Source organism: Ambystoma mexicanum, unplaced genomic scaffold (genome assembly GCF_040938575.1).
Source record: "Ambystoma mexicanum isolate Mex_15411 unplaced genomic scaffold, UKY_AmexF1_1 Mex_scaf66, whole genome shotgun sequence".
In the NCBI taxonomy this organism is placed as follows: domain Eukaryota; kingdom Metazoa; phylum Chordata; class Amphibia; order Caudata; family Ambystomatidae; genus Ambystoma; species Ambystoma mexicanum.
In genome coordinates, this window is record NW_027182484.1 from 1276399 (window position 1) to 1348487 (window position 72089).

The following is a 72089-nucleotide window of genomic DNA, read 5'->3' on the forward strand; positions in this document are numbered from 1 at the left end:
TTTGTACCCCTTATACTTATAAGGAGGGTTTGGTGGCTGAAAATGCATTGCTTTGATGGTGATTGCATGTTGCTTCCACTTTGTACATATTACTGAATAAGTAAAGGTGAACATTTCAGATATGGGGTTATAGCTCAGGGATAGAGCATTTCACTGCAGATCAAGAGGTCCCTAGTTCAAATCTGGGTGCCCCCTTATCCAACTGTTTTACCTATAGAAATATTTTTTTAATTAGATAAATTGAAGTAAACATTTACAATCTTAGCATTTTATGTAATGAGCAACACATTTCTACATTTGAAATACTCCTGATCATCACCTGAAACATAGGGTAAACACCATTAAGATGTTTAGGATTTCTTCATATGATACAAGCTGTGCTTCACATTCACCCAAGTTCTACTGGTGATATGATCAGTTTGAACTAGTCCATTGGAAGCTCATATGAATGTTATAAAACTGTGTTGGAAACCAATAATATGCCCTTAATGAAATGTATTAATTTGTACTGCTGACCAGAAGTGCTCTGATGTCATTAGTTCTACAAGTTCCGCAGAGTCACCCAGTCTATCACCTTTTTAAAAAAGGGGCAGTTTTCAACATTGAAGGGTTTATGTCAGTGGTAGAGTGTAGGAGTGTAGTTCAAGACGTCCCTGTTTCATAACCATATACCCTCTTCAATAGATTCTGTTAAAATGTTTTTCAACCCAATGCACTGTAAGAAACAATAGGATATATCATCATTTCATATACAAAACAATGAACAATTGGGTTTAACTATGCTCTTAGCACAAAATCACCAAACTGCAGTAGAGAAGCAGTTACATTTTGCAGTATTTGTCCATTTGACAAAAGATTTGTTTTCCATGTTCCAAGATCTACATGTGATATGAAATGTATGAATTCTTGCAATGGAAACCTCACTGTATTTTACCAAGGCAGATAAAGGACATCTTTTGTACCCCTTATACTTATAAGGAGGGTTTGGTGGCTGAAAATGCATTGCTTTGATGGTGATTGCATGTTGCTTCCACTTTGTACATATTACTGAATAAATCAAGGTGTACATTTCAGAAATGGGGGTATAGCTCAGGGGTAGAGCATTTCACTGCAGATCAAAAAGTCCCTAGTTCAAATCTGGGTGCCCCCTTGTCCAACTGTTTTACCTGTAGAAATATTTTTTTAATTAAATAAATTGAAGTAAGCATTTACAATCTTAGCATTTTATGTAATGAGCAACACATTTCTACATTTGAAATACTCCTGATCATCACCTGAAACATAGGGTAAACACCATTAAGCTGTTTAGGATTTCTTTGTATGATACAAGCTGTGTTTTACATTCACCCAAGTTCTACTGGTGATATGATTAGTTTGAAATAGTCCATTGGAAGCTCATATGAATGTTATAAAACTGTGGTGGAAACCAATAATATGCCCTTAATGAAATGTATTAATTTGTACAGCTGACCAGAAGTGCACTGATGTCATTAGTTCTACAAGTTCCATACAGTCACCCACTCTATCACCTTTTTAAAAAAGGGCAGCGTAGGAGTGCTTTTCAAGAAGTCCCTGTTTCATAACCATATACCCTCTTCAATAGATCCTGTTAAAATGTTTTTCAACCCAATGCACTGTAAGAAACAATAGGATATATCATCATTTCATATACAAAACAATGAACAATTGGGTTTAACTATGCTCTTAGCACAAAATCAACAGACTGCAGTAGAGAAGCAGTTACATTTTGCATAATGTGAACATTTGACAAAAGATTTTTTTTTCCATGTTCGAAGATCTACATGTGATACGAAATGTATGAATTCTTGCAATGGAAACCTCACTGTATTTTACCAAGGTAGATAAAGGACATCTTTTGTACCCCGTACACTTATAAGGAGGGTTTGGTGTCTGAAAATGCATTGCTTTGATGGTGATTGCATGTTGCTTCCACTTTGTACATATTACTGAATAAATAAAGGTGAACATTTCAGAAATGGGGGTATAGCTCAGGGGTAGAGCATTTCACTGCAGATCAAAAGGTCCCTAGTTCAAATTTGGGTGCCCCCTTGTCCAACTGTTTTACCTGTAGAAATATTTTTTTAATTAGATAAATTGAAGTAAACATTTACAATCTTAGCATTTTATGTAATGAGCAACACGTTTCTGCATTTGAAATACTCCTGATCATCACCTGAAACATAGGGTAAACACCATTAAGATGTTTAGGATTTCTTCATATGATACAAGCTGTGCTTTACATTCACCCAAGTTCTACTGGTGATATGATCAGTTTGAACTAGTCCATTGGAAGCTCATATGAATGTTATAAAACTGTGGTGGAAACCAATAATATGCCCTTAATGAAATGTATTCATTTGTACTGCTGACCAGAAGTGCTCTGATGTCATTAGTTCTACAAGTTCCGTAGAGTCACCCAGTCTATCACCTTTTTAAAAAAGGGCAGTTTTCAACATTGAAGGGTTTATGTCAGTGGTAGAGCGTAGGAGTGTAGTTCAAGAAGTCCCTGTTTCATAACCATATACCCTCTTCAATAGATCCTGTTAAAATGTTTTTCAACCCAATGCACTGTAAGAAACAATAGGATATATCATCATTTCATATACAAAACAATGAACAATTGGGTTTAACTATGCTCTTAGCACAAAATCACCAAACTGCAGTAGAGAAGCAGTTACATTTTGCAGTATTTGTCCATTTGACAAAAGATTTGTTTTCCATGTTCCAAGATCTACATGTGATACGAAATGTATGAATTCTTGCAATGGAAACCTCACTGTATTTTACCAAGGCAGATAAAGGACATCTTTTGTACCCCTTATACTTATAAGGAGGGTTTGGTGGCTGAAAATGCATTGCTTTGATGGTGATTGCATGTTGCTTCCACTTTGTACATATTACTGAATAAATAAAGGTGAACATTTCAGAAATGGGGGTATAGCTCAGGGGTAGAGCATTTCACTGCAGATCAAAAAGTCCCTAGTTCAAATCTGGGTGCCCCCTTGTCCAACTGTTTTACCTGTAGAAATATTTTTTTAATTAAATAAATTGAAGTAAGCATTTACAATCTTAGCATTTTATGTAATGAGCAACACATTTCTACATTTGAAATACTCCTGATCATCACCTGAAACATAGGGTAAACACCATTAAGCTGTTTAGGATTTCTTTGTATGATACAAGCTGTGTTTTACATTCACCCAAGTTCTACTGGTGATATTATCAGTTTGAAATAGTCCATTGGAAGCTCATATGAATGTTATAAAACTGTGGTGGAAACCAATAATATGCCCTTAATGAAATGTATTAATTTGTACAGCTGACCAGAAGTGCACTGATGTCATTAGTTCTACAAGTTCCATACAGTCACCCACTCTATCACCTTTTTAAAAAAAAGTGCAGTTTTCAGCATTCAAGGGTTTAACTCAGTGGTAGAGCATAGGAGTGCAGTTCAAGAAATCCCTGTTTCATAACCATATACCCTCGTCAATATATCCTGTTAAAATGTTTTTCAACCCAATGTACTGTAAGAAACAAAAGGATATATCATCATTTCATATAAAAAACAATGAACAATTGGGTTTAACTATGCTCTTAGCACAAAATCAACAAACTGCAGTAGAGAAGCAGTTACGTTTTGCAGAATTTGTGCATTTGACAAAAGTTTTTTTTTCCATGTTCCAAGATCTACATGTGATACAAAATGTATGAATTCTTGCAATGGAAACCTCACTGTATTTTACCAAGGCAGATAAAGGACATCTTTTGTACCCCTTATACTTATAAGGAGGGTTTGGTGGCTGAAAATGCATTGCTTTGATGGTGATTGCATGTTGCTTCCACTTTGTACATATTACTGAATAAATAAAGGTGAACATTTCGGAAATGGGGGTATAGCTCAGGGGTAGAGCATTTCACTCCAGATCAAAAAGTCCCTAGTTCAAATCTGGGTGCCCCCTTGTCCAACTGTTTTACCTGTAGAAATATTTTTTTAATTAAATAAATTGAAGTAAGCATTTACAATCTTAGCATTTTATGTAATGAGCAACACATTTCTACATTTGAAATACTCCTGATCATCACCTGAAACATAGGGTAAACACCATTAAGCTGTTTAGGATTTCTTTGTATGATACAAGCTGTGTTTTACATTCACCCAAGTTCTACTGGTGATATTATCAGTTTGAAATAGTCCATTGGAAGCTCATATGAATGTTATAAAACTGTGGTGGAAACCAATAATATGCCCTTAATGAAATGTATTAATTTGTACTGCTGACCAGAAGTGCTCTGATGTGATTAGTTCTACAAGTTCCGTAGAGTCACCCAGTCTATCACCTTTTTAAAAAAGGGCAGTTTTCAACATTGAAGGGTTTATGTCAGTGGTAGAGCGTAGGAGTGTAGTTCAAGAAGTCCCTGTTTCATAACCATATACCCTCTTCAATAGATCCTGTTAAAATGTTTTTCAACCCAATGCACTGTAAGAAACAATAGGATATATCATCATTTCATATACAAAACAATGAACAATTGGGTTTAACTATACTCTTAGCACAAAATCACCAAACTGCAGTAGAGAAGCAGTTACATTTTGCAGTATTTGTCCATTTGACAAAAGATTTGTTTTCCATGTTCCAAGATCTACATGTGATACGAAATGTATGAATTCTTGCAATGGAAACCTCACTGTATTTTACCAAGGCAGATAAAGGACATCTTTTGTACCCCTTATACTTATAAGGAGGGTTTGGTGGCTGAAAATGCATTGCTTTGATGGTGATTGCATGTTGCTTTCACTTTGTACATATTACTGAATAAATAAAGGTGAACATTTCAGAAATGGGGGTATAGCTCAGGGGTAGAGCATTTCACTGCAGATCAAAAAGTCCCTAGTTCAAATCTGGGTGCCCCCTTGTCCAACTGTTTTACCTGTAGAAATATTTTTTTAATTAAATAAATTGAAGTAAGCATTTACAATCTTAGCATTTTATGTAATGAGCAACACATTTCTACATTTGAAATACTCCTGATCATCACCTGAAACATAGGGTAAACACCATTAAGCTGTTTAGGATTTCTTTGTATGATACAAGCTGTGTTTTACATTCACCCAAGTTCTACTGGTGATATTATCAGTTTGAAATAGTCCATTGGAAGCTCATATGAATGTTATAAAACTGTGGTGGAAACCAATAATATGCCCTTAATGAAATGTATTAATTTGTACAGCTGACCAGAAGTGCACTGATGTCATTAGTTCTACAAGTTCCATACAGTCACCCACTCTATCACCTTTTTAAAAAAGGACAGCTTTCAGCATTCAAGGGTTTATGTCAGTGGTAGAGCGTGGGAGTGCTTTTCAAGAAATTCCTGTTTCATAACCATATACCCTCGTCAATAGATCCTGTTAAAATGTTTTTCAACCCAATGTACTGTAAGAAACAATAGGATATATCATCATTTCATATACAAAACAATGAACAATTGGGTTTAACTATGCTCTTAGCACAAAATCAACAAACTGCAGTAGAGAAGCAGTTACATTTTGCAGAATTTGTGCATTTGACAAAAGATTTTTTTTCCATGTTCCAAGATCTACATGTGATACGAAATGTATGAATTCTTGCAATGGAAACCTCACTGTATTTTACCAAGGCAGATAAAGGACATCCTTCGCACCCCATATACTTATAAGGAAGGTTTGGTGGCTGAAAATGCATTGCATTGATGGTGATTGCATGTTGCTTCCACTTTGTACATATTACTGAATAAATAAAAGTGAACATTTCAAAAATGGTGGTATAGCTCAGGGGTAGAGCATTTCACTGCAGATCAAAAGGTCCCTAGTTCAAATCTGGGTGCCCCTTGTCCAACTGTTTTACCTGTAGAAATATTTTTTTAATTAAATACATTGAAGTAAACATTTACAATCTTAGCATTTTATGTAATGAGCAACACATTTCTACATTTGAAATACTCCTGATCATCACCTGAAACATAGGGTAAACACCATTAAGCTGTTTAGGATTTCTTCATATGATACAAGCTGTGTTTTACATTCACCCAAGTTCTACTGGTGATATGACCAGTTTAAAACAGTCCATTGGAAGCTCATATGAATGTTATAAAACTGTGGTGGAAACCAATAATATGCCCTTAATGAAATGTATTAATTTGTACAGATGACCAGAAGTGCACTGATGTCATTAGTTCTACAAGTTCCATAAAGTCACCCACTCTATCACCTTTTTAAAAAAGGGCAGTTTTCAACATTGAAGGGTTTATGTCAGTGGTAGAGAGTAGGAGTGTAGTTCAAGAAATCCCTGTTTCATAACCATATACTCTCTTCAATAGATCCTGTTAAAATGTTTTTCAACCCAATGCACTGCAAGAAACACTAGGATATATCATCATTTCACATACAAAACAATGAACAATTGGGTTTAACTATGCTCTTAGCACAACATCAACATACTGCAGTAGAGAAGCAGTTACATTTTGCAGAATTTGTGCATTTGACAAAAGATTTTTTTTCCGTGTTCCAAGATCTACATGTGATACGAAATGTATGAATTCTTGCAATGGAAACCTCACTGTATTGTACCAAGGCAGATAAAGGACATCCTTCGCACCCCATATACATATACAAGCTGTGTTTTACATTCACCCAAGTTCTACTGGTGATATTTTCAGTTTGAAATAGTCCATTGGAAGCTCATATGAATGTTATAAAACTGTGGTGGAAACCAATAATATGCCCTTAATGAAATGTATTAATTTGTACAGATGATCAAAAGTGCACTGATGTCATTAGTTCTACAAGTTCCATACAGTCACCCACTCTATCACCTTTTTAAAAAAGGGCAGTTTTCAACATTGAAGGGTTTATGTCAGTGCTAGAGCGTAGGAGTGTAGTTCAAGAAGTCCCTGTTTTATAACCATATACCCTCTTCAATAGATCCTGTTATAATGTTTTTCAACCCAATGCACTGTAAGAAACAATAGGATATATCATCATTTCATATACAAAACAATGAACAATTTGGTTTAACTATGCTCTTAGCACAACATCAACAAACTGGAGTAGAGAAGCAGTTACATTTTGCAGAATTTGTGCATTTGACAAAAGATTTTTTTTCCATGTTCCAAGATCTACATGTGATACGAAATGTATGAATTCTTGCAATGGAAACCTCACTGTATTTTACCAAGGCAGATAAAGGACATCTATTGTACCCCTTATACTTATAAGGAGGGTTTGGTGGCTGAAAATGCATTGCTTTGATGGTGATTGCATGTTGCTTCCACTTTGTACATATTACTGAATAAATAAAGGTGAACATTTCAGAAATGGGGGTATAGCTCAGTGGTAGAGCATTTGACTGCAGATCAGGAGGTCCCTAGTTCAAATCTGGGTGTCCCCTTGTTCAAGAGTTTTACCTGTAGAAATATTTTTTTAATTAAATAAATTGAAGAAAACATTTACAATCTTAGCATTTTATGTAATGAGCAACACATTTCTACATTTGAAATACTCCTGATCATCTCCTGAAACATAGGGTAAACACCATTAAGATGTTTAGGATTTCTTCATATGATACAAGCTGTGCTTTACATTCACCCAAGTTCTACTGGTGATATGATCAGTTTGAACTATTCCATTGGAAGCTCATATGAATGTTATAAAACTGTGGTGGAAACCAATAATATGCCCTTAATGAAATGTATTAATTTGTACTGCTGACCAGTAGTGCTCTGATGTCATTAGTTCTACAAGTTCCGTAGAGTCACCCAGTCTATCACCTTTTTAAAAAAGGGCAGTTTTCAACATTGAAGGGATTATGTCAGTGGTAGAGCGTAGGAGTGTAGTTCAAGAAGTCATGTTTCATAACCATATACCCTCTTCAATAGATCCTGTTAAAATGTTTTTCAACCCAATGCACTGTAAGAAACACTAGGATATATCATCATTTCATATACAAAACAATGAACAATTGGGTTTAACTATGCTCTTAGCACAAAATCACCAAACTGCAGTAGAGAAACAGTTACATTTTGCAGAATGTGTGCATTTGACACAAGTTTTTTTTCCATGTTCCAAGATCTACATGTGATACGAAATGTATGAATTCTTGCAATGGAAACCTCACTGTATTTTACCAAGGCAGATAAAGGACATCTTTTGTACCCCTTATACTTATAAGGAGGGTTTGGTGGCTGAAAATGCATTGCTTTGATGGTGATTGCATGTTGCTTCCACTTTGTACATAATACTGAATAAATAAAGGTGAACATTTCAGAAATGTGGGTATAGCTCAGGGGTAGAGCATTTCACTGCAGATCAAAAGGTCCCTAGTTCAAATCTGGGTGCCCCCTTGTCCAACTATTTTACCTCTAGAAAAAAACATTTACAATCTTATCATTTGATGTAATGAGCAACACATTTCTACATTTGAAATACTCCTGATCATCACCTGAAACATAGGGTAAACACCATTACGCTGTTTAGGATTTCTTCATATGATACAAGCTGTGTTTTACATTCACCCAAGTTCTACTGGTGATATTATCAGTTTGAAATGGTCCATTGGAAGCTCATATGAATGTTATAAAACTGTGGTGGAAACCAATAAAATGCCCTTAATGAAATGTATTAATTTGTACAGATGACCAGAAGTGCACTGATGTCATTAGTTCTACAAGTTCCATACAGTCACCCACTCTATCACCTTTTTAAAAAAGGGCAGTTTTCAACATTCAAGGGTTTATGTCAGTGGTAGAGCGTAGGAGTGTAGTTCAAGAAGTCCCTGTTTCATAACCATATACCCTCTTCAATAGATCCTGTTAAAATGTTTTTCAACCCAATGCACTGTAAGAAACAATAGGATATATCATCATTTCATATACAAAACAATGAACAATTGGGTTTAACTATGCTCTTAGCACAAAATCAACAAACTGCAGTAGAGAAGCAGTTACATTTTGCAGAATTTGTGCATTTGACAAAAGATTTCCTTTCCATGTTCCAAGATCTACATGTGATACGAAATGTATGAATTCTTGCAATGGAAACCTCACTGTATTTTACCAAGGCAGATAAAGGACATCCGCCCCACCCCATATACATATAAGGAGGGTTTGGGGCTGAAAATGCATTGCTTTGATGTTGATTGCATGTTGCTTGCACTTTGTACATATTACTGAATTAATAAAGGTGAATTTTTCAGAACAGGGCGTATAGCTCAGTGGTAGAGCATTTGACTGCAGATCAAGAAGTCCCTAGTTCAAATCTGGGTGCCCCCTTGTTCAAGTGTTTACCCGTAGAAAAAAACATTTACAATCTTAGCATTTGATGTAATGAGCAACACATTTTTACATTTGAAATACTCCTGATCATCTCCTGAAATTTAGGGTAAACACCATGAAACTGTTTAGGATTTCTTCATATGATACAAGCTGTGTTTTACATTCACCCAAGTTCTACTGGTGATATTATCAGTTTGAAATAGTCCATTGGAAGCTCATATGAATGTTATAAAACTGTGGTGGAAACCAATAATATGCCCTTAAAGAAATGTATTAATTTGTACAGCTGACCAGAAGTGCACTGATGTCATTAGTTCTACAAGTTCCATACAGTCACCCACTCTATCACCTTTTTAAAAAATGGCAGTTTTCAACATTCAAGGGTTTATGTCAGTGGTAGAGCGTAGGAGTGTAGTTCAAGAAGTCCTGTTTCATAACCATATACCCTCTTCAATAGATCCTGTTAAAATGTTTTTCAACCCAATGCACTGTAAGAAACAATAGGATATATCATAATTTCATATACAAAACAATGAACAATTGGGTTTAACTATGCTCTTAACACAAAATCAACAAACTGCAGTAGAGAAGCAGTTACATTTTGTAGAATGTGTGCATTTGACAAAAGATTTTTTTCCATGTTCCAAGATCTACATGTGATACGAAATGTATGAATTCTTGCAATGGAAACCTCACTGTATTTTACCAAGGCAGATAAAGTACATCCTTTGCACCCCATATACTTATAAGGAGGGTTTGGTGGCTGAAATTGCATTACTTTGATGGTGATTGCATGTTGCTTGCACTTAGTACATATTACTGAATTAATAAAGGTAAACTTTTCAGAATTGGGGGTATAGCTCAGTGGTAGAGCATTTGACTGCAGATCAAGAGGTCTCTAGTTCAAGTCTGGGTGCCCCCTTGTTCATCTGTTTTACCTGTAGAAAAAAACATTTACAATCTTAGCATTTTATGTAATGAGCAACACATTTCTACATTTGAAATACTCCTGATCATCTCCTTACACATAGGGTAAACACTATGAAACTGTTTAGGATTTCCTCATATGATACAAGCTGTGTTTTACATTCACCCAAGTTCTACTGGTGATATTTTCAGTTTGAAATAGTCCATTGGAAGCTCATATGAATGTTATAAAACTGTGGTGGAAACCAATAATATGCCCTTAATGAAATGTATTAATTTGTACAGCTGACCAGAAGTGCACTGATGTCATTAGTTTTGCAAGTTCCATACAGTCACCCACTCTATCACCATTTTAAAAAAAGGGCAGTTTTCAGCATTCAAGGGTTTAACTCAGTGGTAGAGCATAGGAGTGCAGTTCAAGAAATCCCTGTTTCATAACCATACACCCTCGTCAATAGATCCTGTTAAAATCTTTTTCAACCCAATGTACTGTAAGAAACAAAAGGATATATCATCATTTAAATAAAAAACAATGAACAATTGGGTTTAACTATGCTCTTAGCACAAAATCAACAAACTGCAGTAGAGAAGCAGTTACGTTTTGCAGAATTTGTGCATTTGACGAAAGTTTTTTTTTCCATGTTCCAAGATCTACATGTGATACGAAATGTATGAATTCTTGCAATGGAAACCTCACTGTATTTTACCAAGGCAGATAAAGGACATCTTTTGTACCCCTTATACTTATAAGGAGGGTTTGGTGGCTGAAAATGCAATGCTTTGATGGTGATTGCATGTTGCTTCCACTTTGTACATATTGCTGAATAAGTAAAGGTGAACATTTCAGAAATGGGGTTATAGCTCAGGGATAGAGCATTTCACTGCAGATCAAGAGGTCCCTAGTTCAAATCTGGGTGCCCCCTTATCCAACTATTTTACCTGTAGAAATATCTTTTTAATTAAATAAATTGAAGTAAACATTTACAATCTTAGCTTTTTATGTAATGAGCAACACATTTCAACATTTGAAATACTCCTGATCATCACCTGAAACATAGGGTAAACACCATTAAGATGGTTAGGATTTCTTCATATGATACAAGCTGTGCTTTACATTCACCCAAGTTCTACTGGTGATATGATCAGTTTGAACTATTCCATTGGAAGCTCATATGAATGTTATAAAACTGTGGTGGAAACCAATAATATGCCCTTAATGAAATGTATTACTTTGTACTGCTGACCAGAAGTGCTCTGATGTCATTAGTTCTACAAGTTCCGTAGAGTCACCCAGTCTATCACCTTTTTAAAAAAGGGCAGTTTTCAACATTGAAGGGATTATGTCAGTGGTAGAGCGTAGGAGTGTAGTTCAAGAAGTCCCTGTTTCATAACCATATACCCTCTTCAATAGATCCTGTTAAAATGTTTTTCAACCCAATGCACTGTAAGAAACACTAGGATATATCATCATTTCATATACAAAACAATGAACAATTGGGTTTAACTATGCTCTTAGCACAAAATCACCAAACTGCAGTAGAGAAACAGTTACATTTTGCAGAATGTGTGCATTTGACAAAAGTTTTTTTTCCATGTTCCAAGATCTACATGTGATACGAAATGTATGAATTCTTGCAATGGAAACCTCACTGTATTTTACCAAGGCAGATAAAGGACATCTTTTGTACCCCTTATACTTATAAGGAGGGTTTGGTGGCTGAAAATGCATTGCTTTGATGGTGATTGCATGTTGCTTCCACTTTGTACATATTACTGAATAAATAAAGGTGAACATTTCAGAAATGGGGGTATAGCTCAGTGGTAGAGCATTTGACTGCAGATCAGGAGGTCCCTAGTTCAAATCTGGGTGTCCCCTTGTTCAACAGTTTTACCTGTAGAAATATTTTTTTAATTAAATAAATTGAAGAAAACATTTACAATCTTAGCATTTTATGTAATGAGCAACACATCTCTACATTTGAAATACTCCTGAAACATAGGGTAAACACCATGAAACTGTTTAGGATTTCTTCATATGATACAAGCTGTGTTTTACATTCACCCAAGTTCTACTGGTTATATTATCAGTTTGAAATAGTCCATTGGAAGCTCATATGAATGTTATAAAACTGTTGTGGAAACCAATAATATGCCCTTAATTAAATGTATTAATTTGTACAGCTGACCAGAAGTGCACTGATGTCATTAGTTCTACAAGTTCCATACAGTCACCCACTCTATCACCTTTTTAAAAAAGGGCAGTTTTCAGCATTCAAGGGTTTAACTGAGTGGTAGAGCATAGGAGTGCAGTTCAAGAAGTCCCTGTTTCATAACCATATACCCTCGTCAATAGATCATGTTAAAATGTTTTTCAACCCAATGCACTGTAAGAAACAATAAGATATATCATCATTTCATATACAAAACAATGAACAATTGGGTTTAACTATACTCTTAGCACAAAATCAACAAACTGCAGTAGAGAAGCAGTTACATTTTGCAGAATTTGTGCATTTGACAAAAGTTTTTTTTCCATGTTCCAAGATCTACATGTGATACGAAATGTATGAATTCTTGCAATGGAAACCTCACTGTATTTTACCAAGGCAGATAAAGGACATCATTCGCACCCCACATACTTATAAGGAGGGTTTGGTGGCTGAAAATGCATTGCTTTGATGGTGATTGTATGTTGCTTCCACTTTATACATATTACTGAATAAATAAAGGTGAACATTTCAGAAATGGGGTTATAGCTCAGTGGTAGAGCATTTGACTGCAGATCAAGAGGTCCCTAGTTCAAATATGGGTCCCCCCTTGTTCAACTGTTTTACCTGTAGAAATATTTTTTAATTAAATAAATTGAAAACATTTACAATCTTAGCATTTTATGTAATGAGCAACATATTTCTACATTTGAAATACTCCTGATCATCTCCTGAAACATAGAGTAAACACAATGAAACTGTTTAGGATTTCTTCATATGATACAAGCTGTGTTTTACATTCACCCAAGTTCTACTGGTGATATTATCAGTTTGAAATAGTCCATTGGAAGCTCATATGAATGTTATAAAACTGTGGTGGAAACCAATAATATGCCCTTAATGAAATGTATTAATTTGTACAGCTGACCAGAAGTGCACTGATGTCATTAGTTCTACAAGTTCCATGCAGTCACCCACTCTATCACCTTTTTAGAAAAAGGGCAGTTTTCAGCATTCAAGGGTTTAACTCAGTGGTAGAGCGTAGGAGTGTAGTTCAAGAAGTCCCTGTTTCATAACCATATACCCTCTTCAATAGATCCTGTTAAAATGTTTTTCAACCCAATGCACTGTAAGAAACAATAGGATATATCATCATTTCATATACAAAACAATGAACAATTGGCTGTAACTATACTCTTAGCACAAAATCACCAAACTGCAGTAGAGAAGCAGTTACATTTTGCAGAATTTGTGCATTTGACAAAAGTTTTTTTTCCATGTTCCAAGATCTACATGTGATACGAAATGTATGAATTCTTGCAATGGAAACCTCACTGTATTTTACCAAGGCAGATAAAGGACATCTTTTGTACCCCTTATACTTATAAGGAGGGTTTGGTGGCTGAAAATGCATTGCTTTGATGGTGATTGCATGTTGCTTCCACTTTGTACATACTACTGAATAAATAAAGGTGAACATTTCAGAAATGGGGGTATAGCTCAGGGGTAGAGCATTTCACTGCAGATCAAAAGGTCCCTAGTTCAAATCTGGGTGCCCCTTGTCCAACTGTTTTACCTGTAGAATTTTTTTTTTAATTAAATAAATTGAAGTAAACATTTACAATCTTAGCATTTTATGTAATGAGCAACACATTTCTACATTTGAAATACTCCTGATCATCACCTGAAACATAGGGTAAACACCATTAAGCTGTTTAGGATTTCTTCGTATGATACAAGCTGTGTTTTACATTCACCCAAGTTCTACTAGTGATATGATTAGTTTGAAATAGTCTATTGGAAGCTCATATGAATGTTATAAAACTGTGGTGGAAACCAATAATATGCCCTTAATGAAATGTATTAATTTGTACAGCTGACCAGAAGTGCACTGATGTCATTAGTTCTACAAGTTCCATACAGTCACCCACTCTATCACCTTTTTAAAAAAGGGCAGTTTTCAGCATTCAAGGGTTTATGTCAGTGGTAGAGCGTGGGAGTGCTTTTCAAATTTCAAGAAGTTCCTGTTTCATAACCATATACCCCCTTCAATAGATCGTGTTAAAATGTTTTTCAACCCAATGCACTGTAAGAAACAATAGGATATATCATCATTTCATATACAAAACAATGAACAATTGGGTTTAACTATGCTCTTAGCACAAAATCAACAAACTGCAGTAGAGAAGCAGTTACATTTTGCAGAATTTGTGCATTTGACAAAAGATTTTTTTTCCATGTTCCAAGATCTACATGTGATACGAAATGTATGAATTCTTGCAATGGAAACCTCACTGTATTTTACCAAGGCAGATAAAGGACATCCTTCGCACCCCATATACTTATAAGGAAGGTTTGGTGGCTGAAAATGCATTGCATTGATGGTGATTGCATGTTGCTTCCACTTTGTACATATTACTGAATAAATAAAAGTGAACATTTCAAAAATGGGGGTATAGCTCAGGGGTAGAGCATTTCACTGCAGATCAAAAGGTCCCTAGTTCAAATATGGGTGCCCCTTGTCCAACTGTTTTACCTGTAGAAATATTTTTTTAATTAAATACATTGAAGTAAACATTTACAATCTTAGCATTTTATGTAATGAGCAACACATTTCTACATTTGAAATACTCCTGATCATCACCTGAAACATAGGGTAAACACCATTAAGCTGTTTAGGATTTCTTCATATGATACAAGCTGTGTTTTACATTCACCCAAGTTCTACTGGTGATATGACCAGTTTAAAACAGTCCATTGGAAGCTCATATGAATGTTATAAAACTGTGGTGGAAACCAATAATATGCCCTTAATGAAATGTATTAATTTGTACAGATGACCAGAAGTGCACTGATGTCATTAGTTCTACAAGTTCCATAAAGTCACCCACTCTATCACCTTTTTAAAAAAGGGCAGTTTTCAACATTGAAGGGTTTATGTCAGTGGTAGAGAGTAGGAGTGTAGTTCAAGAAATCCATGTTTCATAACCATATACTCTCTTCAATAGATCCTGTTAAAATGTTTTTCAACCCAATGCACTGCAAGAAACAATAGGATATATCATCATTTCACATACAAAACAATGAACAATTGGGTTTAACTATGCTCTTAGCACAACATCAACAAACTGCAGTAGAGAAGCAGTTACATTTTGCAGAATTTGTGCATTTGACAAAAGATTTTTTTTCCGTGTTCCAAGATCTACATGTGATACGAAATGTATGAATTCTTGCAATGGAAACCTCACTGTATTGTACCAAGGCAGATAAAGGACATCCTTCGCACCCCATATACATATACAAGCTGTGTTTTACATTCACCCAAGTTCTACTGGTGATATTTTCAGTTTGAAATAGTCCATTGGAAGCTCATATGAATGTTATAAAACTGTGGTGGAAACCAATAATATGCCCTTAATGAAATGTATTAATTTGTACAGATGACCAAAAGTGCACTGATGTCATTAGTTCTACAAGTTCCATACAGTCACCCACTCTATCACCTTTTTAAAAAAGGGCAGTTTTCAACATTGAAGGGTTTATGTCAGTGGTAGAGCGTAGGAGTGTAGTTCAAGAAGTCCCTGTTTTATAACCATATACCCTCTTCAATAGATCCTGTTATAATGTTTTTCAACCCAATGCACTGTAAGAAACAATAGGATATATCATCATTTCATATACAAAACAATGAACAATTTGGTTTAACTATGCTCTTAGCACAACATCAACAAACTGGAGTAGAGAAGCAGTTACATTTTGCAGAATTTGTGCATTTGACAAAAGATTTTTTTTCCATGTTCCAAGATCTACATGTGATACGAAATGTATGAATTCTTGCAATGGAAACCTCACTGTATTTTACCAAGGCAGATAAAGGACATCTTTTGTACCCCTTATACTTATAAGGAGGGTTTGGTGGCTGAAAATGCATTGCTTTGATGGTGATTGCATGTTGCTTCCACTTTGTACATATTACTGAATAAATAAAGGTGAACATTTCAGAAATGGGGGTATAGCTCAGTGGTAGAGCATTTGACTGCAGATCAGGAGGTCCCTAGTTCAAATCTGGGTGTCCCCTTGTTCAACAGTTTTACCTGTAGAAATATTTTTTTAATTAAATAAATTGAAGAAAACATTTACAATCTTAGCATTTTATGTAATGAGCAACACATTTCTACATTTGAAATACTCCTGATCATCTCCTGAAACATAGGGTAAACACCATTAAGATGTTTAGGATTTCTTCATATGATACAAGCTGTGCTTTACATTCACCCAAGTTCTACTGGTGATATGATCAGTTTGAACTATTCCATTGGAAGCTCATATGAATGTTATAAAACTGTGGTGGAAACCAATAATATGCCCTTAATGAAATGTATTAATTTGTACTGCTGACCAGTAGTGCTCTGATGTCATTAGTTCTACAAGTTCCGTAGAGTCACCCAGTCTATCACCTTTTTAAAAAAGGGCAGTTTTCAACATTGAAGGGATTATGTCAGTGGTAGAGCGTAGGAGTGTAGTTCAAGAAGTCCCTGTTTCATAACCATATACCCTCTTCAATAGATCCTGTTAACATGTTTTTCAACCCAATGCACTGTAAGAAACACTAGGATATATCATCATTTCATATACAAAACAATGAACAATTGGGTTTAACTATGCTCTTAGCACAAAATCACCAAACTGCAGTAGAGAAACAGTTACATTTTGCAGAATGTGTGCATTTGACACAAGTTTTTTTTCCATGTTCCAAGATCTACATGTGATACGAAATGTATGAATTCTTGCAATGGAAACCTCACTGTATTTTACCAAGGCAGATAAAGGACATCTTTTGTACCCCTTATACTTATAAGGAGGGTTTGGTGGCTGAAAATGCATTGCTTTGATGGTGATTGCATGTTGCTTCCACTTTGTACATAATACTGAATAAATAAAGGTGAACGTTTCAGAAATGTGGGTATAGCTCAGGGGTAGAGCATTTCACTGCAGATCAAAAGGTCCCTAGTTCAAATCTGGGTGCCCCCTTGTCCAACTATTTTACCTCTAGAAAAAAACATTTACAATCTTATCATTTGATGTAATGAGCAACACATTTCTACATTTGAAATACTCCTGATCATCACCTGAAACATAGGGTAAACACCATTACGCTGTTTAGGATTTCTTCATATGATACAAGCTGTGTTTTACATTCACCCAAGTTCTACTGGTGATATTATCAGTTTGAAATGGTCCATTGGAAGCTCATATGAATGTTATAAAACTGTGGTGGAAACCAATAAAATGCCCTTAATGAAATGTATTAATTTGTACAGATGACCAGAAGTGCACTGATGTCATTAGTTCTACAAGTTCCATACAGTCACCCACTCTATCACCTTTTTAAAAAAGGGCAGTTTTCAACATTCAAGGGTTTATGTCAGTGGTAGAGCGTAGGAGTGTAGTTCAAGAAGTCCCTGTTTCATAACCATATACCCTCTTCAATAGATCCTGTTAAAATGTTTTTCAACCCAATGCACTGTAAGAAACAATAGGATATATCATCATTTCATATACAAAACAATGAACAATTGGGTTTAACTATGCTCTTAGCACAAAATCAACAAACTGCAGTAGAGAAGCAGTTACATTTTGCAGAATTTGTGCATTTCACAAAAGATTTCCTTTCCATGTTCCAAGATCTACATGTGATACGAAATGTATGAATTCTTGCAATGGAAACCTCACTGTATTTTACCAAGGCAGATAAAGGGCATCCGCCCCACCCCATATACATATAAGGAGGGTTTGGGGCTGAAAATGCATTGCTTTGATGTTGATTGCATGTTGCTTGCACTTTGTACATATTACTGAATTAATAAAGGTGAATTTTTCAGAACAGGGCGTATAGCTCAGTGGTAGAGCATTTGACTGCAGATCAAGAAGTCCCTAGTTCAAATCTGGGTGCCCCCTTGTTCAAGTGTTTACCTGTAGAAAAAAACATTTACAATCTTAGCATTTGATGTAATGAGCAACACATTTTTACATTTGAAATACTCCTGATCATCTCCTGAAATTTAGGGTAAACACCATGAAACTGTTTAGGATTTCTTCATATGATACAAGCTGTGTTTTACATTCACCCAAGTTCTACTGGTGATATTATCAGTTTGAAATAGTCCATTGGAAGCTCATATGAATGTTATAAAACTGTGGTGGAAACCAATAATATGCCCTTAAAGAAATGTATTAATTTGTACAGCTGACCAGAAGTGCACTGATGTCATTAGTTCTACAAGTTCCATACAGTCACCCACTCTATCACCTTTTTAAAAAATGGCAGTTTTCAACATTCAAGGGTTTATGTCAGTGGTAGAGCGTAGGAGTGTAGTTCAAGAAGTCCTGTTTCATAACCATATACCCTCTTCAATAGATCCTGTTAAAATGTTTTTCAACCCAATGCACTGTAAGAAACAATAGGATATATCATAATTTCATATACAAAACAATGAACAATTGGGTTTAACTATGCTCTTAGCACAAAATCAACAAACTGCAGTAGAGAAGCAGTTACATTTTGTAGAATGTGTGCATTTGACAAAAGATTTTTTTTTTCCATGTTCCAAGATCTACATGTGATACGAAATGTATGAATTCTTGCAATGGAAACCTCACTGTATTTTACCAAGGCAGATAAAGTACATCCTTTGCACCCCATATACTTATAAGGAGGGTTTGGTGGCTGAAATTGCATTACTTTGATGGTGATTGCATGTTGCTTGCACTTAGTACATATTACTGAATTAATAAAGGTAAACTTTTCAGAATTGGGGGTATAGCTCAGTGGTAGAGCATTTGACTGCAGATCAAGAGGTCTCTAGTTCAAGTCTGGTTGCCCCCTTGTTCATCTGTTTTACCTGTAGAAAAAAACATTTACAATCTTAGCATTTTATGTAATGAGCAACACATTTCTACATTTGAAATACTCCTGATCATCTCCTTACACATAGGGTAAACACTATGAAACTGTTTAGGATTTCCTCATATGATACAAGCTGTGTTTTACATTCACCCAAGTTCTACTGGTGATATTTTCAGTTTGAAATAGTCCATTGGAAGCTCATATGAATGTTATAAAACTGTGGTGGAAACCAATAATATGCCCTTAATGAAATGTATTAATTTGTACAGCTGACCAGAAGTGCACTGATGTCATTAGTTTTGCAAGTTCCATACAGTCACCCACTCTATCACCATTTTAAAAAAAGGGCAGTTTTCAGCATTCAAGGGTTTAACTCAGTGGTAGAGCATAGGAGTGCAGTTCAAGAAATCCCTGTTTCATAACCATACACCCTCGTCAATAGATCCTGTTAAAATCTTTTTCAACCCAATGTACTGTAAGAAACAAAAGGATATATCATCATTTAAATAAAAAACAATGAACAATTGGGTTTAACCATGCTCTTAGCACAAAATCAACAAACTGCAGTAGAGAAGCAGTTACGTTTTGCAGAATTTGTGCATTTGACGAAAGTTTTTTTTCCATGTTCCAAGATCTACATGTGATACGAAATGTATGAATTCTTGCAATGGAAACCTCACTGTATTTTACCAAGGCAGATAAAGGACATCTTTTGTACCCCTTATACTTATAAGGAGGGTTTGGTGGCTGAAAATGCATTGCTTTGATGGTGATTGCATGTTGCTTCCACTTTGTACATATTACTGAATAAGTAAAGGTGAACATTTCAGAAATGGGGTTATAGCTCAGGGATAGAGCATTTCACTGCAGATCAAGAGGTCCCTAGTTCAAATCTGGGTGCCCCCTTATCCAACTATTTTACCTGTAGAAATATCTTTTTAATTAAATAAATTGAAGTAAACATTTACAATCTTAGCTTTTTATGTAATGAGCAACACATTTCTACATTTGAAATACTCCTGATCATCACCTGAAACATAGGGTAAACACCATTAAGATGGTTAGGATTTCTTCATATGATACAAGCTGTGCTTTACATTCACCCAAGTTCTACTGGTGATATGATCAGTTTGAACTATTCCATTGGAAGCTCATATGAATGTTATAAAACTGTGGTGGAAACCAATAATATGCACTTAATGAAATGTATTACTTTGTACTGCTGACCAGAAGTGCTCTGATGTCATTAGTTCTACAAGTTCCGTAGAGTCACCCAGTCTATCACCTTTTTAAAAAAGGGCAGTTTTCAACATTGAAGGGATTATGTCAGTGGTAGAGCGTAGGAGTGTAGTTCAAGAAGTCCCTGTTTCATAACCATATACCCTCTTCAATAGATCCTGTTAAAATGTTTTTCAACCCAATGCACTGTAAGAAACACTAGGATATATCATCATTTCATATACAAAACAATGAACAATTGGGTTTAACTATGCTCTTAGCACAAAATCACCAAACTGCAGTAGAGAAACAGTTACATTTTGCAGAATATGTGCATTTGACAAAAGTTTTTTTTCCATGTTCCAAGATCTACATGTGATACGAAATGTATGAATTCTTGCAATGGAAACCTCACTGTATTTTACCAAGGCAGATAAAGGACATCTTTTGTACCCCTTATACTTATAAGGAGGGTTTGGTGGCTGAAAATGCATTGCTTTGATGGTGATTGCATGTTGCTTCCACTTTGTACATAATACTGAATAAATAAAGGTGAACATTTCAGAAATGTGGGTATAGCTCAGGGGTAGAGCATTTCACTGCAGATCACAAAGGTCCCTAGTTCAAATCTGGGTGCCCCCTTGTCCAACTGTTTTACCTGTAGAAAAAAACATTTACAATCTTAGCATTTGATGTAATGAGCAACACATTTCTACATTTGAAATACTCCTGATCATCACCTGAAACATAGGGTAAACACCATTAAGCTGTTTAGGATTTCTTCGTATGATACAAGCTGTGTTTTACATTCACCCAAGTTCTACTGGTGATATGATTAGTTTGAAATAGTCCATTGAAAGCTCATATGAATGTTATAAAACTGTGGTGGAAACCAATAATATGCCCTTAATGAAATGTATTCATTTGTACAGCTGACCAGAAGTGCACTGATGTCATTAGTTCTACAAGTTCCATACAGTCACCCACTCTATCACCTTTTTAAAAAAGGGCAGCTTTCAGCATTCAAGGGTTTATGTCAGTGGTAGAGCGTGGGAGTGCTTTTCAAGAAGTTCCTGTTTCATAACCATATACCCTCTTCAATAGATCCTGTTAAAATGTTTTTCAACCCAATGCACTGTAAGAAACAATAGGATATATCATAATTTCATATACAAAACAATGAACAATTGGGTTTAACTATGCTCTTAGCACAAAATCAACAAACTGCAGTAGAGAAGCAGTTACATTTTGTAGAATGTGTGCATTTGACAAAAGATTTTTTTTTTCCATGTTCCAAGATCTACATGTGATACGAAATGTATGAATTCTTGCAATGGAAACCTCACTGTATTTTACCAAGGCAGATAAAGTACATCCTTTGCACCCCATATACTTATAAGGAGGGTTTGGTGGCTGAAATTGCATTACTTTGATGGTGATTGCTTGTTGCTTGCACTTAGTACATATTACTGAATTAATAAAGGTAAACTTTTCAGAATTGGGGGTATAGCTCAGTGGTAGAGCATTTGACTGCAGATCAAGAGGTCTCTAGTTCAAGTCTGGTTGCCCCCTTGTTCATCTGTTTTACCTGTAGAAAAAAACATTTACAATCTTAGCATTTTATGTAATGAGCAACACATTTCTACATTTGAAATACTCCTGATCATCTCCTTACACATAGGGTAAACACTATGAAACTGTTTAGGATTTCCTCATATGATACAAGCTGTGTTTTACATTCACCCAAGTTCTACTGGTGATATTTTCAGTTTGAAATAGTCCATTGGAAGCTCATATGAATGTTATAAAACTGTGGTGGAAACCAATAATATGCCCTTAATGAAATGTATTAATTTGTACAGCTGACCAGAAGTGCACTGATGTCATTAGTTTTGCAAGTTCCATACAGTCACCCACTCTATCACCATTTTAAAAAAAGGGCAGTTTTCAGCATTCAAGGGTTTAACTCAGTGGTAGAGCATAGGAGTGCAGTTCAAGAAATCCCTGTTTCATAACCATACACCCTCGTCAATAGATCCTGTTAAAATCTTTTTCAACCCAATGTACTGTAAGAAACAAAAGGATATATCATCATTTAAATAAAAAACAATGAACAATTGGGTTTAACCATGCTCTTAGCACAAAATCAACAAACTGCAGTAGAGAAGCAGTTACGTTTTGCAGAATTTGTGCATTTGACGAAAGTTTTTTTTCCATGTTCCAAGATCTACATGTGATACGAAATGTATGAATTCTTGCAATGGAAACCTCACTGTATTTTACCAAGGCAGATAAAGGACATCTTTTGTACCCCTTATACTTATAAGGAGGGTTTGGTGGCTGAAAATGCATTGCTTTGATGGTGATTGCATGTTGCTTCCACTTTGTACATATTACTGAATAAGTAAAGGTGAACATTTCAGAAATGGGGTTATAGCTCAGGGATAGAGCATTTCACTGCAGATCAAGAGGTCCCTAGTTCAAATCTGGGTGCCCCCTTATCCAACTATTTTACCTGTAGAAATATCTTTTTAATTAAATAAATTGAAGTAAACATTTACAATCTTAGCTTTTTATGTAATGAGCAACACATTTCTACATTTGAAATACTCCTGATCATCACCTGAAACATAGGGTAAACACCATTAAGATGGTTAGGATTTCTTCATATGATACAAGCTGTGCTTTACATTCACCCAAGTTCTACTGGTGATATGATCAGTTTGAACTATTCCATTGGAAGCTCATATGAATGTTATAAAACTGTGGTGGAAACCAATAATATGCACTTAATGAAATGTATTACTTTGTACTGCTGACCAGAAGTGCTCTGATGTCATTAGTTCTACAAGTTCCGTAGAGTCACCCAGTCTATCACCTTTTTAAAAAAGGGCAGTTTTCAACATTGAAGGGATTATGTCAGTGGTAGAGCGTAGGAGTGTAGTTCAAGAAGTCCCTGTTTCATAACCATATACCCTCTTCAATAGATCCTGTTAAAATGTTTTTCAACCCAATGCACTGTAAGAAACACTAGGATATATCATCATTTCATATACAAAACAATGAACAATTGGGTTTAACTATGCTCTTAGCACAAAATCACCAAACTGCAGTAGAGAAACAGTTACATTTTGCAGAATATGTGCATTTGACAAAAGTTTTTTTTCCATGTTCCAAGATCTACATGTGATACGAAATGTATGAATTCTTGCAATGGAAACCTCACTGTATTTTACCAAGGCAGATAAAGGACATCTTTTGTACCCCTTATACTTATAAGGAGGGTTTGGTGGCTGAAAATGCATTGCTTTGATGGTGATTGCATGTTGCTTCCACTTTGTACATAATACTGAATAAATAAAGGTGAACATTTCAGAAATGTGGGTATAGCTCAGGGGTAGAGCATTTCACTGCAGATCACAAAGGTCCCTAGTTCAAATCTGGGTGCCCCCTTGTCCAACTGTTTTACCTGTAGAAAAAAACATTTACAATCTTAGCATTTGATGTAATGAGCAACACATTTCTACATTTGAAATACTCCTGATCATCACCTGAAACATAGGGTAAACACCATTAAGCTGTTTAGGATTTCTTCGTATGATACAAGCTGTGTTTTACATTCACCCAAGTTCTACTGGTGATATGATTAGTTTGAAATAGTCCATTGAAAGCTCATATGAATGTTATAAAACTGTGGTGGAAACCAATAATATGCCCTTAATGAAATGTATTCATTTGTACAGCTGACCAGAAGTGCACTGATGTCATTAGTTCTACAAGTTCCATACAGTCACCCACTCTATCACCTTTTTAAAAAAGGGCAGCTTTCAGCATTCAAGGGTTTATGTCAGTGGTAGAGCGTGGGAGTGCTTTTCAAGAAGTTCCTGTTTCATAACCATATACCCTCTTCAATAGATCCTGTTAAAATGTTTTTCAACCCAATGCACTGTAAGAAACAATAGGATATATCATCATTTCATATACAAAACAATGAACAATTGGGTTTAACTATGCTCTTAGCACAAAATCAACACACTGCAGTAGAGAAGCAGTTACATTTTGCAGAATGTGTGCATTTGACAAAATATTTTTTTCCATGTTCCAAGATCTACATGTGATACGAAATGTATGAATTCTTGCAATGGAAACCTCACTGTATTTTACCAAGGCAGATAAAGGACATCTTTTGTACCCCTTATACTTATAAGGAGGGTTTGGTGGCTGAAAATGCATTGCTTTGATGGTGATTGCATGTTGCTTCCACTTTGTACATACTACTGAATAAATAAAGGTGAACATTTCAGAAATGGGGGTATAGCTCAGGGGTAGAGCATTTCACTGCAGATCAAAAGGTCCCTAGTTCAAATCTGGGTGCCCCTTGTCCAACTATTTTACCTGTAGAATTTTTTTTTTAATTAAATAAATTGAAGTAAACATTTACAATCTTAGCATTTTATGTAATGAGCAACACATTTCTACATTTGAAATACTCCTGATCATCACCTGAAACATAGGGTAAACACCATTAAGCTGTTTAGGATTTCTTCGTATGATACAAGCTGTGTTTTACATTCACCCAAGTTCTACTAGTGATATGATTAGTTTGAAATAGTCCATTGGAAGCTCATATGAATGTTATAAAACTGTGGTGGAAACCAATAATATGCCCTTAATGAAATGTATTAATTTGTACAGCTGACCAGAAGTGCACTGATGTCATTAGTTCTACAAGTTCCATACAGTCACCCACTCTATCACCTTTTTAAAAAAGGGCAGTTTTCAGCATTCAAGGGTTTATGTCAGTGGTAGAGCGTGGGAGTGCTTTTCAAATTTCAAGAAGTTCCTGTTTCATAACCATATACCCCCTTCAATAGATCGTGTTAAAATGTTTTTCAACCCAATGCACTGTAAGAAACAATAGGATATATCATCATTTCATATACAAAACAATGAACAATTGGGTTTAACTATGCTCTTAGCACAAAATCAACAAACTGCAGTAGAGAAGCAGTTACATTTTGCAGAATTTGTGCATTTGACAAAAGATTTTTTTTCCATGTTCCAAGATCTACATGTGATACGAAATGTATGAATTCTTGCAATGGAAACCTCACTGTATTTTACCAAGGCAGATAAAGGACATCCTTCGCACCCCATATACTTATAAGGAAGGTTTGGTGGCTGAAAATGCATTGCATTGATGGTGATTGCATGTTGCTTCCACTTTGTACATATTACTGAATAAATAAAAGTGAACATTTCAAAAATGGGGGTATAGCTCAGGGGTAGAGCATTTCACTGCAGATCAAAAGGTCCCTAGTTCAAATCTGGGTGCCCCTTGTCCAACTGTTTTACCTGTAGAAATATTTTTTTAATTAAATACATTGAAGTAAACATTTACAATCTTAGCATTTTATGTAATGAGCAACACATTTCTACATTTGAAATACTCCTGATCCTCACCTGAAACATAGGGTAAACACCATTAAGCTGTTTAGGATTTCTTCATATGATACAAGCTGTGTTTTACATTCACCCAAGTTCTACTGGTGATATGACCAGTTTAAAACAGTCCATTGGAAGCTCATATGAATGTTATAAAACTGTGGTGGAAACCAATAATATGCCCTTAATGAAATGTATTAATTTGTACAGATGACCAGAAGTGCACTGATGTCATGAGTTCTACAAGTTCCATAAAGTCACCCACTCTATCACCTTTTTAAAAAAGGGCAGTTTTCAACATTGAAGGGTTTATGTCAGTGGTAGAGAGTAGGAGTGTAGTTCAAGAAATCCCTGTTTCATAACCATATACTCTCTTCAATAGATCCTGTTAAAATGTTTTTCAACCCAATGCACTGCAAGAAACAATAGGATATATCATCATTTCACATACAAAACAATGAACAATTGGGTTTAACTATGCTCTTAGCACAACATCAACAAACTGCAGTAGAGAAGCAGTTACATTTTGCAGAATTTGTGCATTTGACAAAAGATTTTTTTTCCGTGTTCCAAGATCTACATGTGATACGAAATGTATGAATTCTTGCAATGGAAACCTCACTGTATTGTACCAAGGCAGATAAAGGACATCCTTCGCACCCCATATACATATACAAGCTGTGTTTTACATTCACCCAAGTTCTACTGGTGATATTTTCAGTTTGAAATAGTCCATTGGAAGCTCATATGAATGTTATAAAACTGTGGTGGAAACCAATAATATGCCCTTAATGAAATGTATTAATTTGTACAGATGACCAAAAGTGCACTGATGTCATTAGTTCTACAAGTTCCATACAGTCACCCACTCTATCACCTTTTTAAAAAAGGGCAGTTTTCAACATTGAAGGGTTTATGTCAGTGGTAGAGCGTAGGAGTGTAGTTCAAGAAGTCCCTGTTTCATAACCATATACCCTCTTCAATAGATCCTGTTATAATGTTTTTCAACCCAATGCACTGTAAGAAACAATAGGATATTTCATCATTTCATATACAAAACAATGAACAATTTGGTTTAACTATGCTCTTAGCACAACATCAACAAACTGGAGTAGAGAAGCAGTTACATTTTGCAGAATTTGTGCATTTGACAAAAGATTTTTTTTCCATGTTCCAAGATCTACATGTGATACGAAATGTATGAATTCTTGCAATGGAAACCTCACTGTATTTTACCAAGGCAGATAAAGGACATCTTTTGTACCCCTTATACTTATAAGGAGGGTTTGGTGGCTGAAAATGCATTGCTTTGATGGTGATTGCATGTTGCTTCCACTTTGTACATATTACTGAATAAATAAAGGTGAACATTTCAGAAATGGGGGTATAGCTCAGTGGTAGAGCATTTGACTGCAGATCAGGAGGTCCCTAGTTCAAATCTGGGTGTCCCCTTGTTCAACAGTTTTACCTGTAGAAATATTTTTTTAATTAAATAAATTGAAGAAAACATTTACAATCTTAGCATTTTATGTAATGAGCAACACATTTCTACATTTGAAATACTCCTGATCATCTCCTGAAACATAGGGTAAACACCATTAAGATGTTTAGGATTTCTTCATATGATACAAGCTGTGCTTTACATTCACCCAAGTTCTACTGGTGATATGATCAGTTTGAACTATTCCATTGGAAGCTCATATGAATGTTATAAAACTGTGGTGGAAACCAATAATATGCCCTTAATGAAATGTATTAATTTGTACTGCTGACCAGTAGTGCTCTGATGTCATTAGTTCTACAAGTTCCGTAGAGTCACCCAGTCTATCACCTTTTTAAAAAAGGGCAGTTTTCAACATTGAAGGGATTATGTCAGTGGTAGAGCGTAGGAGTGTAGTTCAAGAAGTCCCTGTTTCATAACCATATACCCTCTTCAATAGATCCTGTTAAAATGTTTTTCAACCCAATGCCTGTAAGAAACACTAGGATATATCATCATTTCATATACAAAACAATGAACAATTGGGTTTAACTATGCTCTTAGCACAAAATCACCAAACTGCAGTAGAGAAACAGTTACATTTTGCAGAATGTGTGCATTTGACACAAGTTTTTTTTCCATGTTCCAAGATCTACATGTGATACGAAATGTATGAATTCTTGCAATGGAAACCTCACTGTATTTTACCAAGGCAGATAAAGGACATCTTTTGTACCCCTTATACTTATAAGGAGGGTTTGGTGGCTGAAAATGCATTGCCTTGATGGTGATTGCATGTTGCTTCCACTTTGTACATAATACTGAATAAATAAAGGTGAACATTTCAGAAATGTGGGTATAGCTCAGGGGTAGAGCATTTCACTGCAGATCAAAAGGTCCCTAGTTCAAATCTGGGTGCCCCCTTGTCCAACTATTTTACCTCTAGAAAAAAACATTTACAATCTTATCATTTGATGTAATGAGCAACACATTTCTACATTTGAAATACTCCTGATCATCACCTGAAACATAGGGTAAACACCATTACGCTGTTTAGGATTTCTTCATATGATACAAGCTGTGTTTTACATTCACCCAAGTTCTACTGGTGATATTATCAGTTTGAAATGGTCCATTGGAAGCTCATATGATTGTTATAAAACTGTGGTGGAAACCAATAAAATGCCCTTAATGAAATGTATTAATTTGTACAGATGACCAGAAGTGCACTGATGTCATTAGTTCTACAAGTTCCATACAGTCACCCACTCTATCACCTTTTTAAAAAAGGGCAGTTTTCAACATTCAAGGGTTTATGTCAGTGGTAGAGCGTAGGAGTGTAGTTCAAGAAGTCCCTGTTTCATAACCATATACCCTCTTCAATAGATCCTGTTAAAATGTTTTTCAACCCAATGCACTGTAAGAAACAATAGGATATATCATCATTTCATATACAAAACAATGAACAATTGGGTTTAACTATGCTCTTAGCACAAAATCAACAAACTGCAGTAGAGAAGCAGTTACATTTTGCAGAATTTGTGCATTTGACAAAAGATTTCCTTTCCATGTTCCAAGATCTACATGTGATACGAAATGTATGAATTCTTGCAATGGAAACCTCACTGTATTTTACCAAGGCAGATAAAGGACATCCGCCCCACCCCATATACATATAAGGAGGGTTTGGGGCTGAAAATGCATTGCTTTGATGTTGATTGCATGTTGCTTGCACTTTGTACATATTACTGAATTAATAAAGGTGAATTTTTCAGAACAGGGCGTATAGCTCAGTGGTAGAGCATTTGACTGCAGATCAAGAAGTCCCTAGTTCAAATCTGGGTGCCCCCTTGTTCAAGTGTTTACCTGTAGAAAAAAACATTTACAATCTTAGCATTTGATGTAATGAGCAACACATTTTTACATTTGAAATACTCCTGATCATCTCCTGAAATTTAGGGTAAACACCATGAAACTGTTTAGGATTTCTTCATATGATACAAGCTGTGTTTTACATTCACCCAAGTTCTACTGGTGATATTATCAGTTTGAAATAGTCCATTGGAAGCTCATATGAATGTTATAAAACTGTGGTGGAAACCAATAATATGCCCTTAAAGAAATGTATTAATTTGTACAGCTGACCAGAAGTGCACTGATGTCATTAGTTCTACAAGTTCCATACAGTCACCCACTCTATCACCTTTTTAAAAAATGGCAGTTTTCAACATTCAAGGGTTTATGTCAGTGGTAGAGCGTAGGAGTGTAGTTCAAGAAGTCCTGTTTCATAACCATATACCCTCTTCAATAGATCCTGTTAAAATGTTTTTCAACCCAATGCACTGTAAGAAACAATAGGATATATCATAATTTCATATACAAAACAATGAACAATTGGGTTTAACTATGCTCTTAGCACAAAATCACCAAACTGCAGTAGAGAAACAGTTACATTTTGCAGAATGTGTGCATTTGACAAAAGATTTTTTTCCATGTTCCAAGATCTACATGTGATACGAAATGTATGAATTCTTGCAATGGAAACCTCACTGTATTTTACCAAGGCAGTTAAAGGACATCTTTTGTACCCCTTATACTTATAAGGAGGGTTTGGTGGCTGAAAATGCATTGCTTTGATGGTGATTGCATGTTGCTTCCACTTTGTACATATTGCTGAATAAGTAAAGGTGAACATTTCAGAAATGGGGTTATAGCTCAGGGATAGAGCATTTCACTGCAGATCAAGAGGTCCCTAGTTCAAATCTGGGTGCCCCCTTATCCAACTATTTTACCTGTAGAAATATCTTTTTAATTAAATAAATTGAAGTAAACATTTACAATCTTAGCTTTTTATGTAATGAGCAACACATTTCTACATTTGAAATACTCCTGATCATCACCTGAAACATAGGGTAAACACCATTAAGATGGTTAGGATTTCTTCATATGATACAAGCTGTGCTTTACATTCACCCAAGTTCTACTGGTGATATGATCAGTTTGAACTATTCCATTGGAAGCTCATATGAATGTTATAAAACTGTGGTGGAAACCAATAATATGCCCTTAATGAAATGTATTACTTTGTACTGCTGACCAGAAGTGCTCTGATGTCATTAGTTCTACAAGTTCCGTAGAGTCACCCAGTCTATCACCTTTTTAAAAAAGGGCAGTTTTCAACATTGAAGGGATTATGTCAGTGGTAGAGCGTAGGAGTGTAGTTCAAGAAGTCCCTGTTTCATAACCATATACCCTCTTCAATAGATCCTGTTAAAATGTTTTTCAACCCAGTGCACTGTAAGAAACACTAGGATATATCATCATTTCATATACAAAACAATGAACAATTGGGTTTAACTATGCTCTTAGCACAAAATCACCAAACTGCAGTAGAGAAACAGTTACATTTTGCAGAATGTGTGCATTTGACAAAAGTTTTTTTTCCATGTTCCAAGATCTACATGTGATACGAAATGTATGAATTCTTGCAATGGAAACCTCACTGTATTTTACCAAGGCAGATAAAGGACATCTTTTGTACCCCTTATACTTATAAGGAGGGTTTGGTGGCTGAAAATGCATTGCTTTGATGGTGATTGCATGTTGCTTCCACTTTGTACATATTACTGAATAAATAAAGGTGAACATTTCAGAAATGCGGGTATAGCTCAGTGGTAGAGCATTTGACTGCAGATCAGGAGGTCCCTAGTTCAAATCTGGGTGTCCCCTTGTTCAACAGTTTTACCTGTAGAAATATTTTTTTAATTAAATAAATTGAAGAAAACATTTACAATCTTAGCATTTTATGTAATGAGCAACACATCTCTACATTTGAAATACTCCTGAAACATAGGGTAAACACCATGAAACTGTTTAGGATTTCTTCATATGATACAAGCTGTGTTTTACATTCACCCAAGTTCTACTGGTTATATTATCAGTTTGAAATAGTCCATTGGAAGCTCATATGAATGTTATAAAACTGTTGTGGAAACCAATAATATGCCCTTAATTAAATGTATTAATTTGTACAGCTGACCAGAAGTGCACTGATGTCATTAGTTCTACAAGTTCCATACAGTCACCCACTCTATCACCTTTTTAAAAAAGGGCAGTTTTCAGCATTCAAGGGTTTAACTGAGTGGTAGAGCATAGGAGTGCAGTTCAAGAAGTCCCTGTTTCATAACCATATACCCTCGTCAATAGATCATGTTAAAATGTTTTTCAACCCAATGCACTGTAAGAAACAATAAGATATATCATCATTTCATATACAAAACAATGAACAATTGGGTTTAACTATACTCTTAGCACAAAATCAACAAACTGCAGTAGAGAAGCAGTTACGTTTTGCAGAATTTGTGCATTTGACAAAAGTTTTTTTTCCATGTTCCAAGATCTACATGTGATACGAAATGTATGAATTCTTGCAATGGAAACCTCACTGTATTTTACCAAGGCAGATAAAGGACATCTTTTGTATCCCTTATACTTATAAGGAGGGTTTGGTGGCTGAAAATGCATTGCTTTGATGGTGATTGTATGTTGCTTCCACTTTATACATATTACTGAATAAATAAAGGTGAACATTTCAGAAATGGGGTTATAGCTCAGTGGTAGAGCATTTGACTGCAGATCAAGAGGTCCCTAGTTCAAATATGGGTCCCCCCTTGTTCAACTGTTTTACCTGTAGAAATATTTTTTAATTAAATAAATTGAAAACATTTACAATCTTAGCATTTTATGTAATGAGCAACATATTTCTACATTTGAAATACTCCTGATCATCTCCTGAAACATAGAGTAAACACAATGAAACTGTTTAGGATTTCTTCATATGATACAAGCTGTGTTTTACATTCACCCAAGTTCTACTGGTGATATTATCAGTTTGAAATAGTCCATTGGAAGCTCATATGAATGTTATAAAACTGTGGTGGAAACCAATAATATGCCCTTAATGAAATGTATTAATTTGTACAGCTGACCAGAAGTGCACTGATGTCATTAGTTCTACAAGTTCCATACAGTCACCCACTCTATCACCTTTTTAAAAAAGGGCAGTTTTCAGCATTCAAGGGTTTATGTCAGTGGTAGAGCGTGGGAGTGCTTTTCAAATTTCAAGAAGTTCCTGTTTCATAACCATATACCCCCTTCAATAGATCGTGTTAAAATGTTTTTCAACCCAATGCACTGTAAGAAACAATAGGATATATCATCATTTCATATACAAAACAATGAACAATTGGGTTTAACTATGCTCTTAGCACAAAATCAACAAACTGCAGTAGAGAAGCAGTTACATTTTGCAGAATTTGTGCATTTGACAAAAGATTTTTTTTCCATGTTCCAAGATCTACATGTGATACGAAATGTATGAATTCTTGCAATGGAAACCTCACTGTATTTTACCAAGGCAGATAAAGGACATCCTTCGCACCCCATATACTTATAAGGAAGGTTTGGTGGCTGAAAATGCATTGCATTGATGGTGATTGCATGTTGCTTCCACTTTGTACATATTACTGAATAAATAAAAGTGAACATTTCAAAAATGGGGGTATAGCTCAGGGGTAGAGCATTTCACTGCAGATCAAAAGGTCCCTAGTTCAAATATGGGTGCCCCTTGTCCAACTGTTTTACCTGTAGAAATATTTTTTTAATTAAATACATTGAAGTAAACATTTACAATCTTAGCATTTTATGTAATGAGCAACACATTTCTACATTTGAAATACTCCTGATCATCACCTGAAACATAGGGTAAACACCATTAAGCTGTTTAGGATTTCTTCATATGATACAAGCTGTGTTTTACATTCACCCAAGTTCTACTGGTGATATGACCAGTTTAAAACAGTCCATTGGAAGCTCATATGAATGTTATAAAACTGTGGTGGAAACCAATAATATGCCCTTAATGAAATGTATTAATTTGTACAGATGACCAGAAGTGCACTGATGTCATTAGTTCTACAAGTTCCATAAAGTCACCCACTCTATCACCTTTTTAAAAAAGGGCAGTTTTCAACATTGAAGGGTTTATGTCAGTGGTAGAGAGTAGGAGTGTAGTTCAAGAAATCCCTGTTTCATAACCATATACTCTCTTCAATAGATCCTGTTAAAATGTTTTTCAACCCAATGCACTGCAAGAAACAATAGGATATATCATCATTTCACATACAAAACAATGAACAATTGGGTTTAACTATGCTCTTAGCACAACATCAACAAACTGCAGTAGAGAAGCAGTTACATTTTGCAGAATTTGTGCATTTGACAAAAGATTTTTTTTCCGTGTTCCAAGATCTACATGTGATACGAAATGTATGAATTCTTGCAATGGAAACCTCACTGTATTGTACCAAGGCAGATAAAGGACATCCTTCGCACCCCATATACATATACAAGCTGTGTTTTACATTCACCCAAGTTCTACTGGTGATATTTTCAGTTTGAAATAGTCCATTGGAAGCTCATATGAATGTTATAAAACTGTGGTGGAAACCAATAATATGCCCTTAATGAAATGTATTAATTTGTACAGATGACCAAAAGTGCACTGATGTCATTAGTTCTACAAGTTCCATACAGTCACCCACTCTATCACCTTTTTAAAAAAGGGCAGTTTTCAACATTGAAGGGTTTATGTCAGTGGTAGAGCGTAGGAGTGTAGTTCAAGAAGTCCCTGTTTTATAACCATATACCCTCTTCAATAGATCCTGTTATAATGTTTTTCAACCCAATGCACTGTAAGAAACAATAGGATATATCATCATTTCATATACAAAACAATGAACAATTTGGTTTAACTATGCTCTTAGCACAACATCAACAAACTGGAGTAGAGAAGCAGTTACATTTTGCAGAATTTGTGCATTTGACAAAAGATTTTTTTTCCATGTTCCAAGATCTACATGTGATACGAAATGTATGAATTCTTGCAATGGAAACCTCACTGTATTTTACCAAGGCAGATAAAGGACATCTTTTGTACCCCTTATACTTATAAGGAGGGTTTGGTGGCTGAAAATGCATTGCTTTGATGGTGATTGCATGTTGCTTCCACTTTGTACATATTACTGAATAAATGAAGGTGAACATTTCAGAAATGGGGGTATAGCTCAGTGGTAGAGCATTTGACTGCAGATCAGGAGGTCCCTAGTTCAAATCTGGGTGTCCCCTTGTTCAACAGTTTTACCTGTAGAAATATTTTTTTAATTAAATAAATTGAAGAAAACATTTACAATCTTAGCATTTTATGTAATGAGCAACACATTTCTACATTTGAAATACTCCTGATCATCTCCTGAAACATAGGGTAAACACCATTAAGATGTTTAGGATTTCTTCATATGATACAAGCTGTGCTTTACATTCACCCAAGTTCTACTGGTGATATGATCAGTTTGAACTATTCCATTGGAAGCTCATATGAATGTTATAAAACTGTGGTGGAAACCAATAATATGCCCTTAATGAAATGTATTAATTTGTACTGCTGACCAGTAGTGCTCTGATGTCATTAGTTCTACAAGTTCCGTAGAGTCACCCAGTCTATCACCTTTTTAAAAAAGGGCAGTTTTCAACATTGAAGGGATTATGTCAGTGGTAGAGCGTAGGAGTGTAGTTCAAGAAGTCCCTGTTTCATAACCATATACCCTCTTCAATAGATCCTGTTAACATGTTTTTCAACCCAATGCACTGTAAGAAACACTAGGATATATCATCATTTCATATACAAAACAATGAACAATTGGGTTTAACTATGCTCTTAGCACAAAATCACCAAACTGCAGTAGAGAAACAGTTACATTTTGCAGAATGTGTGCATTTGACACAAGTTTTTTTTCCATGTTCCAAGATCTACATGTGATACGAAATGTATGAATTCTTGCAATGGAAACCTCACTGTATTTTACCAAGGCAGATAAAGGACATCTTTTGTACCCCTTATACTTATAAGGAGGGTTTGGTGGCTGAAAATGCATTGCTTTGATGGTGATTGCATGTTGCTTCCACTTTGTACATAATACTGAATAAATAAAGGTGAACATTTCAGAAATGTGGGTATAGCTCAGGGGTAGAGCATTTCACTGCAGATCAAAAGGTCCCTAGTTCAAATCTGGGTGCCCCCTTGTCCAACTATTTTACCTCTAGAAAAAAACATTTACAATCTTATCATTTGATGTAATGAGCAACACATTTCTACATTTGAAATACTCCTGATCATCACCTGAAACATAGGGTAAACACCATTACGCTGTTTAGGATTTCTTCATATGATACAAGCTGTGTTTTACATTCACCCAAGTTCTACTGGTGATATTATCAGTTTGAAATGGTCCATTGGAAGCTCATATGAATGTTATAAAACTGTGGTGGAAACCAATAAAATGCCCTTAATGAAATGTATTAATTTGTACAGATGACCAGAAGTGCACTGATGTCATTAGTTCTACAAGTTCCATACAGTCACCCACTCTATCACCTTTTTAAAAAAGGGCAGTTTTCAACATTCAAGGGTTTATGTCAGTGGTAGAGCGTAGGAGTGTAGTTCAAGAAGTCCCTGTTTCATAACCATATACCCTCTTCAATAGATCCTGTTAAAATGTTTTTCAACCCAATGCACTGTAAGAAACAATAGGATATATCATCATTTCATATACAAAACAATGAACAATTGGGTTTAACTATGCTCTTAGCACAAAATCAACAAACTGCAGTAGAGAAGCAGTTACATTTTGCAGAATTTGTGCATTTGACAAAAGATTTCCTTTCCATGTTCCAAGATCTACATGTGATACGAAATGTATGAATTCTTGCAATGGAAACCTCACTGTATTTTACCAAGGCAGATAAAGGACATCCGCCCCACCCCATATACATATAAGGAGGGTTTGGGGCTGAAAATGCATTGCTTTTATGTTGATTGCATGTTGCTTGCACTTTGTACATATTACTGAATTAATAAAGGTGAATTTTTCAGAACAGGGCGTATAGCTCAGTGGTAGAGCATTTGACTGCAGATCAAGAAGTCCCTAGTTCAAATCTGGGTGCCCCCTTGTTCAAGTGTTTACCTGTAGAAAAAAACATTTACAATCTTAGCATTTGATGTAATGAGCAACACATTTTTACATTTGAAATACTCCTGATCATCTCCTGAAATTTAGGGTAAACACCATGAAACTGTTTAGGATTTCTTCATATGATACAAGCTGTGTTTTACATTCACCCAAGTTCTACTGGTGATATTATCAGTTTGAAATAGTCCATTGGAAGCTCATATGAATGTTATAAAACTGTGGTGGAAACCAATAATATGCCCTTAAAGAAATGTATTAATTTGTACAGCTGACCAGAAGTGCACTGATGTCATTAGTTCTACAAGTTCCATACAGTCACCCACTCTATCACCTTTTTAAAAAATGGCAGTTTTCAACATTCAAGGGTTTATGTCAGTGGTAGAGCGTAGGAGTTTAGTTCAAGAAGTCCTGTTTCATAACCATATACCCTCTTCAATAGATCCTGTTAAAATGTTTTTCAACCCAATGCACTGTAAGAAACAATAGGATATATCATAATTTCATATACAAAACAATGAACAATTGGGTTTAACTATGCTCTTAGCACAAAATCAACAAACTGCAGTAGAGAAGCAGTTACATTTTGCAGAATGTGTGCATTTGACAAAAGATTTTTTTCCATGTTCCAAGATCTACATGTGATACGAAATGTATGAATTCTTGCAATGGAAACCTCACTGTATTTTACCAAGGCAGATAAAGTACATCCTTTGCACCCCATATACTTATAAGGAGGGTTTGGTGGCTGAAATTGCATTACTTTGATGGTGATTGCATGTTGCTTGCACTTAGTACATATTACTGAATTAATAAAGGTAAACTTTTCAGAATTGGGGGTATAGCTCAGTGGTAGAGCATTTGACTGCAGATCAAGAGGTCTCTAGTTCAAGTCTGGGTGCCCCCTTGTTCATCTGTTTTACCTGTAGAAAAAAACATTTACAATCTTAGCATTTTATGTAATGAGCAACACATTTCTACATTTGAAATACTCCTGATCATCTCCTTACACATAGGGTAAACACTATGAAACTGTTTAGGATTTCCTCATATGATACAAGCTGTGTTTTACATTCACCCAAGTTCTACTGGTGATATTTTCAGTTTGAAATAGTCCATTGGAAGCTCATATGAATGTTATAAAACTGTGGTGGAAACCAATAATATGCCCTTAATGAAATGTATTAATTTGTACAGCTGACCAGAAGTGCACTGATGTCATTAGTTTTGCAAGTTCCATACAGTCACCCACTCTATCACCATTTTAAAAAAAGGGCAGTTTTCAGCATTCAAGGGTTTAACTCAGTGGTAGAGCGTAGGAGTACAGTTCAAGAAATCCCTGTTTCATAACCATACACCCTCGTCAATAGATCCTGTTAAAATCTTTTTCAACCCAATGTACTGTAAGAAACAAAAGGATATATCATCATTTAAATAAAAAACAATGAACAATTGGGTTTAACTATGCTCTTAGCACAAAATCAACAAACTGCAGTAGAGAAGCAGTTACGTTTTGCAGAATTTGTGCATTTGACGAAAGTTTTTTTTTCCATGTTCCAAGATCTACATGTGATACGAAATGTATGAATTCTTGCAATGGAAACCTCACTGTATTTTACCAAGGCAGATAAAGGACATCTTTTGTACCCCTTATACTTATAAGGAGGGTTTGGTGGCTGAAAATGCATTGCTTTGAGGTGATTGCATGTTGCTTCCACTTTGTACATATTACTGAATAAGTAAAGGTGAACATTTCAGAAATGGGGTTATAGCTCAGGGATAGAGCATTTCACTGCAGATCAAGAGGTCCCTAGTTCAAATCTGGGTGCCCCCTTGTCCAACTGTTTTACCTGTAGAAAAAAACATTTACAATCTTAGCATTTGATGTAATGAGCAACACATTTCTACATTTGAAATACTCCTGATCATCACCTGAAACATAGGGTAAACACCATTACGCTGTTTAGGATTTCTTCATATGATACAAGCTGTGTTTTACATTCACCCAAGTTCTACTGGTGATATGATTAGTTTCAAATAGTCCATTGGAAGCTCATATGAATGTTATAAAACTGTGGTGGAAACCAATAATATGCCCTTAATGAAATGTATTAATTTGTACAGCTGACCAGAAGTGCACTGATGTCATTAGTTCTACAAGTTCCATACAGTCACCCACTCTATCAACTTTTTAGAAAAGGGCAGTTTTCAGCATTCAAGGGTTTATGTCAGTGGTAGAGCGTGGGAGTGCTTTTCAAGAAGTCCCTGTTTCATAACCATATACCCTCTTCAATAGATCCTGTTAAAATGTTTTTCAACCCAATGCACTGTAAGAAACAATAGGATATATCATCATTTCATATACAAAAAAATGAACAATTGGGTTTAACTATGCGCTTAGCACAAAATCAACAAACTGCAGTAGAGAAGCAGTTACATTTTGCAGAATTTGTGCATTTGACAAAAGGTTTTTTTTCCAATTTCCAAGATCTACATGTGATACGAAATGTATGAATTCTTGCAATGGAAACCTCACTGTATTTTACCAAGGTAGATAAAGGACATCCTTCGCACCCCATATACTTATAAGGAGGGTTTGGTGGCTGAAAATGCATTGCTTTGATGGTGATTGCATGTTGCTTGCACTTTGTACATATTACTGAATTAATAAGGGGAAATTTTCAGAACTGGGAGTATAGCTCAGTGGTAGAGCATTTGACTGCAGATCAAGAGGTCCCTGGTTCAAATCTGGGTGCCCCCTTGTTCAACTGTTTTACCTGTAGAAAAAAACATTTACAATCTTAGCATTTTATGTAATGAGCAACACATTTCTACATTTGAAATACTCCTGATCATCTCCTTAAACATAGGGTAAACACCATGAAACTGTTTAGGATTTCCTCATATGATACAAGCTGTGTTTTACATTCACCCAAGTTCTACTGGTGATATTATCAGTTTGAAATAGTCCATTGGAAGCTCATATGAATGTTATAAAACTGTGGTGGAAACCAATAAAATGCTCTTAATGAAATGTATTAATTTGTACAGATGACCAGAAGTGCACTGATGTCATTAGTTCTACAAGTTCCATACAGTCACCCACTCTATCACCTTTTTAAAAAAGGGCAGTTTTCAACATTGAAGGGTTTATGTCAGTGGTAGAGCGTAGGAGTGTAGTTCAAGAAGTCCCTGTTTCATAACCATATACCCTCTTCAATAGATCCTGTTAAAATGTTTTTCAACCCAATGCACTGTAAGAAACAATAAGATATATCATCATTTCATATACAAAACAATGAACAATTGGGTTTAACTATGCTCTTAGCACAAGATCAACAAAATGCAGTAGAGAAACAGTTACGTTTTGCAGAATGTGTGCATTTGACAAACATTTTTTTTCCATGTTCCAAGATCTACATGTGATACGAAATGTATGAATTAATGCAATGGAAACATCACTGTATTTTACCAAGGCAGATAAAGGACATCTTTTGTACCCCATATACTTATAATGAAGGTTTGGTGGCTGAAAATGAATTGCTTTGATGGTGATTGCATGTTGCTTCCACTTTGTACATATTACTGAATAAATAAAGGGGAACATTTCAGAAATGGGGTTATAGCTCAGGGGTAGAGCATTTCACTGCAGATCAATAGGTCCCTACTTCAAATCTGGGTGCCCCCTTGTCCAACTGTTTTACCTGTAGAAATATTTATCAATTAAATAAATTGAAGTAAACATTTACAATCTTAGCATTTTATGTAATGAGCAACACTTTTCTACATTTGAAAATCTCCTGATCATCACCTGAAACATAGGGTAAACACCATTAAGCTGTTTAGGATTTCTTCATATGATACACGCTGTGTTTTACATTCACCCAAGTTCTACTGGTGATATGATCAGTTTGAAATGGTCCATTGGAAGCTCATATGAAAACTGTGGTGGAAACCAATAATGTGCCCTTAATGAAATGTATTAATTTGTACAGCTGACCAGAAGTGCACTGATGTCATTAGTTCTACATGTTCCATAGAGTCACCCACTCTATCACCTTTTTAAAAAAGGGCAGTTTTCAACATTGAAGGGTTTATGTCAGTGGTAGAGCGTAGGAGTGTAGTTCAAGAAGTCCCTGTTTCATAACCATATACCCTCTTCAATAGATACTGTTAAAATGTTTTTCAACCCAATGTACAGTAAGAAACAATAGGATATATCATCATTGCATATACAAAACAATGAACAATTGGGTTTAACTATGCTCTTAGCACAAGATCAACAAACTGCAGTAGAGAAGCAGTTACATTTTGCAGAATCTGTGCATTTGACAAAAGATTTTTTTTCCATGTTCCAAGATCTACATATGATACGAAATGTATGAATTCTTGCAATGGAAACCTCACTGTATTTTACCAAGGCAGATAAAGGACATCCTTCGCACCCCTGATACTTATAAGGAGGGTTTGGTGGCTGAACATGCATTGCTTTGATGGTGATTGCATGTTGCTTCCACTTTGTACATATTACTGAATAAATAAAGGTGATCATTTCAGAAATGGGGGTATAGCTCAGGGGTGGAGCATTTCACTGTAGATCAAAAGGTCCCTAGTTCGAATCTGGATGCCCCCTTGTCCTACTGTTTTACCTGTAGAAAAAAACATTTACAATCTTAGCATTTGATGTATTGAGCAACACATTTCTACATTTGAAATACTCCTGATCATCACCTGAAACTTGGGTAAACACCATTAAGCTGTTTAGGATTTCTTCATATGATACAAGCTGTGTTTTACATTCACCCAAGTTCTATTGGTGATATGATTAGTTTGAAATAGTCCATTGGAAGCTCATATGAATGTTATAAAACGGTGGTGGAAACCAATAATATGCCCTTAATGAAATGTATTAATTTGTACAGCTGACCAGAAGTGCACTGATGTCATTAGTTCTACAAGTTCCATACAGTCACCCACTCTATCACCTTTTTAAAAAAGGGCAGTTTTCAGCATTCTAGGGTTTATGTCAGTGGTAGAGCGTAGGAGTGCTTTTCAAGAAGTCCCTGTTTCATAACCATATACCCTCTTCAATAGATCCTGTTAAAATGTTTTTCAACCCAATGCACTGTAAGAAACGATAGGATATATCATCATTTCATATACAAAACAATGAACAATTGGGTTTAACTATGCGCTTAGCACAAAATCAACAAACTGCAGTAGAGAAGCAGTTACATTTTGCAGAATTTGTGCATTTGACAAAAGATTTTTTTTCCATGTTCCAAGATCTACATGTGATACGAATGTATGAATTCTTGCAATGGAAACCTCACTGTATTTTACCAAGGCAGATAAAGGACATCCTTTGCACCCCATATACTTATAAGGAGGGTTTGGTGGCTGAAAATGCATTGCTTTGATGGTGATTGCATGTTGCTTGCACTTTGTACATATTACTGAATTAATAAAGGTGAACTTTTCAGAACTGGGAGTACAGCTCAGTGGTAGAGCATTTGACTGCAGATCAAGAGGTCCCTAGTTCAAATCTGGGTGCCCCCTTGTTCAACTGTTTTATCCAATAGAAAAAAACATTTACAATCTTAGCATTTGATGTAATGAGCAACACATTTCTACATTTGAAATACTCCTGATCATCACCTGAAACATAGAATAAACATCATTAAGCTGTTTAGGATTACTTCATATGATACAAGCTGTGTTTTACATTCACCCAAGTTCTACTGGTGATATTATCAGTTTGAAATAGTCCATTGGAAGCTCATATGAATGTTATAAAACTGTAGTGGAAACCAATAATATGCCCTTAATGAAATGTATTAATTTGTACAGCTGACCAGAAGTGCACTGATGTCATTAGTTCTACAAGTTCCATAGAGTCACCCACTCTATCACCTTTTTAAAAAAGGGCAGTTTTCAGCATTCAAGGGTTTAACTCAGTGGTAGAGCGTAGGAGTACAGTTCAAGAAGTTCCTGTTTCATAACCATATACCCTCATCAATAGATCCTGTTAAAATGTTTTTTTCAACCCACTGCATTGTAAGAAACAATAGGATATATCATCATTTCATATAAAAAACAATGAACAATTGGGTTTAACTATGCTCTTAGCACAAAATACACAAACTGCAGTAGAGAAGCAGTTACTTTTTGCAGAATTTGTGCATTTGACAAACGTTTTTTTTTCCATGTTCCAAGATCTACATGTGATACGAAATGTATGAATTCTTGCAATGGAAACCTCACTGTATTTTACCAAGGCAGATAAAGGACATCTTTTGTACCCCGTATACATATAATGAAGGTTTGGTGGCTGAAAATGAATTGCTTAGATGGTGATTGCATGTTGCTTCCACTTTGTACATATTACTGAATAAATAAAGGTGAACATTTCAGAAATGGGGTTATAGCTCAGGGTAGAGCATTTCACTGCAGATAAAGAGGTCCCTAGTTCAAATCGGGGTGCCCCCTTGTCCAACTGTTTTACCTGTAGAAATATTTATCGATTAAATAAATTGAAGAAAACATTTACAATCTTAGCATTTTATGTAATGAGCAACACATTTCTACATTTGAAATACTCCTGATCATCTCCTGAAACATAGGGTAAACACCATGAAACTGTTTAGGATTTCTTCAAATGAATCAAGCTGCGTTTTACATTCACCCAAGTTCTACTGGTGATATTATCAGTTTGAAATAGTCCATTGGAAGCTCATATGAATGTTATAAAACTGTGGTGGAAAGCAATAATATGCCCTTAATGAAATGTATTAATTTGTACAGCTGACCAGAAGTGCACTGATGTCATTAGTTCTACAAGTTCCATAGAGTCACCCACTCTATCACCTTTTTAAAAAAGGGCAGTTTTCAACATTGAAGGGTTTATGTCAGTAGTAGAGCGTAGGAGTGTAGTTCAAGAAGTCCCTGTTTCATAACCATATACCCTCTTCAATAGATCCTGTTAAAATGTTTTTCAACCCAATGCACTTTAAGAAACAATAGGATATATCATCATTTCATATACAAAACAATGAACAATTGGGTTTAACTCTGCTCTTAGCACAAAATCAATAAACTGCAGTAGAGAAGCAGTTACATTTTGCAGAATTTGTGCATTTGACAAAAGATTTTTTTTCCATGTTTCAAGATCTACATGTGATACGAAATGTATGAATTCTTGCAATGGAAACCTCACTGTATTTTACCAAGGCAGATAAAGGACATCCTTCGCACCCCATATACTTATAAGGAGGGTTTGGTGGCTGAAAATGCATTGCTTTGATGGTGATTGCATGTTGCTTGCACTTTGTACTTTTTACTGAATTAATAAAGGTAAACATTTCAGAACTTGGGGTATAGCTCAGTGGTAGAGCATGTGACTGCAGATCAAGAGATCCCTAGTTCAAATCTGGGTGCAACCTTGTTCAACTCTTTTACCTGTAGAAATATTTTTTTAATTAAATAAATTGAAGAAAACATTTACAATCTTAGCATTTTATGTAATGAGCAACAAATTTCTACATTTGAAATACTCCTGATCATCTCTTGAAACATAGGGTAAACACCATTAAGCTGTTTAGGATTAATTCTACTGATACAAGCTGTCTTTTACATTCACCCAAGTTCTACTGGTGATATGATCAGTTTGAAATAGTCCATTGGAAGCTCATATGAATGTTATAAAACTGTGGTGGAAACCAATAATATGCCCTTAATGAAATGTATTAATTTGTACAGCTGACCGGACGTGCACTGATGTCATTAGTTCTACAAGTTCCATACAGTCACCCACTCTATCACCTTTTTAAAAAAATGGCAGTTTTCAACATTCAAGGGTTTATGTCAGTGGTAGAGCGTAGGAGTGTAGTTCAAGAAGTCCCTGTTTCATAACCATATACCCTCTTCAATAGATCCTGTTAAAATGTTTTTCAACCCAATGCACTGTAAGAAACAATAGGATATATCATCATTTCATATACAAAACAATGAACAATTGAGTTTAACTATGCTCTTAGCACAAAATCAACAAACTGCAGTAGAGAAGCAGTTACATTTTGCAGAATTTATGCATTGTCAAAAGATTTTTTTCCATGTTCCAAGATCTACATGTGCTACGAAATGTATGAATTCTTGCAATGGAAACCTCACTGTATTTTACCAAGGCAGATAAAGGACATCCTTTGCACCCCATATACTTATAAGGAGGGTTTGGTGGCTGAAAATGCATTTCTTTGATGGTGATTGCATGTTGCTTGCACTTTGTACTTTTTACTGAATTAATAAAGGTGAACATTTCAGAACTTGGGGTATAGCTCAGTGGTAGAGCATGTGACTGCAGATCAAGAGATCCCTAGTTCAAATCTGGGTGCAACCTTGTTCAACTCTTTTACCTGTAGACATATTTTTTTAATTAAATAAATTGAAGAAAACATTTACAATCTTAGCATTTTATGTAATGAGCAACAAATTTCTACATTTGAAATACTCCTGATCATCTCTTGAAACATAGGGTAAACACCATTAAGCTGTTTAGGATTAATTCTACTGATACAAGCTGTCTTTTACATTCACCCAAGTTCTACTGGTGATATGATCAGTTTGAAATAGTCCATTGGAAGCTCATATGAATGTAATAAAACTGTGGTGGAAACCAATAATATGCCCTTAATGAAATGTATTAATTTGTACAGCTGACCGGACGTGCACTGATGTCATTAGTTCTAAAAGTTCCATACAGTCAACCACTCTATCACCTTTTTAAAAAAATGGCAGTTTTCAACATTCAAGGGTTTATGTCAGTGGTAGAGCGTAGGAGTGTAGTTCAAGAAGTCCCTGTTTCATAACCATATACCCTCTTCAATAGATCCTGTTAAAATGTTTTTCAACCCAATGCACTGTAAGAAACAATAGGATATATCATCATTTCATATACAAAACAATGAACAATTGAGTTTAACTATGCTCTTAGCACAAAATCAACAAACTGCAGTAGAGAAGCAGTTACATTTTGCAGAATTTATGCATTGTCAAAAGATTTTTTTCCATGTTCCAAGATCTACATGTGCTACGAAATGTATGAATTCTTGCAATGGAAACCTCACTGTATTTTACCAAGGCAGATAAAGGACATCCTTTGCACCCCATATACTTATAAGGAGGGTTTGGTGGCTGAAAATGCATTGCTTTGATGGTGATTGCATGTTGCTTGCACTTTGTAAATATTACTGACTTAATAAAGGTGAACTTTTCAGAACTGGGTTTATAGCTCAGTGGTAAAGCATTTGACTGCAGATCAAGAGGTCCCTAGTTCAAATCTGGGTGCAACCTTGTTCAACTGTTGTACCTGTAGAAATATCTTTTTAATTAAATAAATTGAAGAAAACATTTGCAATCTTAGCATTTTATGTAATGAGCAACACATTTCTACATTTGAAATACTCCTGATCATCTCCTGAAACATAGAGTAAACACCATGAAACTGTTTAGGATTTCTTCATATGATACAAGCTGTGTTTTAAATTCACCCAAGTTCTACTGGTGAAATTATCAGTTTGAAATAGTCCATTGGAAGCTCATATGAATGTTATAAAACTGCGGTGGAAAGCAATAATATGCCCTTAATGAAATGTATTAATTTGTACAGCTGACCAGAAGTGCACTGATGTCATTAGTTCTACAAGTTCCATACAGTCACCCACTCTATCACCTTTTTAAAAAAGGGCAGTTTTCAGCATTCAAGGGTTTAACTCAGTGGTAGAGCGTAGGAGTGTAGTTCAAGAAGTCCCTGTTTCATAACCATATACCCTCTTCAATAGATCCTGTTAAAATGTTTTTCAACCCAATGCACTGTAAGAAACAATAGGATATATCATCATTTCATATACAAAACAATGAACAATTGGGTTTAACTATGCTCTTAGCACAAAATCAACAAACTGCAGTAGAGAAGCAGTTACATTTTGCAGAATGTGTGCATTTGACAAAAGATTTTTTTTCCATGTTCCAAGATCTACATGTGATACGAAATGTATGAATTCTTGCAATGGAAACCTCACTGTATTTTACCAAGGCAGATAAAGGACATCCTTCGCACCCCATATACTTATAAGGAGGGTTTGGTGGCTGAAAATGCATTGCTTTGATGGTGATTGCATGTTGCTTGCACTTTGTACTTTTTACTGATTTAATAAAGGTGAACATTTCAGAACTTGGGGTATAGCTCAGTGGTAGAGCATGTGACTGCAGATCAAGAGGTCCCTAGTTCTAATCTGGGTGCAACCTTGTTCAACTGTTTTACCTGTAGAAATATTTTTTTAATTAAATAAATTGAAGAAAACATTTACAATCTTAGCATTTTATGTAATGAGCAACACATGTCTACATTTGAAATACTCCTGATCATCTCCTGAAACATAGGGTAAACACCATTAAGCTGTTTAGGATTTCTTCATATGATACAAGCTGTGTTTTAAATTCACCAAAGTTCTACTGGTGATATGATCAGTTTGAAATAGTCCATTGGAAGCTCATATGAATGTTATAAAACTGTGGTGGAAACCAATAATATGCCCTTAATGAAATGTATTAATTTGTACAGCTGACCAGAAGTGCACTGATGTCATTAGTTCTACAAGTTCCATACAGTCTCCCACTCTATCACCTTTTTATAAAGGGCAGTTTTCAACATTGAAGGGTTTATGTCAGTGGTAGAGCGTAAGAGTGTAGTTCAAGAAGTCCCTGTTTCATAACCATATACCCTCTTCAATAGATCCTGTTAAAATGTGTTTCAACCCAATGCACTGTAAGAAACAATAGGATATATCATCATTTCATATACAAAACAATGAACAATTGGGTTTAACTATGCTCTTAGCACAGCATCAACAAACTGCAGTAGAGAAGCAGTTACATTTTGCAGAATTTGTGCATTTGACAAAAGATTTTTTTTCCATGTTCCAAGATCTACATGTGATACGAAATGTTTGAATTCTTGCAATGGAAACCTCACTGTATTTTACCAAGGCAGATAAAGGACATCCTTCGCACCCCTTATACTTATAAGGAGGGTTTGGTGTCTGAACATGCATTGCTTTGATGGTGATTGCATGTTGCTTCCACTTTGTACATATTACTGTATAAATAAAGGGAAACATTTCAGAAATGGGGGTATAGCTCAGGGGTAGAGCATTTCACGGCAGATAAAAAGGTCCCTAGTTCAAATCTGGGTGCCCCTTGTCCAACTGTTTTACCTGTAGAAATATTTTTTTAATTAAATAAATTGAAGTAAACATTTACAATCTTAGCATTTTATGTAATGAGCAACACATGTCTACATTTGAAATACTCCTGATCATCTCCTGAAACATAGGGTAAACACCATTAAGCTGTTTAGGATTTCTTCTACTGATACAAGCTGTATTTTACATTCACCCAAGTTCTACTGGTGATATGATTAGTTTGAAATAGTCCATTGGAAGCTCATATGAATGTTATAAAACTGTGGTGGAAACCAATAATATGCCCTTAATGAAATATATTAATTTGTACAGCTGACCAGAATTGCACTGATGTCATTAGTTCTACAAGTTCCATACAGTCTCCCACTCTATCACCTTTTTATAAAGGGCAGTTTTCAACATTGAAGGGTTTATGTCAGTGGTAGAGCGTAAGAGTGTAGTTCAAGAAGTCCCTATTTCAGAACCATATACCCTCTTCAATAGATCCTGTTAAAATGTGTTTCAACCCAATGCACTGTAAGAAACAATAGGACATATCATCATTTCATATACAAAACAATGAACAATTGGGTTTAACTATGCTCTTAGCACAACATCAACAAACTGCAGTAGAGAAGCAGTTACATTTTGCAGAATTTGTGCATTTGACAAAAGATTTTTTTTCCATGTTCCAAGATCTACATGTGATACGAAATGTTTGAATTCTTGCAATGGAAACCTCACTGTATTTTACCAAGGCAGATAAAGGACATCCTTCGCACCCCTTATACTTATAAGGAGGGTTTGGTGTCTGAACATGCATTGCTTTGATGGTGATTGCATGTTGCTTCCACTTTGTACATATTACTGTATAAATAAAGGGAAACATTTCAGAAATGGGGGTATAGCTCAGGGGTAGAGCATTTCACGGCAGATAAAAAGGTCCCTAGTTCAAATCTGGGTGCCCCTTGTCCAACTGTTTTACCTGTAGAATTTTTTTTTTAATTAAATAAATTGAAGTAAACATTTACAATCTTAGCATTGTATGTAATGAGCAACACATTTCTACATTTGAAATACTCCTGATCATCACCTGAAACATAGGGTAAACACCATTAAGCTGTTTAGGATTTCTTCATATGATACAAGCTGTGTTTCACATTCACCCAAGCTCTACTGGTGATATTATTAGTTTGAAATAGTCCATTGGAAGCTCATATGAATGTTATAAAACTGTGGTGGAAACCAATAATATGCCCTTAATGAAATGTATTAATTTGTGCAGCTGACCAGAAGTGCACTCATGTCATTAGTTCTACAAGTTCCATACAGTCACCCACTCTATCACCTTTTTAAAAAAGGGCAGTTTTCAGCATTCAAGGGTTTATGTCAGTGGTAGAGCGTAGGAGTGCTTTTCAAGAAGTCCCTGTTTCACAACCATATACCCTCTTCAATAGATCCTGTTAAAATGTTTTTCAACTCAATGCACTGTAAGAAACAATAGGATATATCATCATTTCCTATACAAAACAATGAACAATTGGGTATAACTATGCTCTTAGCACAACATCAACAAACTGCAGTAGAGAAGCAGTTACGTTTTGCAGAATTTGTGCATTTGTCAAAAGTTTTTTTCCATGTTCCAAGATCTACATCTGATACGAAATGTATGAATTCTTGCAATGGAAACCTCACTGTATTTTACCAAGGCAGATAAAGGACATCTTTTGTACCCCTTATACTTATAAGGAGGGTTTGGTGGCTGAAAAGGCATTGCTTTGATGGTGATTGCATGTTGCTTGCACTTTGTACATATTACTGAATAAATAAAGGTGAAAGTTTAAGAACTGGGGGTATAGCTCAGTGGTAGAGCATTTGACTGCAGATCAAGCAGTCCCTAGTTCAAATCTGGGTGCCCCCTTTTCCAACTGTTTTACCTGTAGAAATATTTTTTTAATTAAATAAATTGAAGAAAACATTTACAATCTTAGAATTTTATGTAATGAGCAACACATTTCTACATTTGAAATACTCCTGATCATCTCCTGTAACATAGGGTAAACATCATAAAACTATTAAGGATTTCTTTGTATGATACAAGCTGTGTTTTACTTTCACCCAAGTTCTAGTGGTGATATTATCAGTTTGAAATAGTCCATTGGAAGCTCATATGAATGTTATAAAACTGTGGTGGAAACCAATAATATGCCCTTAATGAAATGTATTAATTTTTACAGCTGACCAGAAGTGCACTGATGTCATTAGTTCTACAAGTTCCATACAGTCACCCACTCTATCACCTTTTTTAAAAAGGGCAGTTTTCAGCATTCAAGGGTTTATGTCAGTGGTAGGGCGTAGGAGTGCTTTTCAAGAAGTCCCTGTTTCATAACCATATACCCTCTTCAATAGATCCTGTTAAAATGTTTTTCAACCCAATTCACTCTAAGAAACAATAGGATATATCATCATTTCATATATAAAACAATGAACAATAGGGTTTAACTATGCTCTTAGCACAACATCAACAAACTGCAGTAGAGAAGCAGTTACATTTTGCAGAATTTGTGCATTTGACAAAAGATTTTTTTTCCATGTTCCAAGATCTACATGTGATATGAAATGTATGAATTCTTGCAATGGAAACCTCACTGTATTTTACCAAGGCAGATAAAGGACATCCTTCGCACCCCATATACTTATAAGGAGGGTTTGGTGGCTGAAAATGCATTGCTTTGATGGTGATTGCATGTTGCTTGCACTTTGTACATATTACTGAATTAATAAAGGTCCACTTTTCAGAACGGGGGGTATAGCTCAGTGGTAGAGCATTTGACTGCAGATCAAGAGGTCCCTAGTTCAAATCTGGGTGCCCCCTTGTTCAATTGTTTTACCTGTAGAAATATTTTTTTAATTAAATAAATTGAAGAAAACATTTACAATCTTAACATTTTATGTAATGAGCAACACATTTCTACATTTGAAATACTCCTGATCATCTCCTGAAACATAGGGTAAACACCATGAAACTGTTCAGGATTTCTTCATATGAATCAAGCTGTGTTTTACATTCACCCGAGTTCTACTGGTGATATTATCAGTTTGAAATAGTCCATTGGAAGCTCATATGAATGTTATAAAACTGTGGTGGAAAGCAATAATATGCCCTTAATGAAATGTATTAATTTGTACAGCTGACCAGAAGTGCACTGATGTCATTAGTTCTACAAGTTCCATAGAGTCACCCACTCTATCACCTTTTTAAAAAAGGGCAGTTTTCAACATTGAAGGGTTTATGTCAGTAGTAGAGCGTAGGAGCGTAGTTCAAGAAGTCCCTGTTTCATAACCATATACCCTCTTCAATAGATCCTGTTAAAATGTGTTTCAACCCAATGCACTGTAAGAAACAATAGGATATATCATAATTTCATATACAAAACAATGAACTATTGGGTTTAACTATGCTCTTAGCACAAAATCAACAAACTGCAGTAGAGAAGCAGTTACATTTTGCAGAATGTGTGCATTTGACAAAATATTTTTTTTCCATGTTCCAAGATCTACATGTGATACGAAATGTATGAATTCTTGCAATGGAAACCTCACTGTATTTTACCAAGGCAGATAAAGGACATCCTTCGCACCCCTTATACTTATAAGGAGGGTTTGGTGGCTGAACATGCATTGCTTTGATGGTGATTGCATGTTGCTTCCACTTTGTACATATTACTGTATACATAAAGGGAAACATTTCAGAAATGGGGGTATAGCTCAGGGGTAGAGCATTTCACGGCAGATCAAAAGGTCCCTAGTTCAAATCTGGGTGCCCCTTGTCCAACTGTTTTACCTGTAGAAATATTTTTTTAATTAAATAAATTGAAGTAAACATTTCCAATCTTAGCATTTTATGTAATGAGCAACACATTTCTACATTTGAAATACTCCTGATCATCACCTGAAACATAGGGTAAACACCATTAAGCTGTTTAGGATTTCTTCATATGATAGAAGCTGTGTTTTACATTCACCCAAGCTCTACTGGTGATATGATTAGTTTGAAATAGTCCATTGGAAGCTCATATGAATGTTATAAAACTGTGGTGGAAACCAATAATATGCCCTTAATGAAATGTATTAATTTGTGCAGCTGACCAGAAGTGCACTCATGTCATTAGTTCTACAAGTTCCATACAGTCACCCACTCTATCACCTTTTTAAAAAAGGGCAGTTTTCAGCATTCAAGGGTTTATGTCAGTGGTAGGGCGTAGGAGTGCTTTTCAAGAAGTCCCTGTTTCATAACCATATACCCTCTTCAATAGATCCTGTTAAAATGTTTTTCAACCCAATGCACGGTAAGAAACAATAGGATATATCATCATTTCCTATACAAAACAATGAACAATTGGGTATAACTATGCTCTTAGCACAACATCAACAAACTGCAGTAGAGAAGCAGTTACGTTTTGCAGAATTTGTGCATTTGTCAAAAGTTTTTTTTCCATGTTCCAAGATCTACATCTGATACAAAATGTATGAATTCTTGCAATGGAAACCTCACTGTATTTTACCAAGGCAGATAAAGGACATCCTTTGCACCCCATATACTTATAAGGAGGGTTTGGTGGCTGAAAATGCATTGCTTTGATGGTGATGGCATGCTGCTTGCACTTTGTACATATTACTGAATTCATAAAGGTGAACGTTTAAGAACTGGGGGTATAGCTCAATGGTAGAGCATTTGACTGCAGGTCAAGAGGTCCCTAGTTCAAATCTGGGTGCCCCCTTTTCCAACTGTTTTACCTGTAGAACTATTTTTTTAATTAAATAAATTGAAGAAAACATTTACAATCTTAGAATTTTATGTAATGAGCAACACATTTCTACATTTGAAATACTCCTGATCATCTCCTGAAACATAGGGTAAACACCATAAAACTATTAAGGATTTCTTCGTATGATACAAGCTGTGTTTTACTTTCACCCAAGTTCTACTGGTGATATTATCAGTTTGAAATAGTCCATTGGAAGCTCATATGAATGTTATAAAACTATGGTGGAAAGCAATAATATGCCCTTAATGAAATGTATTAATTTGTACAGCTCACCAGAAGTGCACTGATGTCATTAGTTCTACAAGTTCCATACAGTCACCCACTCTATCACCTTTTTAAAAAAGGGCAGTTTTCAGCATTCAAGGGATTATGTCAGTGGTAGGGCGTAGGAGTGCTTTTCAAGAAGTCCCTGTTTCATAACCATATACCCTCTTCAATAGATCCTGTTAAAATGTTTTTCAACCCAATGCACTTTAAGAAACAATAGGATATATCATCATTTCATATACAAAACAATGAACAATTGGGTTTAACTCTGTTCTTAGCACAAAATCAACAAACTGCAGTAGAGAAGCAATTACATTTTTCAGAATTTGTGCATTTGACAAAAGATTGTTTTTCCATGTTCCAAGATCTACATGTGATACGAAATGTATGAATTCTTGCAATGGAAACCTCACTATATTTTACCAAGGCAGATGAAGGACATCCTTCGCACCCCATATACTTTTAAGGAGGGTTTGGTGGCTGAAAATGCATTGCTTTGATGGTGATTGCATGTTGCTTGCACTTTGTACTTTTTACTGAATTAATAAAGGTGAACATTTCAGATCTTGGGGTATAGCTAAGTGGTAGAGCATGTGACTGCAGATCAAGATGTCCCTAGTTCAAATCTGGTTGCAACCTTGTTCAACTGTTTTACCTGTAGAAATATTTTTTTAATTAAATAAATTGAAGAAAACATTTACAATCTTAGCATTTTATGTAATGAGCAACACATTTCTACATTTGAAATACCCCTGATCATCTCCTGAAACATAGGGTAAACACCATGAAACTGTTTAAGATTTCTTCATATGATACATGCTGTGTTTTACATTCACCCAAGTTCTACTGGTGATATGATTAGTTTGAAATAGTCCATTGGAAGCTCATATGAATGTTATAAAACTGTGGTGGAAACCAATAATGTGCCCTTAATTAAATGTATTAATGTGTACAGCTGACCAGAAGTGCACTGATGTCATTAGTTCTACAAGTTCCATACAGTCACCGACTCTATCACCTTTTTAAAAAAGGGCAGTTTTCAGCATTCAAGTGTTTATGTCAGTGGTAGAGCGTAGGAGTGATTTTCAAGAAGTTCCTGTTTCATAACCATATACCCTCTTCAATAGATCCTGTTAAAATGTATTTTTTAACCCAATGCACGGTAAGAAACAATAAGATATATCATCATTTCATATACAAAACAATGAACAATTGGGTTTAACTATGCTCTTAGCACAAAATCAACAAAATGCAGTAGAGAAACAGTTACGTTTTGCAGAATTTGTGCATTTGACAAAATATTTTTTTTCCATGTTCCAAGATCTACATGTGATACGAAATGTATGAATTCTTGCAATGGAAACCTCACTGTATTTTACCAAGGCAGATAAAGGACATCCTTTGCACCCCATATACTTATAAGGAGGGTTTGGTGGCTGAAAATGCATTGCTTTGATGGTGATTGCATGCTGCTTGCACTTTGTACCTATTACTGAATTAATAAAGGTGAACTTTTCAGAACTGGTGGTATAGCTCAGTGGTAGAGCATTTGACTGCAGATAAGGAAGTCCCTAGCTCAAATCTGGGTGCCGCCTTGTTCAACTGTCTTACCTGTAGAAATATTTTTTTAAATAAATTGAAGTAAACATTTACAGTCTTAGCATTTTATGTAATGAGCAACACATTTCTACATTTGAAATACTCCTGATCATCTCCTAAAACATAGGGTAAATACCATGAAACTGTTTAGTATTTCTTCATATGATACAAGCTGTGTTTTACATTCACCCAAGTTCTACTGGTGATATTATCAGTTTGAAACAGTCCATTGGACGCTCCTATGAATGTTATAAAACTGTGGTGGAAACCAATAATATGCCCTTAATGAAATGTATTAATTTGTACAGCTGACCAGAAGTGCACTGATGTCATTAGTTATACAAGTTCCATACAGTCACCCACACTATCACCTTTTTAAAAAAGGGCAGTTTTCAGCATTCAAGGGTTTAACTCAGTGGTAGAGCATAGGAGTGCAGTTCAAGAAGTCCCTGTTTCATAACCATATACCCTCTTCAATAGATCCTGTTAAAATGTGTTTCAACCCAATGCACTGTAAGAAACAATAGGATATATCATAATTTCATATACAAAACAATGAACTATTGGGTTTAACTATGCTCTTAGCACAAAATCAACAAACTGCAGTAGAGAAGCAGTTACATTTTGCAGAATTTGTGCATTTGACAAAAGATTTTTTTTCCATGTTCCAAGATCTACATGTGATACGAAATGTATGAATTCTTGCAATGGAAACCTCACTGTATTTTACCAAGGCAGATAAAGGACATCCTTCGCACCCCTTATACTTATAAGGAGGGTTTGGTGGCTGAACATGCATTGCTTTGATGGTGATTGCATGTTGCTTCCACTTTGTACATATTACTGTATACATAAAGGGAAACATTTCAGAAATGGGGGTATAGCTCAGGGGTAGAGCATTTCACGGCAGATCAAAAGGTCCCTAGTTCAAATCTGGGTGCCCCTTGTCCAACTGTTTTACCTGTAGAAATATTTTTTTAATTAAATAAATTGAAGTAAACATTTCCAATCTTAGCATTTTATGTAATGAGCAACACATTTCTACATTTGAAATACTCCTGATCATCACCTGAAACATAGGGTAAACACCATTAAGCTGTTTAGGATTTCTTCATATGATAGAAGCTGTGTTTTACATTCACCCAAGCTCTACTGGTGATATGATTAGTTTGAAATAGTCCATTGGAAGCTCATATGAATGTTATAAAACTGTGGTGGAAACCAATAATATGCCCTTAATGAAATGTATTAATTTGTGCAGCTGACCAGAAGTGCACTCATGTCATTAGTTCTACAAGTTCCATACAGTCACCCACTCTATCACCTTTTTAAAAAAGGGCAGTTTTCAGCATTCAAGGGTTTATGTCAGTGGTAGAGCGTAGGAGTGTAGTTCAAGAAGTCCCTGTTTCATAACCATATACCCTCTTCAATAGTTCCTGTTAAAATGTTTTTCAACCCAATGCACTGTAAGAAACAATAGGATATATCATCATTTCATATACAAAACAATGAACAATTGGGTTTAACTATGCTCTTAGCACAAAATCAACAAACTGCAGTAGAGAAGCAGTTACATTTTGCAGAATTTATGCATTGTCAAAAGATTTGTTTCCATGTTCCAAGATCTACATGTGCTACGAAATGTATGAATTCTTGCAATGGAAACCTCACTGTATTTTACCAAGGCAGATAAAGGACATCCTTTGCACCCCATATACCTATAAGGAGGGTTTGGTGGCTGAAAATGCATTGCTTTGATGGTGATTGCATGTTGCTTGCACTTTGTAAATATTACTGACTTAATAAAGGTGAACTTTTCAGAACTGGGGTTATAGCTCAGTGGTAGAGCATTTGACTGCAGATCAAGAGGTCCCTAGTTCAAGTCTGGGTGCCCCCTTGTTCAACTGTTTTACCTGTAGAAATATTTTTTTAATTAAATAAATTGAAGAAAACATTTACAATCTTAGCATTTTATGTAATGAGCAACACATTTCTACATTTGAAATACTCCTGATCATCTCCTGAAACATAGAGTAAACACCATTAAACTGTTTAGGATTTCTTCATATGATACAAGCTGTGTTTTAAATTCACCCAAGTTCTACTGGTGATATTATCAGTTTGAAATAGTCCATTGGAAGCTCATATGAATGTTATAAAACTGTGGTGGAAAGCAATAATATGCCCTTAATGAAATGTATTAATTTGTACAGCTGACCAGAAGTGCACTGATGTCATTAGTTCTACAAGTTCCATACAGTCACCCACTCTATCACCTTTTTAAAAAAAGGGCAGTTTTCAGCATTCAAGGGTTTAACTCAGTGGTAGAGCGTAGGAGTGTAGTTCAAGAAGTCCCTGTTTCATAACCATATACCCTCTTCAATAGATCCTGTTAAAATGTTTTTCAACCCAATTCACTCTAAGAAACAATAGGATATATCATCATTTCATATACAAAACAATGAACAATTGGGTTTAACTATGCTCTTAGCACAAAATCAACAAACTGCAGTAGAGAAGCAGTTACATTTTGCAGAATTTGTGCATTTGACAAAAGATTTTTTTCCATGTTCCAAGATCTACATGTGATACGAAATGTATGAATTCTTGCAATGGAAACCTCACTGTATTTTACCAAGGCAGATAAAGGACATCCTGCGCACCCCTTATACTTATAAGGAGGGTTTGGTGGCTGAACATGCATTGCTTTGATGGTGATTGCATGTTGCTTCCACTTTGTACATATTACTGAATAAATAAAGGAGAGCATTTCAGAAATGGGGGAATAGCTCAGGGGTAGAGCATTTCACGGCAGATCAAGAGGTCCCTAGTTCAAATCTGGCTGCAACCTTGTTCAACTGTTTTACCTGTAGAAATATTTTTTTAATTAAATAAATTGAAGTAAACATTTAGAATCTTAGCATTTTAAGTAATGAGCAACACATTTCTACATTTGAAATACTCCTGATCATCACCTGAAACATAGGGTAAACACCATTAAGCTGTTTAGGATTTCTTCATATGATACAAGCTGTGTTTTACATTCACCCAAGCTCTACTGGTGATATGATTAGTTTGAAATAGTCCATTGGAAGCTCATATGAATGTTATAAAACTGTGGTGGAAACCAATAATATGCCCTTAATGAAATGTATTAATTTGTACAGCTGACCAGAAGTGCACTGATGTCATTAGTTCTACAAGTTCCATACAGTCACCCACTCTAACACCTTTTTAAAAAAGGGCAGTTTTCTGCATTCAAGGGTTTATGTCAGTGGTACAGCGTAGGAGTGCTTTTCAAGAAGTTCCTGTTTCATAACCATATACCCTCTTCAAAAGATCCTGTTAAAATGTATTTTTTAACCCAATGCACGGTAAGAAACAATAGGATATATCATCATTTCATATACAAAACAATGAACAATTGGGTTTAACTATGCTCTTAGCACAAAATCAACAAAATGCAGTAGAGAAACAGTTACGTTTTGCAGAATTTGTGCATTTGTCAAAAGTTTTCTTTCCATGTTCCAAGATCTACATCTGATACAAAATGTATGAATTCTTGCAATGGAAACCTCACTGTATTTTACCAAGGCAGATAAAGGACATCCTTTGCACCCCATATACTTATAAGGAGGGTTTGGTGGCTGAAAATGCATTGCTTTGATGGTGATTGCATGCTGCTTGCACTTTGTACCTATTACTGAATTAATAAAGGTGAACTTTCGAGAATTGGTGGTATAGCTCAGTGGTAGAGTATTTGACAGCAGATAAGAAAGTCCCTAGCTCAAATCTGGGTGCCCCCTTGTTCAACTGTCTTACCTGTAGAAATATTTTTTTAAATAAATTGAAGAAAACATTTACAATCTTAGCATTTTATGTAATGAGCAACACATTTCTACATTTGAAATACTCCTGATCATCTCCTAAAACATAGGGTAAATACCATAAAACTGTTTAGTATTTCTTCATATGATACAAGCTGTGTTTTACATTCACCCAAGTTCTACTGGTGATATTATCAGTTTGAAACAGTCCATCGGAAGCTCCTATGAATGTTATAAAACTGTGGTGGAAACCAATAATATGCCCTTAATGAAATGTATTAATTTGTACAGCTGACCAGAAGTGCACTGATGTCATTAGTTATACAAGTTCCATACAGTCACCCACACTATCACCTTTTTAAAAAAGGGCAGTTTTCAGCATTCAAGGGTTTAACTCAGTGGTAGAGCATAGGAGTGCAGTTCAAGAAGTCCCTGTTTCATAACCATATACCCTCTTCAATAGATCCTGTTAAAATGTGTTTCAACCCAATGCACTGTAAGAAACAATAGGATATATCATCATTTCATATACAAAACAATGAACTATTGGGTTTAACTATGCTCTTAGCACACCATCAACAAACTGCAGTAGAGAAGCAGTTACATTTTGCAGAATTTGTGCATTTGACAAAAGATTTTTTTCCATGTTCCAAGATCTACATGTGATACGAAATGTATGAATTCTTGCAATGGAAACCTCACTGTATTTTACCAAGGCAGATAAAGGACATCCTTCGCACCCCTTATACTTATAAGGAGGGTTTGGTGGCTGAACATGCATTGCTTTGATGGTGATTGCATGTTGCTTCCACTTTGTACATATTACTGTATACATAAAGGGAAACATTTCAGAAATGGGGGTATAGCTCAGGGGTAGAGCATTTCACGGCAGATCAAAAGGTCCCTAGTTCAAATCTGGGTGCCCCTTGTCCAACTGTTTTACCTGTAGAAATATTTTTTTAATTAAATAAATTGAAGTAAACATTTACAATCTTAGCATTTTATGTAATGAGCAACACATTTCTTCATTTGAAATACTCCTGATCATCACCTGAAACATAGGGTAAACACCATTAAGCTGTTTAGGATTTCTTCATATGATACAAGCTGTGTTTTACATTCACCCAAGCTCTACTGGTGATATGATTAGTTTGAAATAGTCCATTGGAAGCTCATATGAATGTTATAAAACTGTGGTGGAAACCAATAATATGCCCTTAATGAAATGTATTAATTTGTGCAGCTGACCAGAAGTGCACTCATGTCATTAGTTCTACAAGTTCCATACAGTCACCCACTCTATCACCTTTTTAAAAAAGGGCAGTCTTCAGCATTCAAGGGTTTATGTCAGTGGTAGAGCGTAGGAGTGCTTTTCAAGAAGTCCCTGTTTCATAACCATATACCCTCTTCAATAGATCCTGTTAAAATGTTTTTCAACCCAATGCACTGTAAGAAACAATAGGATATATCATCATTTCCTATACAAAACAATGAACAATTGGGTATAACTATGCTCTTAGCACAACATCAACAAACTGCAGTAGAGAAGCAGTTACGTTTTGCAGAATTTGTGCATTTGTCAAAAGTTTTTTTTCCATGTTCCAAGATCTACATCTGATACAAAATGTATGAATTCTTGCAATGGAAACCTCACTGTATTTTACCAAGGCAGATAAAGGACATCCTTTGCATCCCATATACTTATAAGGAGGGTTTGGTGGCTGAAAATGCATTGCTTTGATGGTGATTGCATGCTGCTTGCACTTTGTACATATTACTGAATTCATAAAGGTGAACGTTTAAGAACTGGGGGTATAGCTCAGTGGTAGAGCATTTGACTGCAGATCAAGAGGTCCCTAGTTCAAATCTGGGTGCCCCCTTTTCCAACTGTTTTACCTGTAGAAATATTTTTTTAATTAAATAAATTGAAGAAAACATTTACAATCTTAGAATTTTATGTAATGAGCAACACATTTCTACATTTGAAATACTCCTGATCATCTCCTGAAACATAGGGTAAACACCATAAAACTATTAAGGATTTCTTCATATGATACAAGCTGTGTTTTACTTTCTTACTAATGTTATAAAACTGTGGTGGAAACCAATAATATGCCCTTAATTAAATGTATTAATTTGTACAGCTGACCAGAAGTGCACTGATGTCATTAGTTCTACAAGTTCCATACAGTCACCGACTCTATCACCTTGTCGGGGGGAAATTCTGCCGGGGTCGGCCGGGCCGTCCGCCGACCTCCAGGCAGGGAGGCCCCAACTCCTCCCGTGTATCCCAGATGAGATAGAGTATGAGACACACACAAGGAGCAAGGTGACTCTGCTGTTTATTAGACAAAACGGCAGGGATGGGTCAAGGAGCGTACGCGTCCGTCCTGACACACACACAATCCTGGGGCTCGCAGGCCCTTTTTACTGTATTATGACGCGCTACTTGCGTCACTTCAGAAAGTTAACAAAAAACCTATCGCCACTCTTAATTGGTTGCTCGAGTGGTAGGGTTAGTATAGCACACATATAGAGGACAATGTTAGTGGACAAAGGGTAGTCAGGTGATACATCTGGGTTGTCCCTACAATTAGATACATGAGAATTGTTACATGAAGACTCCTGAGGATTGGTTAATATTACTGGCGTCAGTGATAAGAGCCCCATGTTCTGATTGGTGCGCCCGTGAGCTTCCCAGCCTGGGACCACCGCTGTTCCCAGCTCTCGGTGTACCTGCAATTTGCAACAATGTTTCACTATGGGTACGTGCAGACAATGTGAGGATTTATTCATAGTTGGAAGGCTGACCGCTCCCACTGTCGCAGATGTCCATTGAGCCTTTCAAGTGTATCTGCCTGTGTCTCGTAGCGAGGGATCCAGACGCCTTTTCTCTCCTGGGTTTGGCATTTCGTCAGGTTCGTATTGGTCACGTGGGGAGGGACCGTGTTTGAGGTAGAATTCTGCACAATTAATATTGCTTTTCCACTGTGTGTCTGGTTTAATTTGCAGGTGTGACCTTAACGTTGGTGCGCGGAGTGCGAGGTTGCAACATCGTGCCTTTGATGCTTTGTTCTTGGAATGTGGGTTTGCAACATTGCGACCTTGGCTGTTTGTTTCACCGGGCCCATTCTGCAGGATCAGCAACCAGACTCTTGCTTTGTTAATGTCCACGGGAGCTCTTGTTTGAGGCCTACTTGGGCCTGGTGCATAAGTGGTCCGTTTGGTGCATAGGTGCTTTAGGTTATAGTAGCATATAGTTCCATGACCAGTATCGTGTCTTCATTATATTTCTTATGGTGGTAACTGGTTTCAAGAGAAGCGTGAGCAAGCTTTGTAGATGAGTTCATGACGCGTCTTGCGTTTCTGCATTCTGAAAGCCTATGTAAAAATAATAAAGATGCACGTCCGTGAATATGCCTGTCGCCTACGTCATAGGACTGAGTATATTCTTCGTGTAGATCGGTGTGGGAATGTCCAGTGTGTATATTTGTACAGATGTGCTTCCCGTTGTCTAGGTCGTCATGTCATCTCTAACGACGTGTAGATTTTAGTCTAGTTGGTCCATGCCGCAGGTGTCGGCATGGCCAGTGCGGGCTGTTGGGCAGGCAGATGGACACATCCGTATGTTCCTGTACCAGGGTATTTGGTCGTCTGGTAAATGGACAAACTCTTCTCGTGGCGGGTGTCTGGGTCGTGACCCTCTAGGCCAAGCGCGAGAGGTGAAGGACGGGAGCCTGGTCTTCCATTCTCCCACTTCAGTCCCCCCTCTGGTCGACTTGTCGACCACAAACATATCCTTCTCGTTATCTCCTCTTACTCGCCATATCTTAGTTATTCCTCCTAGATGTCCATAATGGTTTACATGATCTTCAAATGACCAATACATATATTCACAGGTTCCTCCAGGAGTACAGTATACCCATTTCCCTATGTAACTCCTGGGGTTTCTTGGGTTCTCGATCTTCACTGATGGTGGGTCTAGATGGTTGGTGATGATTTGGGTGCGCAACTTCTCCCTCTCCTGTATTATCACACCTGTATGTTGGCCGTCATCTGCTGGCATCAAGGGGTGCATTCCCACCATTTCGAGCAACTCGTCAGTGGTACGTGCCTTCCGGGCCTTCCAAAATCTAATTATGATCAGCGTAGCTCCAGCCAAAACAGTACAACCCACTATTATTTTCAGTCCATCTGACAGCCAGGATGGCATCCATGACCATAATAGTGAAAACCAGCTCTTATCCTTGTTTACACCGTTACTTTCATCCATCATTTTGGAGTGCATCTGGGCCAATTGTGAAACTGCTTCCGTCAGTGTACCATTATCAGCATCGTTGGTAGGTATGAACGTGCAGCATGATTGTCCTATCTTTGCACAAACTCCTCCTTCCATTGCTGTGAGAAGGTCCAATACATATCTGTTCTGGAGTGCTACAATCCTTATAGCTCGCAGCTCCTCTTTTATTGCGTTAAACCCATTTACTGTAGAATTGATGGTCATTATTAGTTCCCATCTAGTTATTTGGAGCCATTTCGCGTTTGCGTAAGCCTGCAGTCCCGGGTGTATTATTGAGGAGAAGAACATTGCTGCTCTGCTGAATAGTCTGTGTTCTGGCGGTATGGAGGTTAGTGCCGTTTCCGACCTTCCCCACAGGTAATTTCCTGTCAGTGGCTCTCCTTGTCTTTTTCTTCTATTTAGGACAGTATCATTGCTGTTGGTCCTGTTCCCTTGCTCCTCCTGAAGTGGTGCAGATCTCTTTCTTCTCTTGTCCCCTTCATCCATTTTGGGAAAGTTCGCCACATTGACATGCTTCTTAGGTACCACTAGTGATGGTACATTGATGTGCACCATTGTGCACACACCATTCCACAGGGGGGGCAGTGTATGGTATGCCTTTTCTCCACAGGCCCAATAATGGTCCATTATTACTGCTGTTCCTGCTCCCCCCTCAGGTAACTCCATCACACTTGCACAATTGGTGTTATATCCTACGTCCACCTCTCCTTTATGCTGGTAGCATACCTTGGGCGCAGTCAGCGGTAGTATTGTTATTGGGTCTTCATCTGTTTCTACCCACGTGAGCATTGGTACATACTTGATCCACGTCGTCCAACATCGGTGATTGTGTGCCTCGATAGTTGAGATAGTTTCTTTTGTTATCATGTTGCTGCCAATCACTCCTATCTCCCAGCTGTTGTCCAGATACACCTTTCCTGTTATCGTCACCAGCGGCCTCTCCCAACATCCTTGTTTACCTGGAACTTCAGTGGCGTACCAATCACATGGTCGATACTGCAGTGTTACTTTCTTTGTTTCTCCTTTTGCAGGGCCACTTGTTATGTATCTGAATGCTTCAGCATGTAAACTGCTCTTGTGGTAACTCAAATAGGTCTTGAGGAAGTTGTTTTCATATGGATATGAGTCTCGTGTTTTCCATGTCATGTGCACTAGCGTCCCTTGAAATCTTCCTTTCGTTTGGAACAGTGCCAAGTATATTATGCACTGTGCTGTCTTTTCATCTATTTCTGTGGCAACAAATGTTCGTGAAGCACTCATGGCGTATGGTATTAATGAGCAAACGTAGCAGCTGTCCTCAGTTGTCTGATTACCAATGCGGGTCATGTGTTGGTACCATATGTTGTTTGTGACGTGTGCTGAATCTTGTATATAATTATCAATACCTTTATTGTCTGAGTATGTGCTGCGTTTAACTCTATTTTGCTTGGGTGCAAGGTTACTACTATCACCTGACGTAGCAGGGGACGGGGGTATATTAGGTTTAGGTGCAGCAATAAAATTAATAGCATAGCTGTACTGCCATACAGAGGCAGCCAAGAACCCGGTGATCATCAAAATCCCTATTACTTTTATTACATATGCTAATCTCACCGGCATTTTGCTCTTACCTTGCTGCAGTCCTGGCAGCATATTCTTGCAACGTTAAAGTTGCCCGCCTAAAAATTCTCAAAATGCTTGTTATTAAATGTTAGTTGTTTGTTTCCTTTAAGCTCTCCCTATCAAATAGTCATTCAGTGCCCAGGCGAAGAGCTGTTCCCACGCTACTCTAAGTGATCTGTCTCTTAGGATCGGCAAGTATGGGCGGAGGTGGGGCATGGAATATTCTATGGCAGGAATGCTGTGTAGTAGACACGCACCCTTCTCCTTTTTAGGTACGTTGGCCTTTTTATTTCGTATACAAATTGGTGTGACAATTCTTCTGGGTAGTTATCGTCTGGGAGTACCATCTACACCTGGGCAGTGAACATGTTAGTAAGCTATTTTCTTAACAATACAATAATACGCAGTTCCTGTATGTGCGAGAGAAAAAGAGAACATTCACGTGTTTACATGTGTATTTGTGAGGCAATGTCTTTCAGTTCAGTTATAACTATACTTGGGGGTCAATGGGCGGGGGGTTTGGGCTCAGATGGCGGAAGTATTTTTACTCTTTGAGAGTGTAACCATGGGGTGGGCAGTATGGGGATCACCCCTTTCTTCGTCAGTTATTGTCTCCGGGGAAGCTGGGTAGTGACACGGTAAGGGAACAATTGGGTTGTTGTCTGTGGTAGAACTTCCTTCCTCTGTCGGGGATGTTGTTGCTGTTCTTCCAATGGACCTGTCGTTGGGGCGGGTCTGCAGTTTGTAGATCTTTACATCATGTAGGTGGTTCCAGGCACGCTTGTCTTTTAGTTTTACTGCTCTTGTTGATACGTCCTCTACCAGATGGGGGCCAGTGAACCGCTTATCGTTCCACTTCCTTTTGAAATTGCGAAGTAGCACGTGGTCACCTTTGGCAAGTTTGCACAAGTTCTCCTTTTCCAATTCTGTACTGGCGCCTTCTTCTTGATTGCTGGTAGACCCGCCCGTGTGCGCTCGAGCTGTTGAGACACAAACACAACACTAGTAATCAAAGAAGACACATATTGATACATTTCATCACCTAACACACTTGCTGAACTTTCGTGGTCAGTGAATGCCCTTGACGTTGGCGTTAGGGGAAGGCGCATTTGACGTCCAGTAACCACCTCGTGAGGGGTGAGGTGGTGGTCGGACCCTGGCCTATTGCTCAATTCAAATAGGCTAATGGAAGGCAATACAACCAGCTTTTCTTTGTTGTTTGTTGTATTTTTGCAATTGCCTCCTTCAATAGGCCATTCAGGCATTCACATACACCGTTAGCCTGTGGGTGGTATGCACATGCAAATTTATGTTTTATAGGCCATTCAGGCATTCACATATACCGTTAGCCTGTGGGTGGTATGCACATGCAAATTTATGTTTTATGCTCAGCAAGGATGTGATATGCTGGAACATTTCGTTTGCGAAATGTGGGCCATTGTCTGACCTTAACACCTCGCACACTCCCCACCTGGGGAAGACCTCCCTTACTAGGAATTTGGCTGCTCTAAATGCATCTGGGTGTGAAAAGGGCCCTGCTTCAATCCACCTAGAGAATGGACATACTACTACAATCATATACCTATTACCTTGACATATGTTGATCATATCAACATAGTCAATGTGAAGGTGCCGAAAAGGTCCCTCTGGCCGGGGTATGGTACCTCTTATCACTTTTAGGGTATGACCGGCCGTAAACTGCTGACATGTGAGACAATTGCTGATAAAATTCGACACATGAGAATTTAACTCGGGACAGAACCAATCTTCTCTAATTCGTGCTGCAATTATTTCCTTGCCTGTATGGGCTGGGTGATGTAATTGGCTCAGGGCGGTGTTTAAAAGTGCCAACAGTATTACAACTTTCCCAGTGCCACCCTGGCGCCATAGTGCGTCGGTTGGTGACATTGTACATCCTCTTTTTACCCATATTTCTTTTTCGGCCATTGGTGCAGCCGCTTGTAGCTCCATAATCTGTGTGGCTGGGAGATGGGTGTACCCTTCTCTTATCAACATCTCCCTAGCCATTCCCCTCCCTCTCCCTCTCTGTGAGTCTGTGGGGTTCCATATCTCACCAAAGTATGCAGCATATTTCGCATGTGCGTCTGCTGCTGCATTCCCTTTTGAGACGTGATCTTCACCATTGGTGTGTGCGGTGCATTTTACTAGGGCTAGTTCTTGGGGGTCGTTTATTACTTCAATTAGTTCAGCCAATAAGAGGGCATGTTGCACTGGAGTGCCATCAGCTCTCCTAAACCCTCTTCTTCTCCATTTTGATAGCCCTGAGTGGACAGTGGATGTAACATATGCACTGTTGGAATATATGGTTACTCGTTTGTCAAAACTTTCCTTCAATGCCAATATTAGTGCAACCAGTTCCGCGGCTTGAGCAGAGTAATGCTGTGGTAATTGTACACATTTCATAGCCACACACACCGGCGCCTCCATCATTTTTACCACTGCTGCCCCAGTCCTCTGTATCTCATCTCCTTGATCAATAGTTGATGACCCATCAATAAACAAAAGTTCACCTCCCTCTAGTGCGTTTTCTTCAACTTTTCTAGTACACGAGTACATTTCAGTTATTTGGGTGCAGTCATGGGCGTAATCTCCCTCCTCAATTCTTCTGCTAGGAACCTTGCAGGGTTAACCGTGCTACATCTAACAATTGCTAGTTCAGCTCTAGACAAAATGATCTCATAACCTGATGCCCTCTGCGTTGTTAGTTTGGACTTAGGTTTATTCAATATTGCAAATAGTGCATGTTCCACAAACAGTGTAGTTGGACACCCCATGGTTATTGCTGATGCTTTTTCCACTGCAAAAGCAGCTGCAGCGAGACCTTGTTCGCAAGGGAAGTGACCTAACATCACAGGGTCTAAGTGACCGCTGTAAAATGCTACTGGTTTATAGCCCATGCTCGTTTTTTGGGCCAATACTGCTTTCATCACTGCTGAGTCGCAATGTGAAAATATAAAAAATCGTCGCTCATAGTCTGGGGATGCCAGTACTGGAGCAGTTGATATCGCGTCTTTCAATTCATCAAAGGCCTCCCTCATTTCCATAGTCCACCTCAACTTTTTCTCCCCTTTATTGGCTTCCCTCAAACCCTCAAGCAGGGGTCCTATGTATGAACTGTAATCAAATACCCATGCTCTACAGTAGTTGCACAGCCCCAGAAATTGCTGCAGTTCTCTCACAGTCTGTGGCATTGGAGTGCTTGAAATGGCCTGTGCTCTTTGTGGTGCAATCTTTCTTCCATGTTGGGATATCAGTTGGCCAATATAAAGTACCTGTTCCTGACAGTATTGTATCTTATCCATGTCTACCTTGTACCCTTTTTCAGCCAATATCGTCAACATTTTTAATGAGTCCTCTCTGCATTTACTTTCGTTTGTACTGCAAATTATTATGTCATCCACATACTGTAACACTGTGCTTTCCACTTCAACGTTACCCAAATCCATCTGTATTACTCTATTGAAAATTGAGGGTGATTCACAATACCCCTGTGGCAATCTGGTATGTTTCCACTTTGTATTTCGGTAAGTGAAGCTTGTCAAATCTTGTGAGTCTGGGAGTAATGGTATTGAGAAAAAAGCATTTTTAAGGTCAATCACTGTAAACCGTGATGCTTCTGCTGGAATGCCACACAATATTGTGGCCGGGTTTGCTGTTACTGGATACTCTGCTTCTACTATGTTGTTCAAGGGCCTGAGGTCCTGTATGAAGCGCCAAGACCCCCCTTTGGCCTTGCGCACTGGGTACACAGCCGTGCTACATGGTGACTCTGAGGGGACCAATATGCCATTGTTTATAAGGGCCGTTATGGTTTCATATATGCCCTCATCTGCCTCTTTTGACAGTGGGTACTGTTTCACTCTTGGTAGTATGGCACCTTTTTTCAATTTTATCCTTACACCCCCTATGCTTTTTATGCATCCCACATCATAAGGGCTAATAGTCCATAATGATTTGGGCACCCTTGACATATCCTACTTAAAGAAGGGGACTGGGGTGCATGCGGGTGCCTCAAGTGCCATTGCAATTTTCTGTGCTACTTGTTTGTGAGCCACTCTTAGCCATATTTCTACACTCATCATGAACACCATTTCACCTTCCTCCTTTTCTTCTGAGAACAGCTCCTCATCTGACACCTGGGTCAGCCTACATCCTTCTGCTAGTGCTATCACTGCCCTCCATGCTCTCCCTTCTTTATCTTGGGCATGCACAGCAATATAATCAGCTGTTGCAATAATGCTCTCAATGTCCATTACAAACACCTTTCCTTCTGGTTCATTAACAGGTGTTTCTGGTCGGAACAGATAGGCTGCTGGCCTCCTCCATATCTTCCCTTCTATCCCTGGCATCCATGCAAATGCCATGTCTGTTCCATACTGGAATAGCTCGCCATCTACTGGCTCCGCCCTAATCGCTGTCTGTCCACAGTATGCTTGCATAATCTGTCGTGCTGCGAGCATGTTAATCCCTGGAGTAGAGCAAAGTATGCCATCCTCTGTAAAGGAGATCGTTATATTCAACCTGTTCATTATGTCCCTCCCCAGTATATTTACTGGTGAGGCACTATAATATAAAAGTGGAACCGACAGATCATAATCTCCAATAGATAAGGGAACGTTATCAGTAAAGGGAACCAACCCTTTAGCCCCAGAAAATCCTTGGCTGTTCATGGCTTCGCCTGACATCTTAAAGTTACCTTCCCTTATGCAAGACCGGGTTGCCCCGGTGTCAACAAGGAATGATAATTTTTTGTCACCTATCGTTACCTCTATGCGTGGCTCCTCCGCACTATTAGGTGTTACTGACAGGATGGGACACACCAAGGCCGTCTGTGGGCTGTCCTATTGTGGGTACAATGATTGGCCATTCCCTGTGTAAGGGTTGTGTCCCAAGACCGTCACCCTACCCAATTGCGTTTGTTGAGTTTGGGGTTGCTGTGTTAGCGCTACTTGTTGTTGTGGCAGTGGCTGTTGTTGTGTTATTTGTTGTTGTGGCAGTGAATATGTTTGTGGCTGTTGTTGTGTTATTTGTTGTTGTGGGTCACTTCCTTGTTGTAACGTCTGCTGTTGTTGTATGCCCTGCTGTTCTTGTGAGGTCCTAGGTTGTGCCTGTTCATTCCATGCTGGTGTTCCTGGCCTGACCCTACACGTACGTGACATGTGTCCTAATAATCCACAACTCCAACACACGGGTGGTTCCCTGCTTTGCCATGGGAAGCTCCCTGTGTTGTCCTGGTATACTGGTTGCCCTGTGGGGTAGGAATTTCTAAGTCCTCCCACTTGCTGTTGGGCATTATATCCGTATCCTCTCCCTCTCATAAATCCTCCTCTCCCCCTATTATAACTATAATACCCAGCTCCTTGCATTGGGTACCCTCCTCCCATGTTTGGTGTGTGTAATTGCAGTGGCAGGACTTGTTGTGTTATAGTCTGTGGAGGTGCTATTTGAGCAGGATCTTGTGCAGCCACTACTTGTGTGGGGCTTTGGGCCATTGGTGTGGGCGTAGTTATTAGTGCCCCTTCCATTGTGTATTTAGTAAGTTTTTTCTGTACTAGTTTAGCCTCTTCTGTTTTCCTGTCCTCTTCCTTTTGTTTCATTTTTCCTTGCCATGTCCTGCAGTGATGTACTATAGTCAGTTGTATTTCTGGCCATGGTTTTGCTTCCATTCCCACTACTTTCTTTAGTTGTTTCTGAACTCCTTCTGGGAGCCCTTGTAATAGTATATGATAAAATATGGCTGGTGTTTTGTCCCATTGTTCTCTAGTTTCCATGCGCCACTTCTCTTGGATATCCTGGATATAATCAACAGGATCCTCATTTTCACGCATCTTACGGGAAGTAATTGCTCCTATGTCTGATGTGTCTGGGTACTGTACTCTCAGTGCCTGCCATAGCGCATGTCTGCAGTTTGCAAATGGTGCCCCATCATGCGATGTGTTTGTTATTGTTACCCCATGGAATCCCGCTCTCTTCCAAATGTCATCCGCTCTATCCCCTTATATTGATATTAACAGGCCCTTTACATCTCCTACTGATAGTTTCTGTCCTGCGGTGTGTTTTTCCATTTCATATATCCACTTACCCGCACCTCCACTTAGTGATGGGAGCCTACATTTTATATTTTCTTTATCCGTATGCTTCCAAGGGACGTACTGTGGTCTAACCCCTCCTCTCTCCAACAGTGGCATTAAGTTGTGTCTTGTGTCACCCTTTACGTTCCATAATATCGAGTCCTCACACCCCTCCTCTTCTTCCGGTTCCTTTACCTCTTCAATTCCGTCCTTATTACCCCTGCTCCTAACTCCTTCTCCATCCTTTCCCCTTTCGTCATTTCCTGTATTTAATGTGGGCGTGTTTATTTGTCTGTCTTGCCTGCGACTAGGGAGGTCTCTAAGCCGACATGCATAGGGTGTCAGTTCGTCCATGAAGGGCGCAAGCTTTATTCTGCGCAGCGAGCGTGCGGTGGTTGAGCATGTAGGGTGCGATGGGGGAGGGCGTGATGGAGATGGGGATGGTGTGGTTTCATGGGTTTGTCCTTCCACTAGTCCTTGCACTCCCTCCTCACTTCTCTCCAGGTCCTCCCTTCTCCTACTGATCCATGGCGAGTCTATGTTTGTTCGAGTGAGGTATAGCTTATCTAAGCTTTCCCTTTCACTCTTTCATCCTTCTCTCTCCACTCCTTCTTCCTCCTCACTGCAAAAATCATTCATAAATGGCACCCCCCACTCTGCCTTTTTCCCTTTTATTGTTACTGTTTCTAAGTCTATTAGGTCTATTTCTCCTTTTCCTTTGTTACCAACTGCTCCCCCTAGTGCTGATGTTGTTGCTACTTCTCTACTTCTATATACATCCCCCCATCTTTCACTCTCCCTACTCCTCCCTTCTCTTTCCCCTTCACTTCTCTCCTCCATCTCCCTACTATTTTCCTCCCTTTTCCTTTTCAATTCCTCCATCACTTCGTTGCTCATCTGTTCCAATATTCGTTCATTCTCTTTCTTCTTTTCCCATTTCACTCTTTCTCTCTCTACTATACTTTCTATTACTTTCCCCTCTTCATATTTCTTAGCTGTCTCTGATAGTACCCTCCTCTTCCATATTGCCATTTCCTTTTCTCTTTCTTCTTCTTCCTTCTTCTTCTCTCTCAGCACTACTCTTGATACCCTGTCTGCTGCTGCTTTTACCCTTTCAGCTTCTCTCCTTTGCTCCTCATTTCGTTCCCTTAATTTTTCCAATTCGTTCTTACCTTCTTTCCTTTTCCTCACTCTCTCTCTTTCCTCCCTCTCAAGCTGTTTGATCAATTCATTCTGCTCATCCCTTAGCTTTGCTAATCTTTCCTCAAAAATCTCTTCCTTTTGCCTTAATAACTCCTCCCCCCTCATTTCACTCTCTCTTGCACTATCCTCGTCTGTTCTCTTTACTACCTCCCTCTCTTCTCCAGTTAGTGAACCTCGTAAATTTAATAATATCTGTGCAGCTACCCACTCATCATTTCCTATCTCTACAGTCTGCTCTTCTCCAATCCTCCCCTCCCCCACTGGCATCTTCCTATGAGCCACATATGGTGGAGGGCTGTATGCCGGGTTCGAGTATCCTTCAGCCGCCCTTAACTGTCCTTCTATTTCTCCTAATTCTCTTAAAGGGTACAACCCTCCTCCCTCTGTTTTCACTCCCGGTGTTATGGTTATATCGTTGTTCGGTTCCTTTTTTACGTCTGATTTATCAATCTTTTCTCCTCCCTCTCCTCCGTTCCCCGTATTCTTTGTGCTTTCACGCCCCTTTTTCCCATCCTCTCCTTCTTTCTTAATCTCCTTTT

At 37.1% G+C, this 72089-nt stretch overlaps 13 non-coding genes across 13 annotated transcripts; all 13 read left to right on the plus strand.

Moving 5' to 3' along the window:
- The first annotated feature begins 3908 nt into the window (after nt 1-3908).
- Nucleotides 3909-3980, plus strand: TRNAW-CCA (transfer RNA tryptophan (anticodon CCA)). Its single transcript has one exon. It is a non-coding gene; the product is annotated as a tRNA-Trp (tRNA).
- A 3393-nt stretch (nt 3981-7373) lies between these two features.
- On the plus strand, nt 7374-7445 carry TRNAC-GCA (transfer RNA cysteine (anticodon GCA)). Its single transcript has one exon. It is a non-coding gene; the product is annotated as a tRNA-Cys (tRNA).
- Nucleotides 7446-10177: 2732 nt separating this feature from the next.
- On the plus strand, nt 10178-10249 carry TRNAC-GCA (transfer RNA cysteine (anticodon GCA)). The gene has a single exon. It is a non-coding gene; the product is annotated as a tRNA-Cys (tRNA).
- A 1809-nt stretch (nt 10250-12058) lies between these two features.
- Nucleotides 12059-12130, plus strand: TRNAC-GCA (transfer RNA cysteine (anticodon GCA)). Its single transcript has one exon. It is a non-coding gene; the product is annotated as a tRNA-Cys (tRNA).
- A 4337-nt stretch (nt 12131-16467) lies between these two features.
- TRNAC-GCA (transfer RNA cysteine (anticodon GCA)) lies at nt 16468-16539 on the plus strand. Its single transcript has one exon. It is a non-coding gene; the product is annotated as a tRNA-Cys (tRNA).
- Nucleotides 16540-27411: 10872 nt separating this feature from the next.
- Nucleotides 27412-27483, plus strand: TRNAC-GCA (transfer RNA cysteine (anticodon GCA)). The gene has a single exon. It is a non-coding gene; the product is annotated as a tRNA-Cys (tRNA).
- A 7141-nt stretch (nt 27484-34624) lies between these two features.
- TRNAC-GCA (transfer RNA cysteine (anticodon GCA)) lies at nt 34625-34696 on the plus strand. Its single transcript has one exon. It is a non-coding gene; the product is annotated as a tRNA-Cys (tRNA).
- Nucleotides 34697-37429: 2733 nt separating this feature from the next.
- TRNAC-GCA (transfer RNA cysteine (anticodon GCA)) lies at nt 37430-37501 on the plus strand. The gene has a single exon. It is a non-coding gene; the product is annotated as a tRNA-Cys (tRNA).
- A 1782-nt stretch (nt 37502-39283) lies between these two features.
- Nucleotides 39284-39355, plus strand: TRNAC-GCA (transfer RNA cysteine (anticodon GCA)). The gene has a single exon. It is a non-coding gene; the product is annotated as a tRNA-Cys (tRNA).
- A 10325-nt stretch (nt 39356-49680) lies between these two features.
- Nucleotides 49681-49752, plus strand: TRNAC-GCA (transfer RNA cysteine (anticodon GCA)). The gene has a single exon. It is a non-coding gene; the product is annotated as a tRNA-Cys (tRNA).
- Nucleotides 49753-50634: 882 nt separating this feature from the next.
- TRNAC-GCA (transfer RNA cysteine (anticodon GCA)) lies at nt 50635-50706 on the plus strand. The gene has a single exon. It is a non-coding gene; the product is annotated as a tRNA-Cys (tRNA).
- Nucleotides 50707-56351: 5645 nt separating this feature from the next.
- On the plus strand, nt 56352-56423 carry TRNAC-GCA (transfer RNA cysteine (anticodon GCA)). The gene has a single exon. It is a non-coding gene; the product is annotated as a tRNA-Cys (tRNA).
- Nucleotides 56424-60161: 3738 nt separating this feature from the next.
- Nucleotides 60162-60233, plus strand: TRNAC-GCA (transfer RNA cysteine (anticodon GCA)). Its single transcript has one exon. It is a non-coding gene; the product is annotated as a tRNA-Cys (tRNA).
- Nucleotides 60234-72089: the final 11856 nt, after the last annotated feature.